Source organism: Empidonax traillii, unplaced genomic scaffold (assembly GCF_003031625.1).
Source record: "Empidonax traillii isolate 1590-97213 ecotype Southwest subspecies unplaced genomic scaffold, ASM303162v1 scaffold1011:size275050, whole genome shotgun sequence".
Taxonomy (NCBI): domain Eukaryota; kingdom Metazoa; phylum Chordata; class Aves; order Passeriformes; family Tyrannidae; genus Empidonax; species Empidonax traillii.
Genome location: NW_020956204.1, coordinates 142,580 through 212,364, shown reverse-complemented (window position 1 = coordinate 212,364; position 69,785 = coordinate 142,580). Strand labels below are relative to the sequence as shown.

General features: G+C 49.2%; 2 protein-coding genes across 3 annotated transcripts; one reads left to right on the top strand and one right to left on the bottom strand.

Annotated features, from left to right (window-relative positions):
• Nucleotides 1-21,786: 21,786 nt before the first annotated feature.
• Nucleotides 21,787-25,675, top strand: LOC114068182. Its single transcript, XM_027904102.1, has 10 exons — nt 21,787-21,922; nt 22,112-22,173; nt 22,574-22,727; nt 22,911-23,167; nt 23,309-23,394; nt 23,901-24,025; nt 24,359-24,461; nt 24,607-24,808; nt 24,899-25,148; nt 25,596-25,675. Exons 1-10 carry the CDS (start codon nt 21,817-21,819, stop codon nt 25,673-25,675), a joined length of 1,425 nt encoding a protein of 474 aa, XP_027759903.1. The 5' UTR covers nt 21,787-21,816.
• A 2,140-nt stretch (nt 25,676-27,815) lies between these two features.
• LOC114068184 lies at nt 27,816-43,317 on the bottom strand. Of its 2 annotated transcripts, none has more exons than XM_027904105.1 (6): nt 43,308-43,317; nt 29,136-29,261; nt 28,855-28,947; nt 28,660-28,764; nt 28,156-28,342; nt 27,816-27,886 (listed from the first exon to the last, which is right to left on the bottom strand). In XM_027904105.1, the coding sequence occupies exons 2-6, from the start codon at nt 29,200-29,202 to the stop codon at nt 27,823-27,825; spliced, it is 516 nt and encodes a 171-aa protein (XP_027759906.1). In that variant the 5' UTR covers nt 29,203-29,261; nt 43,308-43,317; the 3' UTR covers nt 27,816-27,822. The 2 variants fall into 2 exon arrangements, with proteins under 2 accessions (XP_027759906.1, XP_027759905.1); XM_027904104.1 differs by lacking the exon at nt 43,308-43,317 and adding an exon at nt 29,715-29,934 and having other exon boundaries at nt 29,136-29,436.
• Between the last annotated feature and the right edge of the window lie 26,468 nt (nt 43,318-69,785).

Genomic DNA, 69,785 nt, shown 5'->3' with positions numbered 1-69,785 from the left:
CTCATTTGCAAGGTGTTTTAAATCTGGGAGTGACAGTGATGGAAAGATCTATGTGTACTAGATAGATGAAATAAAGGTAAGAATTATCCAATTCATTCAGAGAGCTCAGAGTGAGCACCCAAACTGTGGATTAAAAAAAAGTGGTGGGGCAAAAAAAAAAAAAAAAAAAAAAGGGCTGAAATTTTCCAACAAGATAAATCTGCCTGGGATTTCACACTCAATTATGAGATGTTCAAGTATTAGAGGTGTCTAAAATTTTCCGTCTCGCGATTCAGAGGGACTTTATCACCACGTTGCTAAATCATTTAAGCACAGCCTAATGCTGGCTAGACAAGTTCCATGCTTTTGCATAAATCAAGGCAGATTCATTAAAACCGGGGGTGCTTTCCTAACTCTCGACAGATGAAGATTTTGGCCACTGGATTTCGTGTGCAGCTGCAGGTCTGAAAGCTGCCTAATTACAGAGAGGAGCTGCTAAAGGTTCATTTTTTTTTGTGGAACTCACAAAGAATTTCCCCGCTTTGATTTATTTTCTGGATGATCTGATAAAATCTGACCACATACAGAGGAACGGGGCTATTTGGTAGCCTCGGGAAGATTGATTTTTACCTACTGCTGAAACAAATCCACCCAGGGGTGAGAGCCTGCCTGGCTTTTCATCCCTCCTGCTTCCTTCTTGTTTACCTCCTGTGTCTTGCTGGGCCCTTTCCCATCCTGTTCCTGCTGCTTCCCTCAGGTGAGATTTAATGCCACTTGTCTGTGCTTTTTGCTTGACATTAATCTTTAATATGTAAAGCAGTTTGGGGGAATTGAAGGTGTGTCTGAATCAGACCATGGAAATCCTTCATCCAGGCTTTTATGTGCTGTGAGAAACCACGAGATCCAGTGCCCTGAAACACCTCCCTTCATCCCACTGACTTGATTTCCCCCCCAAAGCATCTCCCTTTGTCTCCCTTTCTCCTCCCAACTTTTCCTGGCGAGGCAGGACCCCCCCTCAGGGCCAGAGCTCTGACTCTGCACCCCGTGTGGCACCTCTTTGTGCAGCAGAGACCACAGATCCCTGGGCCAGAAATAAACCCAGCATCCTGCTTTATCTCCTCCCCATCAGAGCTGCATTTAGGGCTGGTCCTGTGCCTCAACATTCACCACTTGCTTCGCCACCCAGAGCACGCAGTGCAGCAAACCCTTCTCCAGGCTTTAGAGGAATCCCAGGGAAGGAATTCTGCCTTTATTCAGGAACATTCTCTCGCTGCCTCCACTGGGAGAATCTGGTGCCCTTTTCACTGGTGGATTGCCCAGGCTCAGGGCATCTTGCATGGCCACGTTAAAACTCCTCCTGCCACGTGGCTTTTGGTGGATAATTCTCTCCTCTCTGCAGAGCCTCCACCTCCCCACTGTGCTCCAGCAGCAGCTTTTGTTTAGGTAATTTTCCCAAGCCATAATGATGCTGCAGCTGAAAAAAATGGAGCCTCTGGTCTGCAAGGAGCCCGTGGCACTTGGGGACTGGAAATGCAAAGCCCACTGCCACTCTCCAGGAGGCAACTGCTGGGAAAAAAAGAAGTTGTTTAGGGAAAGGATGGGAAGGAACGTGCTGTGAGTGATGTATCAGTCTTTCCACGGGCACGCATTTACCCATTATTTGCTTATCGCTGCATCTTTTGTCTCAGATCCCCTTGGAATGGAAGGGGAGCTGATGACAGCAGGAATCAGCAGCTTGGGGAAGGAACGTGGCAGTGGAGAGTCCTCTTGGCACTGTGTGCCGAGGGAGCAGCACCAACCCCGGGCAGGGACGAGATCCAGAGCCCCCCCCCAAAGCCACGGGCAACAGCTGGAGCTCCAGAAATGTGTCTGCTGAGTTTATTGGGCCCCTTCCCTCGGGGGGCAGGAGCTGCCATGGCAGGACAAAGCGGTGCTCCATCAACTTTAGGAGCCTGTCAGGCAGTGGGCAGCACAGGATGTTCCAGGGGACGAGGCATTTGGAGCCCGAGTGCACAAATCTGCACAAGCAGCAGCCCATCAACGTCACACCTCTGCCAGGTCCTGCTGCTTTAACCTCTTCCAGGCCAGCCCGTGTTCCTTAATTAAGATATTAAAGTGTTGCTGCAGCACCACCAGCAGAGGACTGGGCTTTCTTTTCGCCTCTCCTGGTGGGTTTTCCTCTTAAGAACATCAAATCATAAAAAAAGGGAGTTCACGGCTTTCCATGCTGCGAAATCACTCATTTAATTCGCCCTAATTGCCCTAAATTAATGCTGTCTTTGGCAGTCTATACAGTTTGTATCTTGATGGCATGCCAGTAGACATAGGTGCTTGAGAGCCACCAGACAGATTTTTATTCCCTTAAAGCACCAGGCTGGAGCTTTCTCCCCAAGTACGTGAGCATTTTCATAATATGTTTTCTTCTGTCTCATTTTTTTTTTTTTTCCCCGGCTCTCTAATCGTTATTACTAAAATACACACACCAATAACTCCCTTCCTCCAAGCCTCTTGCTGCTGCATAACACAATTACCACAAATTAGCGTCTCATGAAAAACAAAGAGACAACAAAGAGCCCCAGAAAACCCAAACAAACCCTCCCAAACCGCCTGGCATTTTTAAAAGAAACTCCACTTAAACAGCCAGCAGCTGAGAATGGTGATGAGATTTGCAAAGCAAAACTCTTTTGGAATGCAACAGGTTTTTTTAGGGCAGGGGTTTCTCCCTCTCTGCTCTGCTCAGGTGAGACCCCACCTGCAGCTCTGGGATTCCACCAGGAGGATGTGGAGCTGCTGGAACCAGCCCAGAAGAGATCACAAGGATGTTCCAAAGGGTTAGAGCTCCTCTGGGAGAGCTGGGGGGGGGGGGTTCACCTGGAGAAGGGAAGGATCCAGGGAGACCTTGGAGCTCCTTTCAGGGCCTAAAGATGGTCCAGGAGAGCTGGAGAGGGACTGGGGACAAGGGATGGAGGGACAGGACACAGGGAATGGCTTCCCACTGCCAGAGGGCTGGGAGAGAGGGGATATTGGGAAGGAATTCTTCCCTGTGAGGATGATTCCCTTACATACTAATTAAAAGGATCTGGGTTCCTGTCTTTGGTGGCCGGGCAGTGGCGTTCAGGTTCAACTCCTGATTTCTTTTGTCCCTCCTGGTGTCACACCCAGGGGGTGGAAGGAGCTCTGCTGCTCCCACTGCTGCTCTTCGTCCCCTTCAGATGCCTGGCAGTGGAGAGTCACCCTCAGGACCTCTCTTTTGGGTTCTGTTCCAGCTTTTTCAGCTGGCATTTATGTTGCCTGTCAAAATTTATCGTTGCTGAAAACAGTCTCTTGGTGCCACACGGTTGTTATTGTTCAATAAATGCCTCCTGATTCCAGAGCCATGAGATGTCAGAAATTCCTTTGGCATCTTTTACCCTCCCCCCCGTGGCACGTGGTGGTTTTTAGATACCTTTTTTTTTTTTTTTTTTAATAGAGTGGTCTCCAAGTTTGGGTGCAGGGTGTGGAACTGCTTTGGGCACGTGGCAAAGTGATTTGTGGAGAGGTTTTTCGGGCTCTTCCTGAGCCTGATGTGTGGCTGTTTGATGTTTACACGGGGCTGGACTTTGATTTAGGTGCTCCTGATGCCTCTTGGAAAGAGGAGCAAAGCATCAAGTGTCTTCATACCTGCTGAGTTGCAGCAGCTTCCCTGGTTTACCTTGGTCACCAGGGAGGGACAATTCAAAGCTTCCTTTCTTGGAGCCTCAAAACTCAAACATTTATTTATTTAAGTATTATTTTCCCATTTCTGTGGCAGGAAGAAATCCAGCCACAGACTGGGAAACATCCTCCTTTTGCTTCTACACCAGGCTAACCAAAGCACTTGTGCTGGAACACCTATTTTTTGGTGAGCTAAATGGATGTTTTCAACCAACAGCTTTCACTTCAGCTCAGTGTTCAACCAGTTCCCAAGCTGGTTTTTTGCCTTCTCTCACTGAGCAAACAGTGGGTTCATATTTTCATGCTGTGTAAAGGTTTCCTGGCACCCAAAATCTCTGTAGTGTTGAGCTCTTAAGGGCAGAGCAGTCTGGTTATCTGGGAAGAACCTTCTGCACCGAGCTGGGAGGTTAAAATACAGCCCAGATCCAAACATTTGTGTTGGAAGGGCTGTTTTCTAGGGAGATTTCCAGGTTTGACACATTAAAATAAAAATATTGCCAGCAAGATCAATAGAATGGAATTTCAAAATGCAGAGCAAACCGTGGTTATTTGAGGCCTCTGGAATGCAGGGTGCTGGGGGCACATCTGCTCTGTCATTGCTTCAATTATTTTAATTTTCCAAGTGTGCTGTGGACACAGAAATCAGTTCCTATAGGCCAGAAAAGCGTGTGCTGTTCTTTGATCTGTGGTTTTCCACCGGTGCTCCAGCACCAGGACAGGAGTGACCATCATCTCATCCTGACTGCACGTTCACTACTCCCAATTTTTTACTCAAATACTCTTGATTCATTGTTCTCCTTTGCAGAAATGGCAGAGCAAATGGGATAAAATCTGATTTAGAAGCAGAGGTCCGACTTGAGGGGTTAAAGATACAGGGGACTGATATTGCAACAGCCTTAATTTTAACTTACATTTTCAAAGAGCAAAAATCTGCCCCAGCAATCAGCTCTCTGGTGCCTCACAGGAAAATAACACCTGCCACCAAAAAACACTGGGGGCAGCCCCAACTTGGCAATATTAGAGACTCCTCAATATGAAACAAAAAAAAACCCTCCTTGGGTCTGTTCTTGTATTTATTTCTCCCCATATGCTGGGACATATTTCACAAACATGACATTTGTTTGAGATCCAGATTTAAAAAAAAAAAAAAAGAAAAAAAAAAAAAGGGTATATGGAAGAAAAGGATGAATCATGGAATGAGTCAGAGAATGGTTTGGGTTGGAAAGGAGAGACACCATTCCCTGTGTCCTGTCCCTCCATCCCTTGTCCCCAGTCCCTCTCCAGCTCTCCTGGAGCCCCTTCAGGTTCTGGAAGGGGGTAGTTTCTGTGGAATTGCCCCCTGAGGAAAATCAATCCCTTTCCCCCAAAGAGCAATCCCGGTGGCTCCATCCTCAGAATCATCACAGCTGCTTGTTTTGCTGGCAAAAGAAAACCCACAAAAACCCAAACCCCAGATGGAGAAACAGCAGCACCATCTCCCAGCTCTGCTTGCAGCCATTATTCCCTTCGGTTTAATCTCTGTTTTGGTGATTTTGTAAAGCAAGAGGCAGGAGTTCAGTGCCCTGGGAGGTGATTGCATTTCATCTGCAGGAACGCTCCCTGCCTGCTTTGAAACGCTGTTTGGGTATTACAGCAAACATCTCCTCGGGTGGAAAACAGTCTAAGCAGGCAGTTCAGCAAAATTCTTCACGCTCTGCAGTCAAGCAGGGCCTGAATCCATCCATTTACCTCCCATTCCTCTGGGTTTGGAATGCAGGTTCCACTGCGGGAAGCAGATTGAACCACGTCCACGAGGCAGATCAGGGAGGGAAAGCAATGTGTCCTTTCTCCATTTCCGTGAATTTACCGCTGCTTTACAGATGCTCCCGGGTGTGTCTGGTAATCAGCCCCGGTTTAGCAGAGAACCAGAGGTTTGTGATCATCCCAACTTTCTGTTCTGCATCCCCCACATCGGCTCCTCAGCCTGGGAATGTGCCCAGGATTCCAAGCTCAGGAAAGCACGTGGTGCTGGAGATGCTTATCAGGACCTCCTGCCTGAGCTGAGTTTGGCCAGGAGCACCCCCCAGGGAAAGGGAGAACTCAGGGACCAGGGAAATTCCTGCTGGCTGTGATTGATGCCTCGAAGCCACCCCCAGGACTCTCCCCTTGGATGGAGCAGTGAGGGGTCCAGTTTTTATTAATGTGAAAAGGGCACAGGGTCAGCCAGGTCCCTTCAGCTGGCAACCAGGGGAGTTTTGAAAAGCCTGTGGTTTAACCCTGGGTGAATCCAAACTCTCTGGGAGGATGTTCTGGGAGCAAATGCAGAAATCTGGACAGCCTCGAAAAATCCTGGGGGGAGAAGGTGGGGCTGGAGAGCAAAGGAAGCAGCAATACACAACAAATAACTAAAGTTTCAGTGGATTTCTGCTTGTTCCTCCTGTTTAAATTTATGTTTTAAGAAGCTGCTGGTAAGGGGAAAGAGCTGGGAAAACCTAAAGCTTTTCTGCCTGCAGTGAATTTGGGTAGTAGGAACGTTATATCTGAGCTTTCTGCCTCGAGATAATTGGTTGGCAAAGCACACAAATGCAGCCTCAACAAGATTGGGCTTCTGTTTTCTCTGCAAAATAACTTGGCTGGTGGATCAGCCTGAGACTCAGTCCATGTCATGCCCCCAAATATTCGAGATAAAAGGCTTGTGCTTCTGGACTTGGGTCCAGCAACAAGCTTAAAAAACCTGAGTGGATTCCCCTGAGCTCTCCAGGGAAGGTCTGGCTGGGTCAGGGCTCAGCTCTTTCAATCTTTCTGGGACTGACTTGATATTTTCCCTCTGATGTGCTCCACGTGCTAACCAGGGAGCTGTATTTTTGTGAATGGTGATGTTCCATGTGATGCAGATCCCAGTGCACAGCCAGTTATCCCAGGGAAAGTAAAACCTCCCCACCTGAGCTCCAGCTTGGGGAAATGACCATTTAATCACCTGCACGAAGCCTGAGCTCTCAAAATAACAAACCCATGGCTGTGCTAGCACGAATTGTCTGTATTTTTAAGAGGAGGAGAGGAAGGAGTTATTTGTTTTGATGAAGAAAGGGTAAAAACGCCTGGAAATAGAGGGAAAATGTTTAACTGTGTGTGTAATGTGTGTAAAAGTGGGCATGTGACACCAGAAATCAGAGGGAGGAGAAACTGTGCATGTTTGAAACCTGGAGGAATCTTGTTGTTGGACCTGCCCTGATCCACCTGAAGACAGAGTGGCCTTGGAGGAGCACAGAAGAGAACAACACCCACTGCTTTCTCTGGTCCTGATTCCTTACATGCTCTGAAAGGCTTTAACTGATCAGCTCTGGCTTGACTCACAAAGGGACTTGAACTGGTATCAGCCCACCTTGCAGTGAAGTAAAAAAACGCAGCCCTGAGGCAGAGAACGAGTTCTCTTGTGCACATCATGGTAATTCCTGTAGCTTTTGCCTTCCCTGAGTGTCAGGAATCAACAGTCTCTTCATATTCAGCTCCTAATTAATAGTAGGTCTTTAAATGGCTCTGTGGTGCTTTCATCCAACCTTTCTTCCTTTTTTTTTATTTAAGCAAAGAGAAGCATTTGTCTTCCAAGCTCCTTCCATCAATAGATATTGATCACTTAACCAAGCCAGACTAAAGGCCTTTGATTAAAATTTCACTTGGCAGCCTCCTGGGTTGGATATTTTATCATCATCATGAACACTAAAGCCCCATAATATAAAGAAGGGAAGGAAATGAGGAGCAGTAACCTGGTGGAGGAAGTGGAAAATTGTGTGTTAAATGCCAGACACACACACTCTCAGATGCTACTTTACATATTATACACTCAGTTAAAACAGAATCTCAGGGGCTAAAATGATTCTGTTTAATCTAAGCGTTCTGAATAGCACCTGTAAATCTTCCTGGTTTTTCTTAAGAGGCTGCAGATTTCCTGCTCTGCTCTTGTGGTAATTGGAATTCTCTCTGCCTTAGAAAGCTGAGGTTGTTTGGAACAGCAAATGACCTGTCCACTACAAAATCTGCTCTGATAAAGCTTTGGCTGTTTTTTTTTTTTTTTTTACCAGAAACCCCTCCAAATACATGGGGAGAGAGAGCTGATATCAGGAATAAATGGCACTGCAGATGAGTCAGCTGCAGAGGAGGGGAGCACTGCTCCAGGAATTTTGTGTGGAAAGGGGAAAAAAATACCAAACCATCACCTTTCAAGATTCAACAAAAAGGCAGAAGGCAGCACTTTGTGGAGTGATGATCAGAGATGGCATTTAGTGGTAAGGCAGCAGTGACGATCAGAGATGACAAAGCAAGGTATTTGTTTTTTTGTTTTTTTGTTTTTTTTTTAAGTGTAAGAACCAGGAAAAAAATGAGTCTATTGCCAGTGATCTGATAAAGTCCAGCTGGTTTAACCCTTTCTTCAACCTCTGTCAGCAAGGAACATCGAGCTGCACAGGGGGAGTTTGGTTGTGGGTTTCTCTAAAATAACCTCCATTTGGAAGTCAGGGAGAAGTAATTGCAGCCACCAGTGGTGCAGAGAGAATGCAGGAGTGGGACCAGCAGGGCTAAGACAAGGTGGTTTCAAACCCACCAGGTTTAAAGCTGATTTAAATGCCTTCCTGGGCAGTGGTAAGAGGCCAACAGCTGACTCAGAGTTTGCTGTTGAACAGGATTTCGGTGTCTAATTCTCCTATCTGTGGGGAAAACGTCGTTACAGGGCAAGAGGGCAAGGGATGCAGAAGCCAGAATTTACTGTTTGTTTATTTATTTCCACCTTCAGGTGAACTTTAAGCGCATTCCCTGTCTGCAGGATGGCTGCAGCCGGGGCCAGGATGTTTCTGAAACACAAACCTGCCCCTTCATCCCTGGGCTGCTCCCAAATTCCTGCAGGAGCAGCAAGCAGAGAAGCACAAGCTGCTCAGATTTCTCCCTTGTTTCTCTGCCCATTTGGATTCTCAGCTGGCAGTGTCTTTATGAGAGCTGGCTGCTCAGCCACCGTGAAATGATGTTTGGAGATTTGTGTCCATTATCCGAGGCGGGAAAGGCTCCACTCCCCCCCTCCCTGTTTACTGGGCCAGCTAAAAGGGATTCCAGCAGCAGGGAGATGGTTGGGAAAGATTGGATCTTGTCTGGTTTTGCTCACTCTGCTGAGCTGGGTTTGCAGCATCGAGGCTGCTCCTTCTTTGTTGGCCTCATCTTCTTCCAGATAATTACTTGGGTGTCTTGGTCTTGCCTGAAGCATCAGATAAAAGGGTATAGAATTTGTTAATGGCTGGAATTCAATCTGGTTCCGATTCCTCAGCAGGAAAACTCGAGATACTGCAGGAAACCAACCCGTGGGTTTTTTTTTTTATCGTGCTTTCCAAACATTCCCACCAATATTGTCTGGGACAGCAGAAGATGCAATTCCCCCAGTCCCATTCAAACTGAAGACACACCTGGGAGATGTTTTACCAAGATTATCCTGGAATGAGTGAGGTTGGAAGGAGCACTGGGGGTCACCCAGTCCAACCTGGGTCCCCCAGAGTTGATCAGCCAGGGTTGTGTCCCCTCCCTGGGTGTCAGAGCCTGGGGGTTGGTGTCATCCTGGAGGTGTTCTCTCGGGGGAAGAGAACTCTTTTCTTTAAGGAAAGTTTTTTTCCTTGTCCCTGAAAAAAATATAATGATATTCTCCTCCATTTCATTGCTACACAGATGAACTTTTGGGTTCTTCTTTGGTTGCACTTGAATAATTGTCCTCCCTTGGTGTGTGTGTGTGGAGCCTTCTCTTTGGAAGGGAAAGCACATCAGTGAGGCAACTCTAACTGATTCTATTTTAGTGGTTATTTTCAATTTTAAGTGTAAAACCCCCCTCTTCTTTTATTGGTAATTTACTTAATGGCAAGCTGAGGGCAAACTCATTCACATCCGACGTAAATGAAGAGTTTGGTTTAATTTACTGGGAAAGATTGATCTAAACGTGGCCTTTCAATGTAACTTAAAAATAGGAGTGCCTTGATCCTGCAGTGGAAGGGCTGAAAGAAGCAGGGTTTGCACTGAAGGCCAACAGAGATTCCCAATATCCCATTCTTTGAGGGGCACTGCCTCTGCTTCCAATATTTTAGCAAGATGTGGGAAGTCCTCCTTGCTCTGCTGATGCTGAAACCTGAATTGGACAAGGAGAACAGAGACCTCGATGCAGAAATTCCCATTATCTTTATTGTATTATTATATTATTAGAGTTATATTCTATTATTCCAACCCCTGATTGTTTGCAATGGTAGGAGCTGCACCTTCTTTTTCTTTTTTCTCTATATTTTCTTAATAATGTTTCTATGTTTTATTTGTAAATGTGGGAAAAAGCACTGATTTAACCCCCTCAACCACTTCTCTCTGTGTTTCCACACAGCTCTCTAAGAATATGCAATTAAACCCTTCCATCCCTCCCAGGGCACAAAGTTTCTCCCTTTCTACAAATTATTTGGCAAGTCTCAATGTAAACATGTGAAGATGCTTTAATTGCCTTCTCTGAGGCTTCCTACAGCTTGTCCCATTCCAGAGAGATGCAGGAAGTCCATTTTTGAGAACAGTAATAGAACCAATTAATTCGTGGTTTATTCCTGATGATCTCTGGGAGCTGCAGGGCGTGGAAAATGCACTGAAAAATCACCCAGAAAACTGGCAGGGAGATTTTTCTTGTTATTTAGGACCAATTGCCAGCTAGATGAGTAAATAGGCTTGAAAAAAAAATCCATTAAAGGATTAAAAATTAGTTGGTTATCTCAGTTCTACCTCTGCACTTTGGCATGAGGCGAAGAGATTTTTGACAGCATTTAAGAGCTGGGGCTTAAATGGAGGAAAACTGAACTTGGAAGTGAAATTGTTCATCTGCAGACTTAAATTAGACAATGTTGAGGAACCATTCTAGTTGGAAAAGTAAAAAAATGGAAGCAATTCCCTGAAAAAAAAGAAAATAAATCCAATTTTAGAGGCAGCGAGGGAGAGCTGGCAGGAATCTCCTCCAATAGCACTGGCAGAGTCGCGTGTTTATGGCAAAAGGGGCTTCAAGGCATCACAAAAGATCACCCCAGGGGCTCTTTCAGCCTCTCCTGTTTCCAAATCTACATCCCATTGGTGGGTCTGAGTGGCAAACTGTGCTCCAGGTCCCCCTCCCTTGGGTTTCCCTCCTGAGTAGAGGAGCTTGGAATGAAGGAGATCCATGGGGGTTGTAGGAGATGAAAGGCTGGAGCAGAAGGAGCCACTGAGGAGGGATTGCTGGTACCTCCACGTCCTTTCAGGAGGAAGAGGTTTGAGTGGATGGAAATGCCCTTTTTGTGGTTCTTTGGTGCTTCCAGTCCCTCTCCAGTGTTCAGTGTCCTGAAGGGTTGTGCCAGAAAGCTGCTTGGACACACTGAGAAGGTTTGAGCAGGTGGAAAAAGAAGGCAGTGGGTTCCTCCTCTGGCCACCTCCAGCCCCTTGCTGGGGAAGGCCTGATCAGCTCTTTTTGGGTCTGACCCGAAACGTTCCCGACTGGAGGGAGAACTTTTCCCTCTGGCACGGGAGGTGCTCCAGGGTGAGCCCTGCTGGCCCTTCTGCTGCAGCTGCAGCCGTGGCAGTTCGCTGATTCACTGCCTGCAGTGGGGTTTGGACCACGAGGCAGTTGTAGAAGCGGCACCGGCGATGAAACCAGAAAAAATAAACTTTGGTGTCAGAGTCCGCTCCAGCCCGGGGGGGTTGTGCAAACATTCTCATGGAAATCAAAGCAGAAAGGGAACAAGGAAAACAAACCACCCAGCAGATTCAGGCCCTGGTCCCCGTGATTCCACCAAGGGCCAAAGAACCCAAAATATTTACTAATCTCTTTTTCAATCAATCACGGTCGGCTGTGGAGGAAATCTCCTCTTTTCTCTCACCAGCAGGTATTGGATTTGACTCGCCTGCACTCCGTGTCAGCAGCAGGGAGGCGTTTGTGATCCCCAGAAATTCCCAGGAGGAGCTGGTGACACGGCCAGTGGGAGCCTGGGCAGCAGCAGGAGCAGGGGGGGGGCAACGTGCTCTTCCCATGTCCTGCTGCTGCTCCTGATGACAAGTCCTTGGCATCGCAGGACGCTGGCTGGAGCCAAGAGACCATGGGCAAACTTCACTGCTTCTATTTTGGTGCTCGTAGTTTTTTTTTTTAATTTTCTTTTCTTTTATTATTATTATTTTTTAACGATTTCGTGCTCACTTTTCTGATACAGCAGTCAGACCCTGCCTTGTTGGCTTTCTAGAATTTTCTCAGCCAGACCAAAGTGGCGTGAGCTGCTTTATTTACCATAAAACAAGAGGAAAAGTACATTTAACACCCCCTTCCCGTGGCTGTTTGGGAATCAAGGGAACTGTAGATTAATTCTGAGTCCTGCTGACTGTCTGACAGTAAAATCCTCAAGAATCAACTTCTTCAGTAAATTACTGAAATGTGAAAATGATTTGCTACCCTCTCAGAGTGCCTTGGCATGGCAATATAAAATTTAATAGTAATTCCTTGCACTTTCTGTTCCCTGGATCAGAGGTGCTTTGTAAATATGAAAGGACATTTATTTCTGAAGAGCTCAGCCTGATGGGTGCAAAGCACCTCGAGGGCTGCAGGACCCTGGGTGAACATTTCTTTTCCTTCTGTGGCAAAGATTTTCAGGTTCCCTTTGTTCCTGGTGTCCCATATTTTCTCGGATCCTCTTAAAACTCTGTCCTAAACCAAGAGGGGGGAGGTCAGGATAAATAAACCCACAATTTCCTCATCTCTCTCTCTGTTTGTACTGCCTGGAATGTGTGAAGAAGAGCTGTTGGCAGAGTTTTGAGGCTGCCCATGAGGAACAGTGTGGGATTCACGAGTCCTAAATAAAACCCTTCAGCAGCGACACGGTGAGCGTTTGAGTCAGGAACAGCTCCAAGGCCTCAAAGTCTGTCCAAATTCAGGAGAGAGTTTGGAGAATTCAAGTTCTTTGGATTTTTTTTTTGGGGGGGGGGGGGGATAAATTAGATTTATCCCAATTCCCCCTGAAAGTTTTTGAATTAATTCAATCTATCCAAATTCTTCCAAACTTACACATTTATATTTAAAAAGGGATAAATGAAATACTAAAAAATAGAAATAATTTTAAATAAGAAACTCTTTTACTGAGTACTGCCTATTCTTCTCGTTATCTCTCCTTGTCAAGCTCAAAGTGGGGGAAATAAAACTCCTTTATGGCTTTATGGAAACCCCTTAGACCTGAAACACCAAAGTCACCTGGTCCTGGCTTAGTGAGCTTAGCTCAGACTTGAGGCTGAGCTCATGGCTAAAATAAATCAGAAACCCTTGGAATTGCTGGAAAGGCAACCTTGCTTAATGAAACAGAAGAAACACAGGGTTTAGCAGTAAAAAAAACCTGCACTCACTGAAAGGGATTCAACTGATTTCAGGGGGAGCAGCAGTTGGCTCAAAATAGAACCTGATTAATTAACAACAATGATATTCTGGCAGCCTCCCCCCAGGGCCACAGAGGAGCAGTCTGTGCAATTAGCATTGCAAAAGCATCATCAATATTTGGCTGCAGTTGCTCTATTAAATCAAAAGTCTATAGAGAGATGAGGGATGGAGAGAACCCTTCATGCAGGAGGGGCCTACCAAAAGTTTTTTTATTTCCTTTTGGTTCTAAGGAAGTTTTGGGTTCCTTTTTTTGCAAAGTGTTGGTCAGTGGGACTGTGAATCACACACAGGTGGAAAGGAAATTATTACAGCTGATGCTGTTCCTCTGCACTGCTCGGATAAAGCCCCATTTATTTCCCCTCTCCTTGGCACTGAGGGGTGATTGAAACACAGCCCTGCAAGTTTGGCTCTTCATAAATAACCAGAAGAGAGGGGAATTTTTGTCCTTTGAATAACACTTGTGCTCATCTCTGAATTATAGTTTATTAACCATGTTTTATCACTCTCCCAGTGCATTGGGACTGCACTAGCGGGGAAGTGCCAACCACATTAGTTCCTGATTGATTGACATGTGATTTTCTGCTGTGTGATTAAATCAAGGGAAAAAGGAGAGAGTCCAGCACACCCAAGACTGGCACCTTCAAAATGCTCCTGGAATTCCCTTTAGCTCAGCATCACCTGCTGCCCACTGTGCCCCTCACTGCTATTTTAACTGATTTCAGCGCAATATTCATTCAATATTTTGACTTGTTCACTGCTAGGCCATGCCAAGACAAAATTCCTCCCCCACTCAGGGGAGGGAAGCAAAAAACCCAAGGGGTTAAGAAACCAGAGAAGTTTATTATCTGCCTGCAACACAGAGGAGCAGTTGGTGGCAGCTGCAGGCAGTGAAAAGCTTGAGCAATGGAAGGTGGTCTGAGCCACCACCACCAACTAATTACTGGTGACTGCAGTGTAAGTGATGGTGTTAATTATCCCCAGCATTAATTTTTGACCTCTGTTGCGTGACAGTTGGCAATAAACCCCCTTCTGACCTTGCTGTCTTGGACTGAAAGGGCTTTCAGAGGCTGATTCTTCTGCTGCAGAAGGGTCTGTGTTCCTCCTGCCTCAGGACATCCACACTGGTACCCTCTGGGCTAAAGGATGATGATGAATTGATTAAACCTTGCTGATAGTTCCCCCAAAAAGCAGACCGAAGAGGAAAACATCGAGACTTCCTTGGCCAATGCAGAATATTTACAAATTATTCTGTTTATTCATACGCAGGAGCGATGGAGAGTTCCTGGCAAATGCTGCTGGGATGGGAAGGATTTGATACCTGGCATTTCCATGTGAGTGCAAGGCCGTTCTCTGAGCATTCCCACCTGTGAGAAATCTTGCTCCTGGACCCTAAAACCAGCAAGATCCCATTAGCAGTGGGAACCGAGTGTGATTGGATGGAGAACTGGAGATGTTCCAGCGCTGCTAATAATACTTTTTGCTTGGAGACAATAACAATGCAGTTCTGGTAATTTTATTTTATTTATTTTTTATTTTTTTTCCCCCTGCTTGGCACACACGGTGTGTGCTGCCCGATAATGGCCACGAGTGTTTTTACGAGAGCTTAATGCCCACACTTAGATTGCTGCAAAGCAGCTGTCAGAGTTAAACGCCTGACAAATCAGATGGTTAATCAGCATGTGAATGCAGGAGGAGCTGTGCCTGCAGCCCAGGCAGTGCTATTTTTAAAACCCCGGGGAGCTCTGCCACCAGATGGCCTCTTATTTTCCGAGCTATTCCTCAAAACACGGTGGTTTTGGTGTGTTTGTACGATATCTAGTAATTTTTAAACGCCTTTCTGTGGCTCTAAGGGTGCAGCTGAGCTGGGAATCCTCACCTTGCTCTCGTTTCAGGTGGTTTCAGCCTCGTGTTCTGTTTTGTCAATGCCCACGGGGATGTTTTGTGTTCATCCAACCGTGTTCTTGTCACTCCCATTCCGTATTTTAGGGATTGCAGCCAAGCCACCTCATTTTTTTTAGGTGAGGATTAATCGAGACCGAGGAAGATAAGCCCAAATCTCTAAGTTTGGCTGGGTGGTTGGAACAACCTGGTCTAGTGGAAGGTGGAAGAGGATGATCTTTAACATCCCTTCCAACCCAAACCATTCTCTAATTCTAAGCCCTTGAAGATGCAGACTCTGATTTTAGGAGTTAAACACCTCGATAGGAATGAAATGTCTGCATAATTTTGTGACCCTGGACTTCTGACAGCCATTTAATTCATGTGTAAATAACTCACTTCACAGCTTTAGGTTATTGGTAAAATGCTAAGTGGGGTTTTCTCATAACTAATTTAAACTTGAACAAAACAGACTCCAGGGCCAGGATTTTAGGAGGAGGTTGAGGGTGACCACACCTGTTATTTAGTGATTTTTATTCCTGTGTCTCCAACATGGTAAGTTTAGTTTGTGATCCTGAATAAAGCAGGGATCCACCTTCCACTGAAAGCTGGCTGAGCTGGAACACAGAGGGTATTCTACTCTGAAGTGGAAGTTCCTCAGGCTCCAAAATCACTGCTCAGCTGTCTCGTGTTCCACCTTCATGCCACCATTATCTGCTAAAACTCACATTTACCACAACTTTACTATTAATGGGCAATCCCATATAAACTTCCCCAAGGGGTTCATCTCCAGCCTGAGCAAGAAAATAATATTTATAGCACGAAAAAAAGCCCTGTCAAGAATTTTGAAGCCTATTATGCCCATTAATTAAGCTTGAAAAGTGCACCCCAGCACCGCTGTTACCACTTCATGCCTGGCTAAACCCACGCAGAAGTGAATAGTTCGATTTACTGGGGGGGGAAAAAAAAAATGTGCCAGGAGGAGAAGAAGAGACGAGACAGAAACATTAATAAAACCAACAGAAAACTCTTTTTCCCCCCTTGGATCAAGAAGCAGAGTTTGCAGCAGGAGGTTCTGAGGGGGAAAAGCTGTGTGTGGTGCATGCAGAAAGTCTGCCAGAATGACAGGAGCTCCTGCCGAATTTCTCATTTCTCATTCTCAAATTGCCCCACTGTTTTGTTGTGAAAAGGGAAACAAATAGCTAGGTGGTGTTTCTCGCAGGGCTGAATGGGTAGTGCAGTTAAAGCTGTTTAAAAGGCAAAGATTGGTCTGTGTTATGTTTCCTTATTTCCTTGTATTTCCCTCTTCACATCCCATTTTCTGCTGATTTTGTCCTGGGTTCTTTTCTTAACCGCTGGGTGTTTTTAAACCCCCCTTCCAATTAACAATTTGTTAATTCCTTTAGAACGTTATGTAGTGAGAGGGGAGCTGCAGGGATAGAAATAATTGAATTTAGAGCTGTTTCCTCCTGATGATCATCGGAGCCCTATTCATCTGAGCTGCACTTCTGGCAAATATTTGGGTGTGGAGTAGACTTGGAGTGTTTGGAAGTCACAGACAAACACAAAGTGTAAGTGGTTCCCACAAAGCCGGTTGAGGTACATTCAGACAGCACATTTTAGCCAAGACTGGGGTGGCTTCACATTAGGGGATTAAAAATAGAAGCACTTCTCTTTCAAACCTTTATTTACTCTCCACAGTGCAGGAAAGGAGCTGTGTTATCCATCAGTCATATGGCTCTCAACCTGCTGGAACAGCACATGGTGTGCACTATATATATATATATATATATATATTTACCCAATTTAACAGTCTGTACATTCATTTCTCGCTCTGACATGACAGATGTTGATGGGAGCACTGAAGGATTCGAGTGTCTCTGGGATTTGCTTGCTAAAGTAAACAGGAGCCAGGGCTGTAACCAGATCCCATTCTTGTGGTGGAGCAAAGCCACTCAGTTCATTCTCAGCCCCGCTGAGAAGCAGCAGAAATGTTCCTGAATATTTCTGGGCAGGAAATAGGCTGGGCTTTCTTTAGTGTGGGAATGAAAATGGGGGATGAATGGGCATGGTGGGGACATTTGGCCTCGTTTTACCTGTCTTGGCTTTGGGAGACATCAGGAAGGACAAGCACAACCACAAACGGGGTCAAAAACACAACCTGAGAGCACACAGAGGATTTAAGGCAGATGGAGGAGAAAGTGTTCTTTTTTAACAAAATTCACAATAATGAACATTTTCTGCTCCCACTTGGACATTAATTGCTGCCAACTGCACTTTGTTCTCCTGCATCAGGCAGAGGTCACGCATCTTTCCTAAGGAGAAGCAACAAGAGAAGCCAAACTGAGCACTGCAACCTTTATTAAATGACTCAGGGCAACAAATAAACAGCCAGGAAACCGTGGAACTTCAGAAAAATCCCCAATTAAAAATGCACACCTAGTGCAAGTCTGATTGGAGAAATCAGACTGAGAAAGGTCTGATTTATTTGGAAAGGCCTGTGGAAACACCCAAAACATTTCCTTATGTTTTAACATAAACATAAACGTAAATATAAATGCAAATAATATAAATCTAGGCAAAATGTAAATCAAATATAATTCTAAATAGAAATAGACATTGAAAGTTGTCCCTTTTGGGGTTTTTTTTGGTGGAAAATTAGGCATCTTCAGGAGATGAAACGTCATTTAAAGGGTGGCTGCAGTCAGTGGTGTCTGGGCTCCCTCTCCTGGCTCTTCCACTGCCGTGGAATGTTCCTGCTTTGCAGCTTTTCCTGACGTTTCCAGGCCCTCTCCCCGTGCAGTTTAATCCTCCACCGGTGCAGAACTGGGTTAAAATATCCCAGATTGGGCAAGCCTGGGGGAAAACCATCCGGGCTTTGCCTCAGGCTGGACGTGACTGCTCCCAAACCCAGGGAATTCCTGCCATCTGCCCACCCACAGGCTTTTCTACCTAAAAATTGGGGTTTTTTTTTTGGAGTTTTTTCTGTTTCAAACCTCTTATTCTGTCTCATGGAAGAGGGAGATGTTTACCCATTGCTGACCCAGTGCCTCCCTCCCTCCCTACACCCCGTTAATTTGCTCAGCATTTACTCCCAGAAGTCCATAACTGGGATTCCTCCCACCTTTTTCTTAACAATTCATAACACAAACCTCCTGTTTTCTGCTGTTTTTACAAAGCCACTCTGTTTTCACCAGAAAACGCGTCAAATGCTCGGTGTTCCCTCTATTTTAGACACCAAAACTTCCCCAAAAGCTCCAGTTGCCCTGGGATTTTTCCTCCTCACATTTAAATTAGAGAAGTCTCCATAAACATGAGGCATTCAGCCTAAAAATAAGGCACATTCCTGTTCCTCTCGGTTCCCTCCTCACCCCGAGCTAATTGGCGGATGTTTTACCGGTCTTATTAATGAGCAACATTTCATTCAGAGCTAATTGAAATCTCCAGGCAGACTCTCCACTTGGCCATAGAGACGTGGAGTAGGAAGGGAACAGGTGAGCAGAAAGCCTAATAACCATCATTATTTTGTTGGGAAGGAGGAATAAGGGGCAATAAAACCCCCCTCATAAATACAAAACCCTGGAGGAAGTTGCCAGGTATGTTGAGTCACGAAATAATTCGCCGGTGCTGCTTTAAAAACCCTTGTTTTAAAGGTGTTATTCAGCAAAAGGCACCCAGATCCTGCTCTCAGGACATGCTGGGGCAGGAGGATCAGAAGATTTGGGTGCTTCAAGTTCTATTTAAGGCACATAATTATTGAGATTTGTGCCGACACCTCACAAAATCGATGGTATTTTTGATCAGTTTGTGAGGGTTTGTCTTCATGCAGCTGAATTTTCCTGCAAGAAAACCCAACAGGTTCAGTAATTAACTCTCCCCATGTTAATTGGCTCCCAATTAACCTGCCAGAAATACCACAGATGTCGGGGGTCATGTTTAAAAATACCCACCCTGTTGCTTTAATCCATTGTATAACAAGATTTCAGCTCTGTGCTAAGAGACCTGAATCACCACCCAGGATTAATCAATCAGCAATTAACATTTAACCAATTCATTCAAACATGCAAGCCATTCCAAAGGTGACCCTGGAAATGCCCCTTTGGGGGAACGTGCTGCCGAAATTTCCCCCCCTTCTTCCAGGAGGAGGTGAAACAAAAGCAGCGTCCCAGCTGTTCCCTGCGTTTCTGCAGATCACAGACATCGTTCCATCGTGCTTATTTGAACACTGACTTCATTTTAATCGGGCCCTTGTGCCTCGTTTTTCCCCCCTCCTGGTAAAAAAAGAAATGTTGCTCCTCGTAGGGAGCTCGAGCACCTCCATCACAACCCTGCGTTCCGTGCTCGAGCTCGTTGGGCTGATGTTTTTTAAGCTGGTTTAAATTAAATAATGGGGGTTCTCTCCTCGGAGCTGAGCAGGATGAAGCACTTGCTTTTAAAAGGGAAAATTAAATCACGGAAAATAACAATTTACCACGCTGGCTCTGACAGGCAAAGACATCGATTTGCTGTTGTTGGGCTCGTGCTGTGATGGTGTTGTGGAAGTTGCCTTCTCCTCCCAAAACGGCAAATGAGTTTTGATTTCTCTTCATTAGAGGCATCATTAATTCCTCCTCCTGGTTTCTGTTTGTTTTCCCTTCCATTCTCTCTCGTTCCTGTAAATTTAACTCAGGCAGTGCATCCATCACACTTGTGCAATCGGAGAGAGGGAGTTTTCCAGGCGTTCCCACTCCTGCTCCATCCTGGGAGAGGGACAGGTCTGTTTGCTCAGGACTTTTCACTGGTGCTCCAAGAGCCTGAATAATTTGGAGCCTGAATTCAGCCCGAGCAGGGAGGCTGGGGGTGGTTTTTCCACCTTCCAAGAAACCAGGCCTTTCCCACTTTTTATCTGGCCTTTCCCACTTTTATCTGGCCTTTGAGAATTCCCTTTGGATTCTTTCCTTTTTTTTTTTTCAGCAATGGAAACAACTGCAGCAGGGCAGGGCCTTGTTTTGGGAGAGCCATTTCTTTGCTGTGATGGGATTAAATGTGGGCCAGGACAGAACCATCTTCAGCTCGTTGGAATTTCAGCTTCTGAAGGCATTTTTGTGCCTGTCAACCTGCTGTGCAAGTTGAGTCCAAGCTGTGCTGAACTAGAGAATGAACTTTGCAGCTTCAGAGAATTTCCATTCAAAATGCAACTTTTCCCCCAATTCGAGCTGCTGAGTCTAAAAATATGCAACTGTGGAAACAACCACAGGTCCAGTGCTGATTGTATTGTGTCCCCTATCTGTAAGAATTTTCCTGTTGAAGATATTTTTTTTTCTAAAATATTATTTCTTTTATTATTTCTAAAATATTTTTTCTTTTTTTTTATAAAAAAAAAAACCCCAAACAAAGCCCAGCACACTTGGCTTTCTCTGGTGTTTTTTTGGCCTGTTCTGTAGCTTGCAGGACTCACAGTTTCTTTTGGAGTAAAAGTACGTTATGATTGAACGGGGCATTATTAAAATATGGTGAAATCATTAATATTATGAAATTATTAATGTTATTAGAAGGCATAATATTTGTACGTCGTATTTGGGAAGCTGAAGGAGGAGAGGAAAAGGGCTGATGAAGGACAAACAGGGCACACATTCACGGGCAAAAACTTGATGAATTACATCCCTATTTTATCCATGGGGCTGAGACTCTCTCCAGCTGCACCATGAAGGACAAACAGGCGGGTTTGGAGGTTGCAGGAGCATCCCCAGCTGTCACCTCAGCCCTGGGGGTTTTCCTTTATGTCCCCCCACCCCGTGCTCTGACCCTGGAACCAGCCTTTCCTTTTGCTCCCCCCTCAGACTGCTTTAATGGTTGCCCTCATTCTCTTTATTGACTTTAAATCACCGGGTGGGATGTCCAGTTCATCTTCCCAAAAATGCAGCAGCTCTGAGTGCATCAGATCCCCTCCTTAATCCCCTCAGCCTCCCTGATCACTCAAGACCAGAGTTAGATAAACTATCTCAGGTAGCCTCTGACGTCCTCCCAGAAGCCATAAAAGATCCATCACGCTTTCCTTGGGTGTCAGAAAGGTTTTGCTGCTGCAGATTGGGCAGGCTGGAGGTCACTCCAAATCACAGTCTTGTTCACTTCATAAGCCCATTTCATCCTGTCACCTGGCATTACGTGTTCGAGTTGTTTCTGAGGAGCCCACAGCATAGATCAACTCCTCGTCCTTCAGCCCCTCTGCACCCTGGGCTTTGAGCACTGATTGATTCATTAAATGTCTCCAAAGCCAAGCCATTCATCTTTTTTTTTCCACTGTATTTTATTGTCTCTATTCCCCCTGACTTCCAAACCTCCAGCACAACACACAGTTCTGCTCACTTGACGAATCTGTGTCAATAGACAGGGCATTTTCACCCTATCTTTACCCTATATTTTTATACCTATATTTATATACCTATTTTTAACCTGTAGGGTATTTTTACACACAAGAAAGAGGCACCTGCACCTGCTTTTATTGGTGTTGGCTACACTGGGCTGTGCCTTGAGGGAATTCTGGTAGGTTTTTGCTTGGCAGTGCTCTACTGCACCACCCCCCCCATGCACCCCCACACAATTTTCAGCCAAAAAACACAATTTCAAGGTCCAAAGGATTATTTTTCTTTTGATTATTTTTTTCACAGCTCGAAAATTCCAAGGTTTATGATTTCAGAGCTCGAAGCCCGGAGGGCCCCAGAGCATCCTTTTCAAGAGCCTGGTCTGGGAGGTCCGTGGCGCTGTGATGTCACACGGAGTCTGTGACACGTGGGGACAGAAGGGGCTGTGGGGTGCTGGGATCTGCACTCTGGAGGAGCCAATCCACAGGGTGAACACCTTTTGTCACCGAGAGCATGGCTGTGGCCGCTCAGGACCAAACTGGCAACATGTGCCAGACCAAGATGGACTTCTGGGATGGGATGGATTCCATCTTCATGATGCCCAGCATCACCCCCACAGGTACAGGCTTTGGTGGCCCCAGACGGGCAGTGGCTCCCTTGCTGATTGACAAAAAGGCTTTCCATGAGTTTGCCAACATTTTAGACATTTACCAGCGTTTCAGTCCACCCCAAACCCCACAGCCAGGGGGGTTGGAGGGCTGAGAACCAGCAGGAGCAGAGCCTGACTTGGCTTTCCTTGGCTTTCCAGAGCGAAGGGCTGTCTGGAGTGCGGTGTCTGGATACGTCCAACAGCAGCTCCTGCAGCACAAGGTGGGACAACACCCACCTCATGAGCACCCAAGGAATCTGGGAGTCCCCATGGCCCTGGAGGGTGGCCTGCAGCTCCTCTTGCCCTCCTCAGAAAGCAGCAAACCCACATCAAAAGTCCCCATGGAGGGACGAAGGGAGTTTGTGCGGGGTGGTGTCACCTCTGGGAGGGGGGGGTTGTACCACAGGAGACCCTGGAGCTGCCTCTGCCCTCACCCCAGCTCTGCTTTTTGGGGGAGAAGTGAAAAAGAGGCCTTGGCATCCCCTGCCCAGGGCTCTCCCCACTGTCCTGGCTCAGTGGGAGCTGGCAGGGTCTGGTCCGAGGTGCCACCCCTGGATGGAACCATTCCCAGCTCTTCCCTCTGCCCAGCCCTCACCCTTTGGCCTTTCCCTCCTGCTGCAGGGGGTCCGAGTCCCCACCCTTGGCTCCTTTGACGTGGTCCACACTGAGATCCACGTGGGGGACAGGGCTGTGACCCTCCAAAGGCCGGTGTTCTACCTGGCCAGGAACCTCGGAGGAGCCTCCAATCTCACGGACAACCCCACTGACCTGGCTGGTAAGGCAGGGAGTGAGCCCTGGCTGGCTGCAGGGCTGGGCTGAAGGGGGGGATCACACTCCTTTCCTGCAAGCAGAGGGAGCAGGTCTGACCCTGGGGACGTTCTGGGTGATGGCTGCAACGAACAGCCCTCGGGAAACGATCCTGCGGGAATTCCTCCCCCTCTCCGCTGTGGTTTCCCAGGGGATAAGCAGCTGGAGCCTCTGAAATACGCCGAGGTGGCTGGGCAGGCGTCCGTGTCCAGGAGGAAAGCAGAGAGCTGCATCCTGGGCACCACATCCCTCCTGTACCACTGCCTGGCCAAGGGCGAGAGCGTCGCCTTCATCCTCAGGGACGTGGGGGTGCTGCTCATCGAAGGCGGGAAGGCACACATGAGGTTCTACCCCGACTTCCTGGAGAAGATGACCGGGAAGAAGATCCAGGACAGGGCTACCTTCAAGGTGAGCCTCCACTCTGCTGGTGGAGGACACCCCGTGACGTGGCCAGCGGGTCTCTGACCCTTGCTGCCCTGAGCTCCTCCTCTCCCGAGTGCCTTGGCCACGCCGAGGGTGTCCTGGCACCCCCACGTTTCTCTGCTGCAGGTTTTCCAGCAGCTGGACCTGGTGGTGTCCCGTGAGGTGCCCGTTGCTTCCCTGGCTTTCACGAGCCGCGTCCTCGTCTTTCCCGAGTGAGCACGGAATTCTGGCGGCTTCAGGCTCTGCCTGAGACAACCAGGGCACAGCCTTGAGCTGCCCCAGGGCAGGTTTAGGATGGACATTGGGAAGTTCTTCCCAGAGAGAGGGATCAGCCACTGGAAGGGGCTGCCCAGAGAGGGGGTGGATTCTCCATCCCTGGAGGGGTTTGAGCAGAGCCTGGATGTGGCATCAGTGCCATGGGCTGGGTGACAAGGTGGGGTTGGGTCACAGGTTGGGCTCCATGATCTCAGAGGGCTTTTCCAGCCTGGCCCCTCGCTCTCATGTCTGGTTGCCCATCATTCCTGCCAGCAGACCTGAGGGGACAGGGCAAGGATTTTAGGCGACACTTGCTCTCCCGTCATGGCCAGGAATCCTTTCCTGGGTGCTCCCATTTCCCAGGGCAGTCCTTAGGATTGGGAAAAAAGCCAGTGCCGAAGTGCCCTGTGGGCAGCTGGTGGTGGTGCTGTGGCTCAGGCTTGTGCCTCCTCTTTGTCTCCAGGTTTGAACCGGCGAGTCTGCCCCTCTCACTGTTCAGGGACCGTCTCAGGGCCTTGAGACACGTCCCTGGTGGGGACAAAGGGTGGCAAAAAGAGAGTTTGCCACCTGTCAGGCAAGGCATGGAAGGTAAAGCAGCTCCCATCTGGTTTCTGTAGCCGGGGCAGCTGGCTTCTGTGGTCTGATGGGAGAATCCCTGGGGATGATTGTCATGAGGATCTGACTTGTGCCAAAGCTTGGGGCCAGCCTAGCCCAGCCAATTCTCCTCAGGCTGGCTGAGCTCTGGGGAGGGAGGTGCCCTGGGTCCAGCAGGAGGAGGAGGAGGGTGCAGATCCAAAGGCTCTGGGAAGCTCCCTCTGCTTTTGAGGGAGGCTCTGTCACCTCAGGGGTTGGGGTGCTGGCACTGGGGAGGGTGCCAGGCCTCTGGAGACATCACAGCCATGCTCTCCTTCCTGGTTCCAGGGAGATTTCCAGGACTGGCCGTGCCCGCTCGCTCCTCTGCTAAGGCGGGCAAGCAGCCCTGGGACGAGGGGGAGACGGAGATGAAGGACAGCTCTGGGGTCAGGTGAGAACTGGAGGCTCAGGGCTGCAGCCAGAGCCCCTTCCCCAGCGCCAAACCCCCTGGGAGAGGCTGCTGGAGCTCCCCATGGCACAGGGCTGGCTCCTGTGGGCAGGATGTGGCTCAGCCCCCTCCTGTTGTGTCCTCCCAGGAAGCTGCCAGAGATCCCAGGGGCTGCTGCTGCTGCTGGAAAAAAGCAGTTTGGGACTGACCAAGCCAAGGGCAAACCCACCCCCAAGGGCCAAGTGTCAGAGCAGGGCCAGGGAGAGGCAACAACCACTCAGAGGGGCAGGGCAGGAGGAGAAGGAGAAGCAAAAGATTCCCTTGGAAGAGAAGGAGAAAAGAAAGTTCATTTGGGAGGAGAAGGAGCATCAAAAGATTCCCTTGGAAGAAGAGGAGAAAAGAAAGTTCATTCTGGAAGAGGAGGAGCATCAAAAGATTCCCTTAGAAGAGAAGGAGCATCAAAAGATTCCCTTAGAAGAGAAAGAGAAAAGAAAGTTCGTTCTGGAAGAGAAGGAACATCCAAAGATTCCCTTGGAAAAGAAGGAGCATCAAAAGATTCCCTTGGAAGAGAAGGAGCATCAGAAGATTCCCTTGGAAGAGAAGGAGAAAAGAAAGCTCCTCCTGGAAAAGGAGAAAAGAAAGTTCCTCCTGGAAAAGAAGGAGAGAAGAAAATTCCTCCTGGAAAAGAAGGTGAAAAGAAAGTTCCTCCTGGAGGAAAAGGAGAAAAGAAAGTTTCTCCTGGAAGAAAAGGAGAAAAGAACGTTTCTTCTGGAAGAAAAGGAGGAGAAAAGAAAGTTTCTCCCGCAAGAAAAGGAAAAAAGCAAGTTCGTTTCGGAAGGGAAGGAGAAGTGAGAGGCCTCCTGGATCCCCTCAGAAGAGAAGGAGAAAGGAAACTCCTTTCCAGGAGAGAAGAAAAAAAGAAAGTTGCCCTCGGGAGCGCCTCCCTGCCGTGGAGTGCCCAGGACTGGGAGCCTGAGGATTCCACCTCCATGGTGGTCCTGCAGACCCTGGGACCTGAGGCACAGGGACACAGCCCAAGGCCTGAGGCCTTCTGGTCGGTGCTGAAAGAGCCCCAGAAGAACATTTTGGCAGGTTACAAGTTTGAGCCCTCCCTTTATGCGTCCCCCCTGCCCCCAGGGGGGTCCACGGCTCCGAGGTCCCCCGTGCTGGAGAAGAGGGAGGTGGTTGCCAGGGGGTTGTGGCCGTGGATGGAGTGACCAGGGCTGGGCTGAGCATTCCCAAACGAGACCAACCCCCAGCCCAAGTGCTGCTGGCAGGAGGGAGACCACGCCAGGAAGGACAGGGCAGGTTGGGTTTGGTTTGAGACCATGCCAGGAAGGACAGGGTGGGTTGGGTTTGGTTTAGGACTTGGCAAAAAAAGCTAAATTGACTCTCAAGGGCCAATTGGGCCTCATTCTGAGAGTCCAAAGCCACCTGTGGAGAGTCCAGAGGCTCATGGTTGAGCCCAAACCCAGGTCAGGGACAGATCCTCCTCTTTGGGATTCATATTCTGCAGGTTGGAGACCTCAAAGCTTCTTCTAAGCCTCCAGCAGTGTCTGCCCAGCAGCCTGTGAGGGGTCATTGGACCCAGGGCAGGACATTTGAGGAGGCAGGTGACTGATATGGGACCAAACCCACCCAACTTCGAGGCTTTCCACGTCGAAAATTTTCTATTTGGAAGTATCCCAGGGGATATTTGATATTTGACACAAATAATGGAGCTGTGAGGCCACAGGATGACCTTTCTCTGATCCCAGAGGCCGTTGTGTCAGTCAGAGATGGATCTGAGTGAAACCTGGAGCTGATGATCAGGGAATTCATAATCCTTGGAACAGACAAAGCTGCAGCTTAAATATTCCCTGTGGCTGAATCACTGGAGTGGACAGCCCGTGGATTGTGGGGAATGAATGAACTGTAACTTCCATTTTACTGACTGAAACCCCCACTGAAACCCACCTCAGAGGGTGTGAAGATGAGCAGGTGGCAACCCCTTGGTAATGAAACAGCAAAGCCCCCAAAAGGGGAAGAGAGAGAAGAGAGAGAAGCCCTCAGACCTTAAAAATTCTGCCCAGGAATTTCTTTGTTATTTATTCTTTATTCTTAGGAGCTTGTGCTAGTAGATATAATTATTGATTGTGTTAATAAACCTCTAAAAAGGGGGTGGGAGCTCAGCGTCGAACATTTTTTTTAACAAAACCTGAGTCAGTTTGAAGCAGCAGCTGGACTGTGTTTGGAGGTTTTTATTAGGAGAGAACCCCACGAGCAACAAATTAAATACCACCCATTGCCCTGTTGCAAACCCCATCCCTTGCACACCCCATCCCTTGCCCACCTGCAATTCCAATTTCTTCTCCTTCAGCCCCTTTGCACCCTGGGATTTGAGCACTGGTTGATTCATTCAATGCCTCCAAAGTTAAATCACTTTAAGCACTGATTGATTCAATAAATGCCTCCAAAGTCAAGCCATGCATTTTTTTTTCACTGTAGTTTGTTTTCTCTATTCACAGACCTCTATTCAGAAATTATTATTATTTCACTGTATTTTGTTGTCTCCATTCACAAACCCCTATTCACAAATCTATTCACAACCCCTGACTCACAAAGCTCCAGCACAGCCCTGAGTTCTTGGAGAATCTGTGTAAATACAGGGTGTATTTTTACACACAAGAAAGAGGCACCTGCTTTTGTGCAGTATTTCAACTTGCAGTGAGTCTTCTGGGAATTCTAGTAGGGGTTTTTTTTTTTGGCTTTTACAGGAGCATTTATTTGCAGTTGAGATGTTCACCCTGTTCTGTTATTCAGCCCTGGTTTTGTGAGGCTTCACATCTTTAACCCAGTTATATATATTTAGGTAGGTAATGTGTCAGGAAGGGGAATATATATGAAGACACACAGTTTCATGCTGGTAAAAATCAACAAAAAGATTCAAAAACTGGCTTTTCCTGCCACTGCCTACCCACCATCTCAGAGTCATGGAATGGTTTGGGTTGGAAGTGATGTTAAAGATCATCCTGTTCCACCCCCTGCCACGGGCAGCGACACCTTCCACTATCTCAGGTTGCTCCAAGCTGGCCTTGGACACTTCCAGAGATACAGAGGCAGCCACAGCTTCTCTGATCAACCTGTGCCAGGGCCTTTCCACCCTCCCCATAAAGCATTTCTGCCTTATGTCCCCTCTGGCAGTGGAAAACCCTCCACCCCTGGGCCTGGCACATTTTGGATGCCTCTTCTGGACCTGGTCCGACAGAGCCGGGAGAAGAGGAAAGGAATCCAGTGAATGGAGCAGAGAGCGAGAATTCCTTCCCATCCAGAACTTCCAGCCAGACAATCCTGCTGCCCTCTCTTTATTTAGGACTCCCCACTGCTAAATTTCCACCTCCTCCCGGCTGCCCAGGGGCCGGAAACGAGATCTCCAGGACGCGAGGTGCCTGCGGAGAGAGGGAGCTGCTGAACCCCTGCCGTGGCCAGGGTTGGGGGGGTGGGAGGCTGCAGAGCAGCTCTGGGCACCCCATGGCATGTGGGTACCCCCTGTGGGATGTGGGCACCCGGGAAAAGGGGCCCCATCTCACAGCACAAAGCTCGGCTGAGTTTGGGCAGCGACCAGCCGGGCACCCGGAGCCCCCACGGCTCGAGACACCCCACGGCTGACACGGCCACCCCAGTACCTGCTTGGCAACCCCCTCCACCTCTGACTCACCCCTGCACATCCTTTGCCCAGGCAGGGAGCACCAAGCACAGGAACAGAGCAGTCAGAAGCCCGGCCACAGCCACCAGGCAGTTGCTGAGAAGGACCTTCCTGGAGGTGTCAGCATCCACTGCTCCTCTGTTTGCCCTGCCAGCCACAGCCTTGGGGTTGGTCCTGCCCAGTCTCCTCTTGTCCACACCTGGAGGGGACAACTGTGAAGGTCAGTGTGTCCTGCACACCTCTGGCCATCTCATGGCGGGGCTGACATTGCCAGGGATTCCCTTTGTAGTGCCAAGACCTATCCTGGCAAGCTCTGGGATGCAGGAGCTGCAGGAGGGACACTCCAGGATCCAGAGTCACATTTCCCATCATCTGCTGAGCAGGCAAAGCTGTGAGGTCCCTGAGAACAGGGTGTGGGGGGCAATGAGCATCTCCCCACATCCCCAGAGGGTCTGAGTGTGTGTCCCTGGCACAGCCACCCCCTCCCTTCTTGGGTGGCCAAGGGACAACAATTACCTGGCACTCCTGTTGGCTGAGCAGCCCCCAGGTTTCCCCCAGGGAATGGCACCTCCTGAAGGCCTCCCTGTGGTGCCTCCTCATCCCCAGGCACGAGCTCCACAGCTTTAGAGAGAAAGTGGATCAGTTCAATTCCAAGCCACCGTTCCTGAGCGGGTTCCAAGAGCCCAGCTTCCCAACTCCCCCCATACCCACCATCAGGCATGTCCTTCAGGGCACCCAGGACTTCAGTCAGCGTTTCCTCCAGCTGCCAGTAAATGTCTCCAGGCTCAGTTCCGTTCTTTGGACCTTCGTGGGAAGAGTAAACAATTTCTGCCGCAGCGAACTCTGGGCTGTGCTGCTGGGAAAGCCCTCCCTGTGCCCACAGCTGACACCAGACCCCCGTGGGGAGCTCTTGTGGCATCCCCTGTGCTGACTGTAACCCCAGAACAGGGAGGGGATCACAGAGCAGGACAGGCAGGGCTGGATTCTCTCACCTGCAGGAGATGCCTCGCTCACAGTCGGGCTTTGAACTGGCAGTTCCCAGAGGGAGAACACATCCATGTGACCTTCAGGAGAGTCAGATCCAGAACCTGCACCTCCATTGCCTCCAGACACATCTGTGAACAGAGCAGAGGTGCTCAACTGGAATATTTCCACGTAGTTCCCCGGCTCTGATGGCAGTGGCTGTTGTTTAGACGTGGAATGGCTCCATGGCACAGTCTGTCCCTCCCTCTCTGGAGCGCTGTGCAGGCAGGTGGCCTGAGCCACCATGACCCCAATTAAGCAGTGCAGGAGCTGCCAGGAGAAAGGACTTTCTGCAGCTCACAGCAGCCCTAAACCCACCCCCGACCCCGCTGTTGGGGTTGCAGTGACACTGGGAAGCAGCTCATGGTCATCCCTGAGCCTGACCCATTCCATCTCTGCAATGCTGTGTGGCTGCCCCCCAAAAATGATGGTTACATTTCACACCAACAGAAGTTTGGGACCAAAATGCTCACTCAGGGGACGGCCAGTGGGACCCAACAGCACCTGTGGGACCCGTGGTGGGTGCAGGCCCTTCCCTGCCCACCTACCTGCCCCCAGCAGCCTGGGCTCATCCACCTGGACCCTCGTGGTGATGTGGGCATACAGTGCCACCAGCATTGCCAGGGCTGCAGAGGCTGCCAGGGCTTTCAGCAGCGCCAGCAGAGCGCGGTTGCCGGGGGCCCGGCGCCCCTGCATCATCGCTGGAGGTGCCACCAGAACCTGCAGAGCCACTGCTGCAGCGGTGCCACCCCTGCTGTGGTGCCCACAGCACCTTCCCCAGGCTGCAAACCGCGGCCTGGCTTTGTGACCTCGTGGCTCAGGGTGGGGTTCTACCCCCAACAATCCGCCGGCACCTCCGGGGGACCCTCAAAGGTTCCACGGGCACAGGAACCCCCCAGCACAGCAGGTTCTGTCCCACGGACCAAACACCACCTGGAGCTCCCTCAGAGGACTCCTGGGCTGGCACCTGGGAACTCCCCTGTCTCCAGAAGAGGTCAAGCTGCAGATGCTTGGGAGGAGCCCCTGGCAGCTTCCAGGCCCGGAGATTGCTTTCCACTGCTGTGGAAATGCTGGTTCTCCTGCCTGAAAAGGCTCTTGGAAAAACTTCCCTGTCAGATTTAACACATTGGCTCACTGCAACAGAGACCAGAGAAGGTGATTTTGCCTTAAATGTTATTAAAATATGAACATGCTATTAAATATGAAGGTGTTTGCACAGCCCTGGAGTATTCCTTAACTGCTGCCTGGTTTCCCTAAGCAGGATTCCAGCCTGGGTTAATGGCATTTACTTGTGGTTTCTCCCAGCACAGATGCAGTTGGTGACTGGAATGCTCCCAGTCTGGTTTAGGGCTCTGTCAACAGTGCAGATGTTTTGAGCAATTTGGTGCTGAAACAAAGCCACGGTCCCTCTGCTGGGCACTGCTCCTGTCTCAGCTGGTGGAACCTCCTAAATTGAGGGGGTGGAAAGGAAGCTCCATCTCTTGGCAGCAGGGCCTGGTGAGAGCCAAAAACTCGTGCCGTGACTCCAGTGGAAAGGTGTGTGTGTGGAGGTTGATCCTGAGGAAATACTCATTATTCAATTCATGTTTGCTCTAATCTGACTTTCCAGCAGCGCTGCCCTTGACCATCATCTCTGAACCTCCCTGAGTTCAGGATCATTTTAGGGACAGCTGGGGGCAGCACAGCACCGAAGATCTGTCCTTCCTGCTCGCATTTACCTGCCTTTGGTGGGTGTGGAAGGATTCAGTCATTATTCAGCAGAAAAAAAGATGTAATTACTTTGATAAAATCCAGGTTGGTTTGCACGGACCTGCTCTCTGGGTAGTGTTGCCCTTTCTCTTGTCTCAAATAAGGCACAAAATTGCATCCCCATCCTGGTCCTCAGTGAGTGTGTGGTGAGGGGCCTGTTCTTGGGGGACGCTCTTTGGCACTGGGAAAATATTTAAAAATCACGATAAAAATCCATTTTGTTTAATTAGTGCTTCAGTTATGCTGGGAATTACCCGGTGCATTTGTTTCCACAGTGAGCAATTGCAAGTCAGGGTGAGGATGAAAAGTCTGGTGTGATAACAGAGTAAGTCACAGGACTCCAAATACAGTTTATTTAGAGTGGAAATGCCAGGTAAGGACCCCCCCACCCCCCCATCCTACCCCCAAAAACCCTCCCAAATGAAAAGCCCAAATTCATGTGCTGGGAATTTAAAACCCCAGAAGACTTTCTTCCCAAATTATCAGCTTTGCTGCAGCGGGTGTTTGCTGTGGAGCACTTGACAAATTTGTGTAGCCTCAGAGGTTGATAATGGATGATCTAATCTCATGTTCATGGCAGGAAAATAAAAATCAGGGCTGCTGTAAGGTTGACAGCAAACCTTTCTGTTCTCGTGCTTGTCATTGCTCTGTGATGCCTTGGCAAATGTTAGAAAATAAATTCAGGTTTTGATCCCAGTTTAATACGATTTGAATGTAATGTATCCGTCCTCTTGATCTTTGTTTGCATTGAAGGCAAGGTGATGGGAAGGAGAACAGCCTTGGAAAAAAAATCATTGGGTTTAAAATTTGCCTTTTCTAAATAACATTTCTGCCAAAAGACATTTTTACTGGGGTGGGGGGGTGGGGGGGGAAGTAGAAAAGGTTTTCCTCCACCATCATTAGCACTAGAAAAATACAGGATTTCCAAGTAATTCGTGTTTGAGGGTTCAAGAACATTTTAAATGTCCAAAGTTTTGGAGAAGACAGGGTGGAGAACATGTTTCTGTAGGGTTGCCAGGCAGTGTTTGCTAAACCAGATGATGATGGTGTTTTGCCTCTGCACATCTCCAACCCCCTTTTTTTTCTGGGGCATCATTTTCACCAAAACCCCCCTCTGCAGAGGCCCAGGGGTTGCAGAATTCCCTGCAAAGCAAAGGAATCGTGCTTTGATTTGGACTTTCAGGGCCAGTTTTAGGCTGGTGAAAAATTCCCAGCGTGGTTTGGGTTGGAAGGCACCTTAAAAGCATCCCATCCCACCCCCCCTGCCATGAGCAGGGACACCTTCCACCAGCCCAGGTTGCTCCAAGCTGGCCTTGGACACTTCCAGGGATGGGGGAAAAGGCTTTTTTTATTTGGCTTAATTAAAGAGTAAGGTTTTTAATTTGGCTTTAGCACTAGGTGGGGCTAAAGGACTAAAGAAGGAGTGAAAAAAAAAACCTGCTGGCTGAGCCCTGGGGATGTGTGAAAAAAAAAAACAAACCAAAATGGGAAATGAGGAGGATATCGATGCTGTTGGAGCCCCTCCACTCCCAGCCTGGTGACAGAAACCAGAGTGTGACTCTGCAGGTTGTCAGCACTCCTGGGAGGCCAGGGATGTGTTGGGAGATGGTTGACACGTGGAACCCACGAGCAGGACACGCTGGGCAGCAGCTCTCAGGTGTATTTTGGTGTCTGACAACTCTTCCATGAAGGAGCCTTCAAAGAGCAGCATCTCCTCAGCTTCCAAACCTCCAGCACCCAGGAATGGCCCCAGGAGACAGCTCAGGGCAAATAAATTCCTGATTTCTCCGTTGTGTGAGCTCATTTTTTAAGTGACTCATTCCGGTGTTTTTCCTGGGTGATTTTTTTATTTATTGTTCCTGCTTAGGGATGGAAGAGAAGGCTGGCTTTTAAAATCCACGAGAAATCTTCCTTTTAGATTGTTCCTTCCCGGACTTTCCCCTCATGTCCCATCCAGGTAACAGATTTATTGGTTATCAGATAAAACAGGTAAACAACAATACTTTGTTCTCCAACACAATATCCCCTGCCTGTCACAGTTAAGGATCTTTACTGTCCTTATCAATCCTCTGGCAAATTATCCTTATCCATCCTGTGGCAAAAGAGCAGCTTTTGCCTGTATTAATGGGAGTGTTTGTGTGGGCAAAGATCTCAGCAGAACTGAGCAAGCAGCTGTTCTCTCGTTTGCCCTACAGAGTGGAGAAACATTTAATGAAATTGCTTATAGTTTAATGATTTGTATGACATAAACAATATTTTCCTTCTGTCAGTGCCGGGCCAATCTCGAATTGCTCGAGGATGTAAACACGAGAAAATACACCCAGACAATTTAAATTAAATGCCTAATGTACCTGGGGAGAGATTATCTGCTCTGCTCCTATCATTTCTTCTCTAAATCTACCAGCAGGGGTTCCTGTTTGTTGCTCGGTGCTTTTATTGCACAAATAATTTAGTGTCGGGTAAAGGGGGTGAGGGCTTGGGGGTGTTTTGAGGGAAGCACCAAAAAAATCCAGAATCCCTTTTAAAACCCCCAGTTTCAGCAGAGAAGCAGAGAGAATATCCTGAGCTGGAAGGGCCCTCCAGGATCATGGAAACCTTGGGATGAGCTCTGTGAGCTCTGGGCTGGTGGAAGGTGGGGCAAAGAGGGGAACTAAATACTACCAGAGAAATAAATGAAGGCCTTGTCCATGGAATCATGGATTGGTTTGGGTTGGAAGGGACCTCCTGTGATGTTCCTCCAACCTTTTCCCCATCACCTGGAGCACAACGTGTGTGGGAGAGAAGAACAGGAAGGACATCCCTGTTCCTTCCCCCACCAGCCACCAAAAACTCCTCTCAACCCCAATTTGCTGATGTGGTTCCCCCACCCTGATTTTTCTGTTCCATGATTTTTCTGTTTCCTCGGAAAGTCCCAACATAAATAAAACCTAAAAAATCAGGCTTTCACTCTGCCACACTCCTTTTAGGGAGGAATTGCTTGGAGCAGCAGGAAGGATGCCTCATCCTGGGATTCTGGGAGCCAGGTGGAAGGGGGGTCACTGCAGTTTGTGCTCATGAATAAGGAATCTGACATTGTCCTTATGCAAATGTGACCTAACCAGCTCCAAACTAACTAACTAACTAACTAAAACCCTTGTTTGGTGTGTCACTTCTTCACCAGGCTCCTTCCCCTGCTCTTGGATTTTCGGGATGGAGATGATTCGTTGGAGAGGTGGCAGTGGGGGGTGGAGAGAGGAGGAGGGGGAGGAGAATCTTGGGGCTCTGATAAACAGGAGATGGGATTCATGGATTTAGCACCCCTAGGAATCAGGTGACAGCTGATATTCCTCGGCTTCCATGGGAATGACTGAGAAATGATCAGCACTGGGGGACATTCCCCATCATCAGGTTGTTGCAGAGCAAAGTAACACAGAATTATGGAATGGTTTGGGCTGGGAAAGCCCTCCAAGTTATCCTAATTTAGCCTCTCCCTCTCTCTTTCTCTCTCTTTTTCTCCTTCTCTCTCCCAGGTGTAGTTAAAAAAATGCAAAGTTCACCATAAAAGTCTCTCTCACTCTTTGTGCTGAGGGTGATAAACTTCACCCTCGATCTCGTGTTGTTTTATTCCATAATTTGCACCGTGGGAAGGAAAAAGAAGCCTTTCCATAAGGCTCCAGTGTATAAATCTCGGTTTACTGTTTTCTATCAGGGCAAAACACTCTCTCCACGCCAGGTGTCTTAAATTAATAGGCTACAGGTTGAAAAGAAGGGGGAAATTGCCAAAAACGTTCCCGCATTTGTTCTAGTCCTGAAAAAGAGCTGATTTAATTAATCTCCCTTCATCAGGGGCACAAAGCCTGGGTCTAATTGCGAGCTCAGAAGCATCAGTTGTCCAAGTGATTGGAGAGTAGTTAGAGATGAAAGGGAGGCAAACGAGGCAGTGATGAATGTGGCTTTGCTGGGAGCTCTGTCTCATTGCCTCGCCCCGCCCGAGCAGTTGGAGAGCGGCTGCAAAGTAATAAAAGAAAATTAAAACACATAAAACTTTGGTAAAGTAACGGGGAGAGGCCCTTGTGAAAGCAAGAAGCAGCAGAGGGAATGGGAAGTGAGGAGGGGAACACCTGGGAAGGAGTTACTGCCCAACCCTGAGCCTGGTGGGGTCAACGGGATGGACGGAGCTGGAGGGTCTTACTTGGTCATGAGGGGTTGGGTTGGGCTTTGAGGTGTTCAGCTGGGCCTTGAGAGGTTCAGTTGGGCCTTGAGAGGTTGAGTTGGGCCATGAGATGATGTCTTGGGCCATACAGTGCCGTGGAGGAGGTGTCTGTGCCCCTGCACTCTGGGAAAGCACGTCATGGGGTCATGGAATGATTTGGGTTGGAACCATTCCCCCTTGTCCTGCGATTGGAACCATTCCCCCTTGTCCTGTCCTTCCATCCCTTGTCCCAGGTCCCTCCCCAGTTCTCCTGGAACCCCTCTAGGCCCTGCAAGGGGCTCTCAGGTCTCTCTGGATCCTTCTCTTCTCCAGGATAACCCCCCCAGCTCTCCCAGCCTGGCTCCAGAGGATCCTGGGTTAGTTTTTGGTTCTTGCTGTTCCCCGTTTGTCCCTCCTGGGCACACCCAGATTTGCTTTGTCCTGCTCTGTGCTGTTCATCTAAGCCCAAATCCCCCCTTTTCCAGGGCTCCTGGAAATCAAACCCCCATCTTTGCTAAATAGGAGACAATAAATGCAGCAAACTCCGTGGGAGGGGAGAGGCGACAAGGTCGGGGTGGAACTGTGGGGTCTCCCAGGGGAGGGGCTCCTCTCCTGCCTTCCAAATTTAGCAGATTAGATGGAAAATAATGCCTCCCTCAGTGCTGCCCTGAGGGGATCGGTGTCTCTCAGGAAACCATTCCCCAGGGGTGGATCAGCCTGAGAGAAACCGGCACCTTGGGAAGGGCAGGGGGAGGTTCTGCTGCGTTCCCGTTTTTCCTGGTGTCAAAAATCCCTTCCAGGTGTTGGTGCTGGCTGGTGTTCCCAGGATCCAGGTTGGGATTATTCCATATTGGCCCTGGGACAGCAGATTGTGCCTTCAGCTCTGTGGGGTTTTCCTGGTTCTGCTGATTGACAATGGAAAGGGAAAATGGAGACTATTTAGAAGGGCCTGGAATAACAGGACAAGGGGGAATGGCTTCAAATGGAGAGAGAGGAGATTTGGACTGGAAAAAAAGTCTTCCTAGGAGGGTGGGGAGGGCTGGCACAGTTGCCCAGAGAAGACCTGAGAGCCCCTTGCACGACTGTGACCCCAGACAGGAATTACTTGGTTTCAAAGCCCCACATTTCTATAAAGGAAGCCCTTTAAAAAATAGAAAAACTTGGCAAAAAGAAAAAAATCTGCATTAAAGATCTAATCCAGGCTCATCGTGGCTCCTTATCCCAGAAAGTTATGATCGAAAAAAAAGGGGGAAGATAATGTGAGCTTTTGTCACTGATATCTGAGAAGACTTTGGGAAGCCAAGGCTTTCATGTGAATCGTGTAAAAGGATTTTCTGCAAAACTCGGTGTCTGAGGGAGAAAAAAACCCCTCTCAACTCCAGAAAGGGCATCGTGTTAAACAGATGTACAACGCTGCCTGCCAGGGCTGAACCCCTCAGGAGCTCCAGTTTTTAAGTTTGCTAAACCTTAAAAAGTTTTACCTTTATTTATCTCAGGGCTGGGTTTTTTTTTTTTTTTCCTTCCCCTTCCTCCTCCCTTTTGAATCCGCTCACTGTCAGAAAATCCTGCCTGGCGAGATTGCAAAGGCAACGATTTACCAAAAAAACCTACAGAGGGGGAGCACAGCAGCTCTCCTGCGTGAAAATCACCCTCCTGCAAGCGGGATTCAACCCCGGCCACGTGATGAAGTGAAAAAAAAAAAGAAATTAAAGACGGGCTTTTGAGAGATTGGCTGGAAAAGCGAGATCCCTCCGGCTGGAGACGCGGGGAGAGACGGGGCTAAATTAGCACCGAGCTGTTTGCATAATTTCCTCCTGACAAGCCCGGCTCCAGTGACATCTCCAGCACTCCCTGCTCCTGCAGTGAAGCTCTTAAAACACCAGATGCAAAGAGTAAATCTTCCTTTTCTCTTCTCTGGTAGCTGGGGCAAACTCCAAGGAGGCTTCGCCAAAACTCCTGTCCTGGAGTCAGGAGCAAACTTTTTTGCCTCCTGCAGCAAGTGTGAAAGGCTGCTCTGAACTTCCTGATTAGTATTATCCCTGATTAGGCTGCAGATAGTCCTCTGATTAAAGTGCTCTTGGCTATTTTGGAGCTTCATATAAATATTCATGACTGCAAGAGATGAGACAAGAGTAAACAGAAAACAAAGGCGAGGCTGGCAACTCTCACCTGGAGAGCCACCCAGGGGGACCATCCAGGCCTGGGGTGGTGGAGGACATGGAATGGTTGGAAGGGACCTGAAAATAATACCATTCCATCCCCCATTTCCCTACCAAAGCCCACATTGTCACCCCTGAACCCAACCATGCTTTGGAAGGGATGCAGGTGGCACCCAAAACCATTCCTCATTCAACTCACTGTGATTTAGGCCCTAAAATCCTCCTGCCATGAGGAAATGCAGGTGAATCTTTCCCAGGGGAGTTGCTTTGTCCCATTCTGGCCAAGCTTCTCCCACCCCACCTTCACCTTTCCACACCAGGCTCCAAACCAAGACTCCCTGATATGATCTGAGCTGGTAATTCTGACTCTTTCCATCCTTCAAAGGCTTTTCAATATTATCCAAACCAGCTAAAAAAGGGAAATGAAAAGCCAAACCATCTGTCAGTTCCCGCTACAATGGGAAAGAAGTAACAGCATCAGCAAATTCAGTCGAGAACATCCCACTTCTTTCCCCCTTTCCTGCCTTTTATTACGTTTCCAGATGTTTCCATCTCGCCTCCTGTGCAATTCTGCCCCGTAAACAGCAGCACGTTCTCACCTTTTGATCTAAAAGTGAAAATAAACCCCTCAGCAGTGAGGATTTGTGGGTTGGTTCAGCTCAGAGGAGGCTCTGGGCACAAACCTCCTCCTCTCCGACACCCAGAGAGCTCCTACCAAGTGTTTTCTCCCGAGGCTTTTCATCCCCAATCCCTTTCTCTCAGCCAGGCCTTTGTTCTCCCCAGGTTTTTGTTTTGATCTCTGCTCTCCCTCTGAGGCTTTGCTGAAGATGAGGGGGAACTTTTTCAGCTGGAAGAGCGAAAAAAACCAGGTTTTCCACCCAACAGACAAACATAAAGGAGGTGCCTCCACGTTCCTGCAAATTTTGTGTGGAGAGCAACACGAGCACTGTGTGCAGGAGATGTGAGTCCTCTTTGGCTGCTCAGGAGTAGAGTTTCCTCTTGAATTCAGAGGTCACACCGTGATGGTGGGAGGTGGTCACAGCTGGTGTCATTTATTGTCACCACTGGGGCTTTGCTGCCTCCTAAAGAGGGTTTTGATGTCCCCAAATGCCATGTTGTCACCCTGGCAGTGCCCAGGCACACACAGCTGAGGCTCCTGGGGAACTTGCTCTGTAGAGTTTCCTCTCCACCTCACCTCTTACTGCTCACCTGCACTTGATAAACCCTGAAAATTCCGAATTACCTGAGGTGTATCTGGCGAAAGAAACAGGTCACTTGGTCTATCAGCTGCAGAACCTTGGGGAAAAACACGTGGAGAGCTGGTGTGTGCAGGGAGGAGCTGAGGGAACAGCCAGAGAGCCAGGAGTGACACTAATTACTGCTCTCCAGCTGCACGTGTTGGATGAGTTTGTCACAAGATTAACGAGGAACAGGGACAGGTTCCCATTCCCAACGTGTTCTGCTGTAGATCACAGTGTCCAGCCCCACAGCATCCACACACACACACACACAGCTCCTCCTCTTCAAGGTATCTGCATCTTGGAAAGCAAAGAGATGTGTAGAGCAGGGGGGGAAAAAAATCGAGTTTTGTGGCAAGACACGCTCAGTTCATTCCATCAGTGGGGGCAATTTATTTCATGGAATCCTGCAGTGGGTTGGGTTGGGTTGGGAGGGACGTTAAGGATCATCCAGTGCCACCCCTGCCATGGGCAGGGAAATCTTCCACTACAACCAGTTGCTCCAAGCTGGCCTTGGACACTTCCAGGGATCCAGGGGCAGCCACAGTTTCTCTGGGAATTCCATCCCAGCCCCTCCCCACCCTCTCAGGAAAGAATTTCCTCCTTATCTCTCATCTAAACCTCTTTTCTTACCATCAGCCCCTTTGCTCTCCATGTTGATGTCCCCATTTGCTCCTCAGCCACCAACAAACCTCCCCCCCCAGCCCCCCAGCTGTGAAAATCCAGGGTTATGATGGATTTACCCCCATTTTTAGGCGCTGCAGGATGACAACAGGCCCCTTTAATCATCCCACGACCCCGTGTTTGCCACCACGTCCTATTTGCCTCTTTTTAAGCGAGACCTACAAGTGGTTCTGATGCAACCAACAATTCAATACATTCAACAACAACAACAACAACAACAACAACAAAAAATGTATCATCTTAATGACTCCCTCCCAGTGATAATTATGTATTTAAATACTTTCTGTCAACCAAGAAATATTTTTCTCTTCTTCGAGGCATTATTTTGTTTCTTCTGGGAAAGCAACCAACTCGTGGGCTGACATTTTCTTTGAGAAGCTGCACAACAACACGGGGAATATTTTCCAACTTGTCCGTAGCGGTGAAAAGAATCCTCGTTTCTCCATTTCAAAAAAAAAAAAACAAAAAAAAAACAAACCCCAAAACAAAACAACAAAATCAAACCCAGGGAATAAAAAAAAAAAACCAAAACCAGCAGCACCACCAGATGGACAAGCCAGCGGGAGGATTTGCAAGAGCCACCTGAAATAAACTAAGCTGATAGAATTTGGCATTTCTATCAAAACAGATCTTGAGCAAAAGCTCCTGAATTCAGCGTGACACACATTTATGGGTTTTTTTTTTTCTTTTCCCTCCCTGTTGCTGCACCTGAGCAACGAGAGAGAGGAACAAACCCGAGCTGGTGGTTTCGATGCTAAAAACACAAAAGTTTTTTGGGGGGTCTCGTGGATGGGGCTGTGGGCCTGGCACACTTTTTCCATCCCAATAACAGCTGGATCCAGGTGCTGTGGGATGCTGATGCCTGGAAGAGCCAACCTGGGAGATCACCAAGGGTTCAGCTTCAAAGGCTGGCTCGTCCACGGGGAGCAGCCAAGCCCAAGGCTCCAATTTTTACCTGATGAGGCCTTTCAAAGCCTCCCTCCAGAATGAAAAGGGAGGAATATAACATTGTTCCCTGGCAGTCCTGACAGAAAAGCTGCAATATCAGACTGTTTAAAACAAAAAAAGGGTGGTGGTGTTTTTTTTTTTCCCTCCTATTTTTCCCCCCATTCTGCAATGAAAAGCACCTAATTATAAATATAAGAAAACCCAGCCGCCTGCTGATGATAATGACTCAGGCAATTTATCTCACAACCAAATGCCAATGTCACCCATTGAATAATCAGGGTAAAACACTTCAAAGACAGAGGAGGGGGAAAAAAAAAAATGGAAAAGAGATGCACCTAAGCCTGGTCTAACTGTAGGGGTTGCTTACCAAAGGGATGGAAGGCAGAGGCTTAAGTGATTAAGTCAAATGTTGCGCTTGTTCATTTGCAATTTGATTTTAATGACGGACAAGATGAGTGAAAACAAGAGCGGGAGCGTCTGCATCATAATATTAATAAAACATAATTAGCAGGGAGATTAGCATAGGAGAAAGAAAAGCACCTTAATTCACCTTCCCCCCCCCCCCCCCCCTTCCCTGCCAAGGGGGCTCTTGCTGCTGCTGATTATTTTCAGAGGGCTGGTGTTTATTAGAGGTTTGATTAGAGCGGGAGAATGCAAATTGAGAGGGAACTCACTGGCAACACGGGGAGTGTGTGCTGGAAGAAGCTTGGGAATCCCAGTCAAGCCATGGAATCATGGAATGGTTTGGCTTGGAAGGGAACTTAAAGGTCGTAGGGCAGGGACACCTCTCACTAGACCAGGCTGATCTAATTCCTGCCTGGCCTTGGACACTCCCAGGGATCCAGAGGCAGCCACAGCTTCTCTGGGAATTCCAGCCCAGCCCCTCAACACCCTCACAGCCAACAATCCCTTCCCAATATCCCATCTCTCCCTGCCCTCTGGCAGTGGGAAGCCATTCCCTGTGTCCTGTCCCTCCATCCCTTGTCCCAAATCCCTCTCCAGCTCTCCTGGAGCCCCTTCAGGCCCTGCAAGGGGCTCTCAGCTCTCCCAGAGATCTTAGAGCTAAATAAGGGATCCAGGGACAACCTGTGCCAGTGTCCCACCACCCTCACAGGGAAAAATTCCATCCCAATATCCCATCTAAACCAACACATGGAATCCCACACTGGTTTGGGTTGGAAGGCACCTCAAAGCCCATCCAGTGCCACCCCGTGCCATGGGCAGGGACACCTTCCACCAGCTCAGGTTGCTCCAAGCCCCGTCCAACCTGGCCTTGGGCACTTCCAGGGCTGGGAAAAGGCATGGTTGTGGGAATGGGAAGAGGCCAGGAATCCAGGTGAGGTGTGGCCAAGCTGAACAGCACAAGGACAGCAGGGGCAGAGAGAATTTGCTTATGACAGAGCTGGAGCACTGGAGAACAAACAGAGGGAAACATCTCCTGCTCTCCCCGTTCCCTCAAGGGAAAAACACCCTTTTCCTGCTGCTCTTCCCCTACCACCAGTGCACAACTTGCCTTTGGAAACAGGCTTTAGTTTCCATTTAAAAGGCTGTTCCTAGAACAAACTGTTTCCTGGGCTTCCTGCAGCCACGGGAGGAGGGTTGGGGAGACGCTTTCAAGTCCAACAACAGACTGAGTGGAAAATGAAAGGGGAATTTTTTTTTTTTTTCTTTTTTTCCCCTGGAAATCTGCTGGAGGGAAAGGGCTGAAAATCATCCTGAATTGTGCACCATGTGAAATAAAAAAAAACAACAAAACAAACCCAACACCTTGGCAGGATGAGGGGTTTGGAGAAGGGCAGTTCAGGTGCATTCAGACATCCAGGTTGCCCCTCTGCTCTGACACCCAATTCTTCGTTTCTGACATCCAAGGGCAGAAAAAGAAGACAAAAGAATTCTTCTTCAGCCTCAGCCCGACATCTTTTGTTACACTATAAAGGCAGAAAAATCTGGGAAAATCATTTACTTGCTCTCCAACTGAGACTGGCAAACTGACAGCTCGGAGAGAAAGTCACTTGCACATTTTATTCGTGTAATATTTTTAAATTATATAAGCTCTGTTTGAGGCTCAACGTCGACTTTACCCCAGTCAAGGGAGAAATGCAGCTTTTTGGGACTGCTACCAATAACTTCAGCACTTGCTGCTGAGATGTAATGAAGAACACAAAATTCTTTGGTTTTATACCTAATCTGGAGCTCCCATTTCCCTGTCAGAGGGAAGCTTTAACTCGTCCATGCAGCAAAATCATTTACAGAGATTAACAGCCATATTTGACCCCAGACTAATGACCAAGCTCAAGCCTTCAAAATTAAAAATATGACCTTTCAGATGTGACCTGCAGCAATAAGGGTGAGCAACAATGTGGATGATTACTCTGTGATCCATTCCAGCACGTTTTCCCTTCTCCAGTCAAACACGTGGGCCAATTCCATCCATCCCTGCAACAAAACTATGGCTTAATAAATAATCCACCCCCTCTTCTTCCATGATATTTTAAAATCCCTCTCCCACAGCTCTTACCACCTGCCTTGTACAGCTCTTTCCTGTCAGCACAACTGATTTGTGCTTAATCACCCCCAGTGCCAAGGTGGATTTTCCTGCCTGGTTTGTGCAGATTCCTCAAATCTCCGAGTTTTTATGTGATTCCCTTCCCCACGACACTTAAGAGCAGCAATTTTTTTTTTAACTAGAAAGCTCCCCCGGTGGGTGACGTTTTTCCCCCCTGGGATTTACCATCATCACCCACAGTTTTCTCCTTTCCCAGTGGGTTGCAGGTGAAGCACAAAGATGTGGTTTTCCTTTGTAAATTCCCCCTCACCAGGAAGGTGGGAAAAGAGACCTGTGGAAGTGTCAGAGCCTCGTCAACCCCCATCCCACCAGGGCCAGGAATTAGTTAATCCTGAGATAATTGTTGTCCTGGATGTAAAAAAAAAAGGGTTGGGATGGAGAGAGGGAATAGCAAGTGAAGCTCTGGTGGGTGCAGCATCGTGGAAGAGTTTGGAAGGAACTTAAAACTCATCTAGTGCCAACCCTGCCATGGGCAGGGACATCTTCCACCAGCCCAGGTTGCTCCAAGCCCCATCCAACCTGGCCTTGGGCACTTCCAGGGCTGGACCAGGCACACACATGAATGTTTATGCCAGTCCAGATGATGCAGAGGGGCCATAGAAAAGCTTGTTGCCATCCCAGGAGGGCAGGAGGTGCCTCTCTGCGTGTCAGTGGTTTGATTGATGTGTTTGCTGACCTCCCGTGCCCGTCGATCTGCCCCTGGTTTGGGTGGCAGAGGCTCATCTGGGATTTGTGCTGAGCTCCCTTCAGACATCTCCCAGGGCTGGTACATCCTGGATTTCTTCCTCCCCCACGTGCAGCAGGTTGAGGGAGGGGATCCTGCCCCTCTGCTCCACTTTGGTGAGGCCCCACCTGCACAGAATCCCCTTCCCCGCTCGGGTGGGAGGTGTTGGTGCCCACGGAAATGGGGTGGAATAAGATGGGCTTTGAGACCCCTTCCAACCCAAACCATCCCACCATCCAAATGGTAAGCCAGCGATGGTGCTGGAGGTCCTGGCTGCTGTTGCCCCACGGTTCCACCCCACAATTAACCAGAGCAGAAGTGAAATCCTAAAGGCAGGAGCTGAACCCCTGGCAGCTCCGAGGCTGCAGCTCCTCGTGTTCCCAGCTCAGGCAGGAGCTTCCCTCCAGCCCCAGAGGTGCTAAAGCACAGTGTCACCCCAGAGGGATGATAAATGAGCTCCCTGCTGCCGTGGCTGTGCCTCCAGTGGCTGTGTTAATGAGAAACACGCCTCACTACACTTGTCTGATTTGTTTCCCTGCGTGTCTGAGGGCCTGGCACGGGTGGGTTTGATGACCCCCCCATCTCTCCTGCCGTGCTCTCACAGCCCCTGCTCCTGCTTCCACTCATTCTGGGATTTGGCAGCACCTGGTCACGCTCTCCTTAACCCTGGGAAAGCATCAATTATTTATTTATATGAATTTATATAAATTTATCTGCCTGGGAACCCTGTGGCAACACTTTGTTGTCCTCCCCACCACCAGCAGGGCACTAACAGAAGTGACATCATTAACTCAAGGAATTGTTTCCCATTTAATTAGCCCAACTAGATGCTTAATTGATTCGAGATGCACCATTTGAGGTCTGATGGATGGTTCTGTTTTGGAGTGGGCTGTGCAAGGCCAGGTTGGACAGAGCTTGGAGCAACCTGGGCTAGGGGAAGGTGTCCCTGCCCATGGCAGGGGGTGGCACTGGATGGGTTTAAAGTCCCTTCCAGCTCAAACCATTCCATGACTGTGCTGGCACAGCCCCTCCCTGCCCACGGGGGCAGCAGAGCCTTCCCCTGAGTGATGAGGCAGCAGGGATGATGGATGGGTGTCTGCAGCTCCACCGAGAGCCAGGAATGACGGATGGGCCTGAAGAGGAAGACACGATTCCTTGATTAAACCAGAGTTTAATTGATGGGCTTGGAGATGCAGATGATGCCTCTGAGCTTGGGGTGGGTGGATGGAGAGAGCTGGGAAGTGCTGGCTCAGCAGAAAGAGGGAAAAGGAAATGAAAAACTTGGATGTCACCGGTTTCAGATGGAGGAAGAGGGCTGGAGTCAGCAGCACTTTTACCAAACACCCTGAGGGACCTTTCTGCTCACACAGAGAGACTGAACAAGGGCTCTTCAAGGATCCTCAGCTTTCTCCAGACTCCCAGAATTTACGGACTGGGAGGGGTCAGGGAGGAAGGGCAGGGAGGGGGAGACCAGCAGGAGAGCCCAAGGTATCAGAGCAGGTTCCCTAAGCCTCGAAAAGCTTCTCTGTATTCACACATAAATAGATTTCAAAAGCAATTGTGCACATTTACAGAATCCCAGAACCCACGAGGACCATCAGTCCAACCCTCAGCCCTGCACAGGCCCAGCCCCCAGAGGATCATCCAACCCCTCTTGGAGCTCTGGCAGTAAAAACTTCGCAAAAAACTTTGGAAAAGTTTCACTCGAGTTCAGCTGTGATTTTGGCTCTGAGAAAGCTGAAATTGAGGTCTAATGTGGAGCCTCCAAAAGTTTTTGGAAACCTCAGTGGGGGGGAAATCCATTATGAACTCCGAATTAATCTCAACAATCTCACCTATTGATTTTTTTTGCTTTTTATCAACTGAACTCCTTGTTCCTGAATAACTCATTTACAGGGAATAGACTGAAGGAACAAAGCCCTGCACAGTTATAATTGACACCGTTTCCTACAACACGCTCATCAGAAATTATTGGGCTAATGATGATTTGCCAGGGCACCAGGACAAGCTAAACAAACTCCAGGCTGCCATAAAGAGGCAGAAAAAGCTTAATTAAATTGCATTTTAGCCGTCACACTCCAGGGTGAAGCAACCTGGGCTAGTGGAAGGTGTCCCTGCCCACAGCAGGGGGTGGGATGGGATGATTTTAATGTCCCTTCCAACTCCCTGCATGGACTCTCAGCATTAGAGATTCGTTTTCTTTCATTTCCCCCCATTTCTCCCCCTCCCCCAGACCTCATCCTTTAGGACCTCTTGGTGTTTTTTCTTTAATCAAATGGATTTCATGTCCCTGCCACAGAAGGGACTGACAGAGTGACAGCAGCAGCAAATAAAGGAAAGGGGTGAATTGCTAACGAGAATGGATATTTCTGCATTTCTCGGAGCCAAGGGGAGAGGTGACCACAGAAACATCAGCCAGTGTCAAACACAGGTGGTGTGGAGGGGGAAGGGCCTGGCAGGGAATGAACAATCCAGGAAAGGGCTGGAATTGCCCCCCAACTCTCACCTGGGGCTCCTGCTGGGGAGGTTTCCACCCCCAGCCCATCAGACCTTTGATCCAGATGAACGTGGGGTTGGGAGTAAGGAAATCAATCTTGGAAGGGGCAGCCGGGAGAGGGGAGATGGAGCAGCTGCTGAGCCCTCTGAGGGAGATGAAGAGAGGGAGACCTTAAAGGTCATCTCATCCCACCCCCTGCCATGGGCAGGGACACCTTCCACCAGCCCAGGTTGCTCCAGCCTGGCCTTGGACACTCCCAGGGATCCAGGGGCAGCCACAGCTTCTCTGGGAATTCCATCCCAGCCCCTCAACACCCTCACAGGGAGGAATTCCTTCCCAATATCCCATCTCTCCCTGCCCTCTGGCACTGGGAAGCCATTCCCTGTGTCCTGTCCCTCCATGCCTTGTCCCCAGTCCCTCTCCAGCTCTCCTGGAGCCCCTTTAGGCCCTGCAAGGGGCTCTCAGCTCTCCCTGGATCCTTCTCTTCTCCAGGATAACTCCCCAGCTCTCCCAGCCTGGCTCCAGAGGGGCTCCAGCCCTTGGAGCATCTCCTGTTCCTCCTCTGGACCTGCTCCAGCAGCTCCACCTCCCGACCCAGCAGCAGATGGACAAACCCAGAATGAAAGCCCTGAACCCCCAGCCCACCTTTGGCTGCTCACAAATTCCCTGGTTTTCGTGTTTCTGCCACAGCTGCTCCTTGAAATGATCTCCAGCTCCCCAGCAAGCCAAACAAACTGCACCGTGCATCATCCCCGAGCCCTGCTTCTCATTCTGCTGCTGCCACCACCTAATGAAGTGGATAAATGATTAATTAAGACCCAATATTTCTTTACAGAAGCTTGCTATTGGGGGGGGGGGGGGGGGGAAGAAACACGAATCCCCTGATGCTGCTGTTCACTGGGCTGTTTCCCACTATTTTTAGCAAGTGGAGGAGAAGCTGGAGCAGCACGAGGGGGAAGTGGAGCCGTGTTTGCTCAGAGCAGGAACAATAAACAACCCTCCCAGCAAACCTCAGGGGGTGATTAACACATCCCTGCCCGGCTCTGCAAGGAGTTCCTCTGCCTCTCCTGAGAGAGCTCCAGGAAGGGAATTCACTGCTAAATCCAGAAAAAATTACACACCTAAAGGGCAACAAAAGGGTCATTTTTGGTTTTTCATCTTTTTTTTTGGTCACAGGGCCCGAAGCGAAAAATAATCTGAATAATACAATGCTGAGGCTTTCTCTCAAAGAAAACCATTTCACAGCATTCCCATAACTTCATGCTCAGGAACATGGAGCAGGATATTAAATCCTTTAAATATTAATTCCTGAGAAAGCCCAGCCTGTTATTAAACTAGGTCCAATTAACAGCTTTGAAAGACACATCGAAGTTGTAGTGACAAACTTTTAGTCCAGCTCCCACCTGTGGCACTGTGAAATTGCTCCCTAATTTCTCTTAATTAGGATATTCCTAATAGTGCCAGGCAAGAATTTTGGGAAGAGGCATTCAGTGCTTCCCATTCCCATCCAGGAAGGAGTGGCAGTGGTCAGGGCCATGTGCAGCTATTAAAAGATCAATTAAAAAGTAACTGTTGTGGGTGGGAAAAGCACTATGAGGTCATCAAGCCCAGCCACCACTGCCCCATGTTCTGGAGTGGCACATCCACAGGGGCTGTAAAATCTCTCCAGGGGGGTGAGGACTCCCCTCCCTGTGCCAGGGGGCTGGGCAGACCTTCCCAGGGAGAAATTTCCCCTGGAAGTCCCATATCCCAGGAGGAATTGTGAGCTGGGGGTGCCTGTGGGGTGAGCTGTGCGGTGGATCGTGTGCTCTCTCACTTCACTGAGCAGCCTCTCGGGTGCACACAGAAAGCTTTTCTGTGTTCCATTGTTGTTAACCAGCTGAGCCAAAGCAGTGTTGACATGGCAGAGACTCCCCCCCGTGCCTGCTCCCACATCAGCTCATGCTTTATTGCTCAGGAGCTTCCCTCCCACCTCCAACGTGCCCGGGGAGAACATTAAAGAGATTAAAACAAGAGCTATTGCTTAATACTGGAATGAAAGGGATCCAAACTCTCTGGCTGCTTATGCAACAATAATTGCAGCCAGGAGAGCTGAGCCCAGGAGAGCCCCACGTCCTCCAGCAGCAGCTTTGTCTCTTGAATTTGTCTCAATGAATTTGTCCCATAAACATTTTTAATCTCTCATTAGCAGTCATTAAATACACCATGATCGATAGCAGTCTGGGGAGGAGGTTGGATGCAGGTTAAGGGAAGGTGTAAAGGTCAAATTCAAATGGGTAGAAGGTGTGTGGTCCAGGGAATTTGTGGATGAACCGTCCCTGGAAGTGTCCAAGGCCAGGTTGGACGGGGCTTGGAGCAACCTGGGATAGTGGAAGGTGCCCAGGGTGGAGCAGGATGGTCTCTGAGGTCGTTACCAACCCAAAGCATTCCATGATTCCATGATATTTCCTCACAGAGGCTGACAGAGGTGCTCTTGGGCTGCTCTGTCCCTGCCCTGTGCATCCTGGACACTCAGAACACTCAGAATATGCCCTTGGGGGTGCCTGGCTGGGTGCTCTGCTCCTGACAGATGGCCAGAAAAGGTGCTTTTCCATGCCAGTTGGCAAAAAAAAAAAAAAGAAAAAAGGAAAAGCCAAAGGGGTATGTTGGAAGAAACAGAGTGGGGGAAGAGAAACTCAAGAGGGACATCCTCGAGGTGGACTTTCACAAACAGATCTCCAGGGGAAAGGGGGTGTTTCATCACGTGATCTCACACTGAATGTTTTAAACCCTGGCTGCTTTTCATCACCACTTCACCTCCATCTGCCTCTCCTCCCTCCCAACTGGTCCCTGGGTCGTTACTGGCACAGACAGCCCAGAAGGAATGAGCTGTGTCCCCTTGTTTGGGCTGAGGGAGTTCTTGGAGTGGGGGGGGGCTGGAAACGTCCCCAGCCAGGCCCATCCATCCATCTGAGCTACTTTGCTCTGGGCTGGCTCCGAGACATCTTGAAATTTTAATGTGCTTTGGGGAGGCAGGAGGTGCTGCCTGGAGAGGAAATGTCAGGCTTGCACTGGAGACAGTGGCACTGCAAGCACCACCCTAAAAGGATGCCTTTTTTTTCCCCTCCTGTGGGAAGGGGAAAACAGATGATTTGTGTCAGGTGGTGGTTTTGATGCCCCAGTTCCAGAACAGCTTTTGGTACAAGGAGAAGTCAGTCGATTTACTTGTTCCCTTGGCGTGCTCTGGGTGTTACAAATGTGTCTTGAGGGGGAAAACCCTTTGACAAATGATGTGCTGGGAGACTTCTCCAGGCTTTTGGGATTGATCTGAGAGGAGATTTCTCCAGGCTTTTGGGATTGATCTGAGGGGGGATGAGATGTGGTTGCTGCGGGTGAAAGCAGAGCCCGTGCAAAGGACAAGGCACTGATGTCAGATTAAAGTCTCTGCAGATGTGGAAGAATCATCCTGAGGTGTGGGGAAGGCAAAGGGCAGAAGGGATCTGCCCAAACCAAACCAAACCAAACCAAACCATCCCTGCTGGGTGCCACTCACGTTTGCCCCTTTGATCTGGATTTTATGATGGTGAAACAGTGAAATGGTTTGAGTTGGGACGGACGTTGCTGTCTCTGGGACATAAACCCGAGGCAGATGTCTTTTGGGCTCCACAATTCGGGGTTTTTATGGAGAACTAACGGCGCTCGTGATGAGCCCGATATTTGTGCGCATCCAAGTTGTTCTGCCACTTTAGCAGCTGATGCAGCACATTAATTTTTATCTCCAGGCCCAAGGTTCCTGTGGAGGGAGGAGGCAGGGGGAGGCTGCAGGACTGCAGAGCAACAGCAAACTTTCAGTCCCAGTGGGTGGATTGAACCCAGAGGGCAGGGTTGGGAGGGATATCGGGATGGAATCCTTCCCTGTGAGGGTGTTGAGGTGCTGGGATGGAATTCCCAGAGGAGCTGTGGCTGCCCCTGGATCCCTGGAAGTGTCCAAGGCCAGGCTGGAGCAACCTGGGCTGGTGGAAGGTGTTCCTGCTATGGCAGGGGGTGGCACTGGATGATCCTTAATGTCCCTTCCAACCCAACCCATTCCAGGATTCTGAGGTTTAAAGCACCTGGAGTTCACCTGCCCCCCTCCTGACACAGAAAGCAGGTGACCCACCTAGCTCCACCCTCTGCTCTCTCTGTCTGGCACCACTTCAAGCCTTCAAGCGGCCTAAATTTATCCCGAGAGAGACATCCCTTGCTCAAAGAAACCCAAAAAAAGCCCCAAACCCTTCCCCACCAGTGAGTCAGTGCCTCGTGCTGCAGCAGGGGCTCCAGGGAGACACAAACCATATGTTCCACATGGAAACATCCTGGGAGTGTTGGTGACACCAAAACCTTGTCGCAGCTTCCTCCTGAGTCTGCAAGTTGGTAATTTTTGAACACAATTCCAACGAAAAGGAGCCTCCAGCAGCGACTTCTGGTGGCTGTGGGGCTGGATGAATTATTCCATCCTCGTCTTCTCTTTAACTTTTATTGCTCTGGCAGGTCCTGGTTTCCAAACACGACTTGTCTCAGGTTAAGAACTCAAAGGAGAGAGGGGGGTGGAGGGGAAAAGCCAGAGGGGAAAAAGCCACATATCCTGTCACAAGCATTCCTTTGTGTCACAGCCAGCAGCTACTGCAAGTCATTCACTGCCAGAAATGAAGAATTACAGACTTTATACAAAGTTTAGGCCCAGTTCTGGCATGACTCAAGTTAGACTGGAGTCAGAGGTCAAGCTCAGGTGCAGAAACCTCGACCTGGAGATACCCAAAGGCCTGAGTTTTACTGGCCCTGAGTTTTACTGGACACCACCACAGGTTTACGTTGGAGATGAGCCGATTGAATCCCCAAACGTAAAGCAAAGTGAAATTTGGCTCCAAAAACCTGTCCCTGTGTCCTGCCCATCTGTCACCTGGCTCCAGGCTGCCTCTGAGCAGCACTCTTGCCAGGGGGGCTGACGTGGCACTGATCCCCCCAGCACATAAATAAATGATCCACAAATTAATAAATCACATTGACTGATCACGATAAACACGGCAGATCGGCCGTGCTGGAAACTCAGAGACCTGGGAGAGGCTGGGAAGGGCATGGAGTGATCTTGGAGCCTCCAGATTTATGGGCTGCCACCAGCTGACAGGGAATGAGGATCCCAAGGGAAAGCAGGAGTGCCCCACTCATCCCAGGATATTTATTCCCCTGCAGTAACTCCACAGGATCCAGGAGAGATTTAAGAGCTCAGGTTCACCCTTCATTTAAGGAGGGGTGTCCAGCCCTGACCACTGTCCTGAGACCAGACCTGAATAATTCTGAGTTTTGCGTCTGATTAAATTTGCTCTGGTTTGGACAGCTGGGGGCCAGGACCTTCACTCACCCACTGCATCCCTGTCCACCCATGGAGACCTGTGCTCCTTCTCCAACCCACTGATGGCACCTCCTGATGGGTTTTCCTTCCTTATCCTATCAAGCAGCCCTTAGGAAGGACTATTTCCTTCCTCTTCCTATTAAACAGCCCTTAGGAAAGACAATTTCCTTCCTTATCATGTTAATCAGGCCTTAGGAAGGACAATTTCCTTCCTTATATTAATCAGGACAATTTCCTTCCTTATATTAATCAGGACTATTTCCTTCCTTATATTAATCAGCCCTTAGAAAGGACTATTTCCCCCCTCATCATAACCAGTATTTAGACAAGATTAATTCCTTCCTTATCATAATAATCAGCCCTTAGGAAGGGCTATTTCCTTCCTCTTCATATTAATCAGCCCTTTAGGAAGGACTGTTTTCCTTCCTTATCCTACCAAGCATCCCTTAGGAAAGGCTGTTTCCCTTCCTCCTCCCCTCAAACAGCCCACAGGAAGGACTTCCCAAGCCCAGCTCTTTCAGGAAACTCCCAAATCTGTTGTCAAACACGACAATTTTATTCCCAACTTCAGTCCAGGGACACAAAAGTCCTATCTGGGGACAGACCAGCCAGGAGGGAGCTGCCTAAAATAACCCAAACCCAGCCCCTGCTCCCACAGGAGCTTCTCAGCCCCAGCAAAGCTCCTTGTGCCGGGCTCTGGGCTGCACAGATCAGCCCTGAGGATCTTCCAGAGGGTTTTTATTCCCTGGCAGGGTGACACCCACACTGCTGCACGTCATTGTTTCCTGCAGGAAGGTCTGGAGAGCTCCTCGTGGGTATTTTTAGGCAGGAGCTCGGGGTGGGTGTGAATCACCCCTCAGAGTGACACCCTGGAGGTGCTGGGATGGTGACAGCCTGGGGGAAGGGGGTGACAGGGTGCCAGCCAGGGCCAGGGCTGTTCTCAGCTCCCTCCTGGGATTCTGGCACCAGCTGGGAATGTTCCTGCTCCCGCCTCGTGTCTGGGTTTATCCCGAGCGCTCCGGGACGGGAGCTCTTCCCTCCGGCGGGTGACAGACACAGGGAGGTAACAGCGCTGAGCTGACAGGTGTGACAGGAGACTGACAGCGTCCCTGAGCCTCCTGGGGCCCTTCCAGCTCCAGAGAGTGTGTGACCCACTTTGTACCACCCGGCAGCATCTCCTCCTCAGGAAGGGTTGGAGGTGTCACTCCTGCTTGTCACCGATTGCAGGTCACCTCAGCTCTCCATGGCCATGGTCACCTCACCTCTCTGTGGCCATGGACACCTCAACCATGGCCACTGTCACCTCAGCCATGGCCACTGTCACCTCAGCTCCCCCTGACCAAACACCCCCTGGTTCTTCACACGAAGTTCTGCTCCGTGTTCTCCAAGAGCTTCATCCAGGGGAGCATCAACATTTTGGTTTTTTTTTTTTTAATCTTTAAATCAGAGAATAAATAAGAGGGGGAACAACTTCTGAAGTGTTCAAGGCCAAGGATACTGGGAAGGGATTCTTCCCTGGGAGAGCGGGGAGGTGCTGGGATGGAATTCCCAGAGAAGCTGTGGCTGCCCCTGGATCCCTGGGAGTGTCCAAGGTGAGATTGGACCAACCTGGGCTAGAGGAAGATATCCCTGGAATTAAATAATCTTGAAGGTGCCTTCCAACCCAAACCACTCCATGATTCCATGACTTCCCTGCAGGCAGAGCAGGATTGACAGCCCAATCTGTCACCAGGATACATTTAATATTCCAGAATCCTGGCACAGCCACATCCACAGCCCGTTTTCCTCAAATGACACCGCTTGGAAAACCCAACTTTCTTCTGCTCCCAACCCAACAAACGCCAGAGAAAAAATAAACACCCAGATATAAAAAAAAAAACCAAACCCAAACCTGTGAGCCGTGTCAGAAAGCCTGGAGTATTCCATCTTAAATCTCTGCCTTTGACAGACAGTGGATTAAACAGAAAATGAGTTACATCTCCCCAAACCACAGAAATGCGAGCCCCACGTTGCAGGGGAGCGTGACAAATAGCTGCTGATATCTGTGAATAAAAATAACCCACGGCTGAGATCAGGGCAGGCATCACCCCCCTGATCTGCCACGGAAATCAACTCCCAACCTGGGGACGAGAATGTGAAGTGCAGGGTTTCACTGGCAGAAAAACTATGAGACCTTAGAGGGAAAAAAAAAAAAGGGAAAAAAGAGTTATTGGAAAGTATTTTTCTTTACTCTGGTGGGTCTAGTGAAGAAAGAGAGGGATGTTGCTGTTTCCACATCCACAGGGCTGTTAAATCCCCCCCAGGAATGGGGACTCCACCCTGCCCTGGACAGCCTCTTCTGGGGCTGGATGACCTTTTCCAAGGAGGAATTATCCCATTATCCAACCTGACCCTTCCCTGGAACAACCTGGAGCCATTTCCAAACCCCAACAAATACCATACAAACCCCTGAACTGTTTTCCTTCCCGTTTAGGGTTCCCCAGACAATGTCCCCTCATCCCATTGACAGAGGCCTCTGCTGGCTCTGCATCATCCAACACATCAGTGCAAAGTTTCCAAGGAATCCTCCTTGGATGCTGACAAGGAGCAAGGAGCCTTCACCACCTCCCCACCAGCTTGTCTTAAAGCATCTTAAATTAGGTGCTAAAAAAGTGGCACTTTGCTTCCAAAGGCAATTTCCTTGAAATATTCCCATTTTCTCAGCGGAAGGAAGGAAATCTCCCCCCTCGTTTTCTCCCTGCAGCAGAACACAGACCCTTCCACTGGTGGTGGTGGTGGTGGTGGTTTTTAATTTTCTGAAGCAGAAATCTGACACCCAGGATGTGTCACTGTGGTCTTTACCCCCACCTCAGGCCACCAGAAATCTCTTCCTTAATCCCCACGTCATCTTCCCCTTCCCCTGATCTCCCCTGACAGGTGCCAGGGAAGTGCAGGAGCAGGCAAAAGGCTCTTTGCAGGGGTGGGGAAGATCCATCAGCAGCACTTCAAACCCTCTCCTGGTGTGACTTCTCACACCCTGGGGGAGCTGGGGATGGATCCAATCCTGCCCCCTGCTCTTCCAGGCGCCAGGGAAGGGACTCAGAGCGGCAGCTGAGGCTTTGCACCATCAGGGTTTCCACTCACACCCTTGGCTTGGGTGTTTTTAGCACGTTGGAGGGGAAATTTGTGAGCTCCAACACCTCCCAGAGCAGCACGTTGTGCTCCTGGGATGGAGCTGTTGTTTTCCAGCTGACTTGAAATTTGAAAAGCCTAAATTTCCCCCCCTTTTCCCAAACAGTGGGTGCTTTTATCCTTTCCCAGCGACTATTCCCAGGGGTGGGCAGGGGGCCTGGTTAGATTGGAGGGTGGAATTGTTCCTGTGGAAGGTGGGAGGGGATGGGACAGAGATGGGGACAGGACAAGGAGGAGCAGTTTTAAATCAACAGAGGGAACATTTCGATGGGATATTGGGAAGGAATATAATGATCATATATTAATAATTAATTATTAATATTAATAGTGATCGCTACATATGAATGTAGATAACATAGACAAAGGGCAGATAATTGGATATATGAGGTTATTTTTATTTGGCTCTGCTCAGTGACTGGACATGACAATGAATCCCTGTATTCCTGATTAAACAGCCAGGAACCCCTGTATTCCAACATCCCCATTTACTTGTTTTCCAGCCAGCAGAGCAACATCAATATCCCAGAATTCTGAGTTTCCCACTTTGCTGCACTTCCCCTGCTGTCAAATGGGAGCCTCTGCCTCGAATAAACCAGGAGTTGTTGGAGGAAATGAACCCTGGGAGCGTGGATGTGCTGCCTCAACCCTTCCAATTCTTCTCCCTTTCTCGTTTTCCTTCATGGAAAAATTTGCTGCTCCAGAGGGTTTCCCATTCTTCTTCATCATAGGGAAGTGATGCTCCAAAAATACCAATTCCACTAAGATGGCTGTAATAAAAACCCCCCACTGTAACTCTGGCTACCTCTCTTTATCAATTTATTATTAATTTGTTATTAATTTAACTGATTTTATTCCGATATGGGTCGGTAAGTGAAGTTTTTAAGAGTCGAATCAGCAGAATTATGCAAAATTTCCCCAATAGCGCCACATTTTTTAATCCTAAATCCATCCCTATCCAGGCCAGCAATTAAGCGTGGCAGGGGCAGAATTAAATGTGGGTTTCACCACAATTTTTAATGAGGATATTTTCCAGGACTGGGGCCAAATGAGCCCAAATCCATCAGTGCCCAGAGGTAAGTGCAGCGCTGCGAGAGAGAAAGGGGAGTCATTAAGTTTCCTATTTGGCCCAAACCCTAAGAATTAATTAGGGCATTAATTTAATTTCCCTTCCTATGTCAGCTTTTAATTAAGCATCCCTTTACCCTCCCTGGGTTTGGGATTGCATGGAATTGCCATGGACTCCGTGGTGTCCATTCTCTGGCTCCAAATCCCCCTCCACCCACCTGAACCTTTGCAGATGCCCAGATTTCCCCCCCCCTTCCCCCCAAATTGCAGACCTGGCTCTCAAATTAATGCAGGAGGGTTACTAATGGTGCCTTAGTTAAATCCTGTCCCACTGAACCCAGCTCTTGAGATGGAATATTAACCTCCCCAATGCCTGCTGGCTCTTCACTCATTCCTCCTCTTATTTCAGCTTTTTAAGACCTTCTTTTCGTGTCAGGATATTGGATTTGATAAGACAACAATGGCTTTGGAGAGGAGAAAGCCTTTTCCTAAATAATCCTGTCCTTCTTCCCCCTTCATTTCCATGGTGTGCCTGTTCCACTCCTCATTTCAGGGAACTCCCACAGCCACTCAGAACTACAGAGTGACCTCAGCTACCCCCTCCCTGAGGAGTTTTGTGGGAATCAGAACCATCCTGTGGGTAAAGGCACAAAGCTGTGGGTTGGATGGTTGGGATTGGAGGTGAGTTCTTGCCCCAGGCTCCCCAGGTGATGCTGGACAAGCCCTTTCATGGAGAGTGGAATAAGAGTTTCTATCCTCCTAGGAGGATCCATCCACAGCTCTTGTGGGAGGCTGGGAATTCTTCTACATCCTACACAAGGTTGGACAGGGCTTGGAGCAACCTGGGCTAGTGGAAAGTGTCCCTGCCCATGACAGGGGGTGGAACTGGATGATTTTAAGGTCCCTTCTACCCCAAACCCCTCCCTGATCCCAAATAACCACAGGAACCTCCAAGCCCAAGGCTTCCAGAAGAATCTCCCAGGAATAAATCCCTGCTGAAAGACCAACTCCTTCCACCTCAGAAGGGATCAGTTGGTCCCCCCCTGGGGCTCTTTGGCAGCCCATTTAAAGCAGGAGGAGCCCACCAGTGGATTTGATGGAGCAAGAAATGTCACCCTGTCCCACCCCTGCAGGTACAGCAATGACATCAGTGCTCTGCACCAGCCAAGCCCCTCCCCAGCATTTTCCCACCCTCTTCTTTCCAGGAAATTTGGCCAAGCCCCAAACCTTGGCAGGGGGGTGGTTGTGATGTTCAAGTGAGTTACGTTTTGTCGTGTTAAATTAAGAGAGGAATCCGTTCAGAATCATTTTAATCAAGGAAACAAATGGAAAAAGAAATGGAAGGATCCCTCGTGGAGCGCTCCTGACATCTGTGGATTTGGTTTGTGTTCCCTCTCACTCAATAAACCGAAGGATGACTGAGTTCATTTCACAGCAGATGGATTGTATTTTCTTCTCTCAGCTCTGCCACGTCCATCGAATTCAAGCAGGAGAAAAAAAAACCAAAAAAACACCTCCCTGTGCTTTAAAACCACATGATTTCTGCATTGTTAGAGTCAAACTGCACAGCTGGGGCAAGGAGAGGGGGGGGAGGACACTGTCCTTGGGCACAACAGTGGGGATCATCCCCCCCATCGGATCATCTGCTGGTGCTGGGGAATATTTGGGGATCTCAGATGGTCATGAAGGCCAAAGTGAAAGGGAATTTATAGATAAGCTGTCACCCAACCCAAATGATTGATTTTTTTGAGAGCAGGACCCAAAGCAAGAAGAAGGGGGAAAGCAAAGTGGGCAAGGAGGAAATGGTTCCCATTGCTGCAGGACAGGGTTAGACGGGATATTGGGGGGGAATTCCTCCCTGGGAGGGTGGGGAGGGGCTGGGATGGAATTCCCAGAGAAGCTGTGGCTGCTCCTGGATTCCTGGGAGTGTCCAAGGCCAGCTTGGAGCATCCTGGGCTGGTGGAAGGTGTCCCTGCTCGTGGCAGGGATGAGCTTTCAGACCCAACCCAACCCATTCTGGTATTTTGTGATGATAAAATCTTAGATTCCATGAAATATTGAGTGATCCTGAATATATGGAGTTTGTATTTAATTATTTTTCAAATATTCAGCAAAGGGCAGCAGATGGAAGAAGCCAAGCCAAGCCATGAAGGCTCAGTTCTGGGTGAGGGGTTGTCTCTCCCAAAGTAATCTCCCACTTTTGGGGTGCAGAGGCTTTTAAACATCCTGGGAAAACTGGTCTTGCCTGTTTTCCTCCATCCTCAAACATCAAGCCTGTCGGTGTTAGGGCAAGGTCTGTGCCAGGGCAGCTCCATCCAAAGCTGAGGCCTCTGAAGTGACGGACAAGGTGAAAAAAAAAAAGGAACAAAGCAGGAAAAATAAACTGAAACCTGCCTGTTCCTGGCACAGACTGAAAAGAGGCACCCAGGAGGTCCTCAGGTGGAGCAGGCACCAGTTTTAGGCACTCAATCAATCTGCAGCCTGGATACCAGACCTGCAGGACTGGTTGGATCAGGCACATTTTCCTTGAGGATCAGGGAATTTTTGGGGTAGGTGGAAGACAAACGTGAACCCCTTCTCGGTTCTGCCTCTGCTTTTCAAGCCTTTGTGCTTGTTTTGTTATTTGAAGCGTTTAGGGGAATGGGGGAAAAAGGATGGCAGCGTCACTGTGGGTATGAGAGAGAGCATAAAGACTCATCTCCTCCTTCAGCAAAGCCAAAATGTCAATACAAACATTTCCACCAGTTCGTTGTTGTTTTTGTTTGTTTGTTTGTTTTGGTTTTTGTTTGTTTGTTTCCTTCCCCCACTGATATTTCTTTGTTATCCCACCAGTGACAGGCAAAGACGGAGCACCAAGGAGACAACAACCTGCGAGCCTTCCCGTGTCCTCCTCCCCATCCCCCGGAGGGAACTGGCTCCACCTTTCAGCACCAGAAGAGGTTGTTAACGACCCGGTGCCAAAAAGCCACTTCGGGAAATTGGTTTTGTCCCCCCGGTGCCTCCCCCCGGGGTTGGTTTTGGATGCTGTCAGACACGGATGGCACTGAATTATTTACCGGGCTGAGCTGGAGCCCCGCGGAGCCGAAGGGAGTTGGGGGCAGTCCCTTCACACGCGAGGGGTGGGGGTGACACGGGCACTGGGGACAGCAAAGTCCTTCTATCTGCTCCTCTCTGCCTCTTCCACGCCTGATTCCAGCTCTTCTGTCCCCTGTCAGCCTGTGGGGTGCAGGATCTCAGTTCCCTCCCTGCCCTCCTCAGTGTGAATTCACAGAATCCCAGGATGGTTTGGGTTGGAAGGGACCTTGGAGGGGTTGGAAGGGACCATGGAGGGGTTGGAAGGGACCTTGGAGGGGTTGGAAGGGACCTTAGAGGTCTTCTCATCCCACCCCCCACACCTTCCACCAGCCCAGGTTGCTCCAACCTGGCCTTGGACACTCCCAGGGATCCAGGGGCAGCCACAGCTTCTCTAGGAATTCCATCCCAGCCCCTCCCCACCCTCCCAGGGAGGAATCCCTTCCCAATATTTATCCTAACCCTCGTTTTCTTTCAGTTTAAAGCCACAACTAAAGCTCAGGAGGTTTCCTCATGGAAACACAGAGGTGCAAAGACTTCCTTGAACAATTAATCATTGCAGGAGTACCCCAGGCCATGGCAACCAGATGTATTCCAGACAGGACACACTTTTCCCTGGAATAACAGCCATTTTCAGAAGCATTCTGAGAGAGGCAGAAACCTGAAGGTCTTTTTTTTTTTTTTTTTTTTTTTTAGTGCAAAATCATAAAATCAGACAGGTTGGAAAAGCCCTGTAAGGTCACTGAGTCCAAGCCCAACACTGCCCCATGTCCCCAAGGGCCACATCCAGACATTTTTTTTTGAGCACTTCCAGGGTGTTCCAAATAATCTGAAGACCTCGACTCAATCATCTTTATGAGAGAGGAGATGCAAGACCGATCCAGGAGTTCATTTTCAATGTTCATCCTCGCTGTCTGAAGCTGAAGAGCACCCCTGGAACGCACAGGGACACGAGGGCACCTCTTTGATGTGGTTTAAAATAACTCTGCTATCAGATCTCCTCTCCTCATCTGCCTTGTGGCGTCCAGGAGAACCCATGTAAAGCCAATTAAAGCCGATTTGTCAAGGGGTAGGACTAACACCACGATGCTCCTGCTCTGCTCACAGCTCACTGACTGCTCCTCCAAGTCACAAATCACAATAACTGCCCTGTGGAAACGGTGAGAGAGAAGCTGGAAATCCTGCTGGACTCAATGAGCCGTTAAATAGTTGACAATATTCTTTATAGGAACCTGGAATAGTTAATTAGCCCCCAAATACAAACGGTGAGCGTGAATAATTACCAGCACACATCCCAATCAGGAGATGTGCAGGCTGCATAAAGTGGCATTGCTTCATGGACAGCAGCTCCCACCAGCTGGGGGGGGACCCCTGAAAGGTTGGTCTTGGCCTTAAACCATGGGGTTCCCAGAGGGGACCATCTGGGGGCTGTTCCCACTGAATTTCCATGAAATCCTCACATTTTTTTTCCTGCCAGTTCACCTGTTTGGGCCACTTTTGGGGGAGATGGAAGTTCAGAAAGGAGGAAAGACCCACCCACCCGTGCGTCCTTTCCAACCCCCAAATCCTTCCCAGCTCAAAAATCCTTTCCAACTCAGTCATCCTTTCCAACCTAAGGATCCTCTTCAACCCTTTCTGACCCAAAGATCTTTTCCAACTCAATCATCATCCTTTCCAAGCAAGGATCCTCTTCAGTCCAACCACCCTTTCCAATCCAACCACCCTTTCCAGTCCAACCATCCTGTCCAACTCAACCATCCTCTTCAACCCATCCATCCTTTCTGACCCAAAAGATCCTTTTCAGCTCAATCATCATCATTTCCAAGCAAGGATCCTCTTCAGTCCAACCACTCTTTCCAATCCAACCACCCTGTCCAACCCAAACAACCTTTCCAACCAACCCAGGGACCCTTTCCAACCCAAACACCCTTTCCAACCAAACCCACCAACCAGCAGAACTCTGGCCCTGATCCTGAAAACCCCCCCCAAAAGAATCAGAGCTGCCCACATCCAGCTCCTGACCGGGCTGTCCTCTCCAGGTGCTGCCTTTGAGCAATTTTGATGGGGGGGGGGGGGAGATTTAAACCCTCGCCTTGATCACCTTGAAAAAACCACCTTCTGTTGAGCTGCAGCAGCTCCAGGACCTGCCAGGCATCTCCTGTCTTTCAAAACACAAACAGGTGCTGCAGGAGGGAATATTTGAGGGCTTGTAAACGGTTTCTTTCCCTTTGTGCCCCGTGGAGAGCCGACTGCCAGGATGTGCTGGTACAAATCCATTTTGCTGCAGTAAACAGCCCCAGGCAATCTCCTGCACTCCAGGACCTCGTGTGGATCCCTTGGAGGCTCTGCTTCTCCTTGCAAATTTAAAGATATGAATCCAGGAGGGATCTGAAACTTCTTCCTGGACGTTCTCTGGCCCGAGGCTGGTCGTGCTCAAGGTACCAACAGACAGTGACAGTTTTATGTGCTACACCAGAAAAAAAAAAGGGGGGCAATAAACCAGGCAAAGCAAGTAATGATTGAAGAAAAACAGACAGAGGACCAACCAGCATTTTATAGAATATAATCATAGAAGGGTTTGGGCTGGAAGAGACTTTAAAGCCCATCCAGTTCCATCCCACCCCCTCCCCGTTGAGGTAACCTCAGATAAGCTCAGTTTAAGGCTTTGGGGGCTGTGAAAATACAACCAAATAAAGTAAATCTCACTGGCAACGCTGGGACAGGTGGAACCAGCCTCTATTATTACTCTGACACGAATTCATTTAAAATCTGGAGTAGCACAGAGATAAGACCCCACTGAGGAGCACAGGGGGTGTCAGTGAAATTCCAGAGAAGAGTCTCAAGTCAAAGGCAAGTTCAGCTCCCCCCTCCCCCCTTGTCCTTGAAATAACTGATCTGGCCAGGGTGGCTGCAGGTTGTGAGCATCAACACAATGTGAGTCTTCAGAACAGATGTCCCTGGAGAAAGGCTGCAGGCAGAGGGAGGAAATCAGGCTGACATGACACGCAGAGAGCAACAAGCACCGCTGGATCTGTGCTGCTGCAGCACGGGCTGGGAGGGGTCTCAACGAAGTTCAGCTGCTTTTTAGGGCAACAAAAAAAAACCCCCCACAGATTTTCAAGAGGCACGTGGAAATGTGCAACCCCCCAGGATCTGCTCACAGCCCCCCTTCCCCAGGGTTTATAAACAGCCAGCACAGAACCCTCACGTCACAATCCTTCTTCTCTTCCATCTACTTGACCTCCACTTCCAGCAGCTGCACAGAGCAGTGGCCAGCCCTGAAAAACCTGATCCATCCAAAAGAACAGCATGCAGGAGATCCAGCTCCTGTCCCAGCAGCTCCAACCCTCCAGCCTCAGTTTGGGATAATTAGCGTGACGAGGCTGGCTCTGCTCTGGTCCCCAGATATCAGACACCCCCAGCAGACTTCAGCGAGTTATTTCCAGGGTTAACAACTCAGCCTGTGGGAAAATACAAATTCCATGCCTAGCCTGAAACTTTCAGCTTCCCACTCTTGGGTCTTGTGATGCTTTTGTGAGGCAGATTAAAGGGGCAGAGATGATCAGAACCGTCCTCCCCACACGGGTGGGGATAAACCACATCAAGTTACCTTTGCAAGGAGGTTTTTTTTTTTTTTTTTTCCTTCAAATTAAGGTAACGGGGACTAAACCACACTAGGGCTGCTCCCACCGTGGAGTGAACCTTTACAGAGGAGGCTTTCAAAGGCACAAAGGACCAGCTAAATGCTGGTTTCCCACTGAAAATCACGGGCTCTTGTGAGCACTTTGAAAGTCTCCTCCCCTGTCTCGGTCAGATTAATGGAAAATAATAAAAATATCACTTAATCACGGAGCCTCAGGGAGGTGATTCAACTGCCAGCCCTGGCTGCCACAGTTGTCAGCAAATTAGGGAGAAAGGAAACACAAAATCATCCCTTTTTTTCCTTCCCTTCTGTTACAGCGGGAGGGCTCTGCCTCCTGTGAGGGAGTTTGGAAGGCTCATCCAGGGACAAATCTGCTCAGGGAGGAGTTGAGAGCCAGGGGAAGGGGCAGAAGAGGACACCCAGCAGGTCCCTGAGTGCCAGGACACACAGCAATGCCGCTGATCCAGCAGCAAACACACGAGGCAGGGGCAGGAAGGCAAAGGAGAGAACTCAACTGCTCTCCCCTGGGCTCCAGCCATTCCCAGGGGATGCCTGTCGGGGAGGGAGAGATCCCAGCAAAGCCAGGGACGTGGCAGGAAAAGCAGCAAACAGCGAAAATCCCATTTCACAGGGGCCCAAAATAAAACACCCCCCAATTTTGGGGGGCTGGGACACACACAGGGCTGAGCTGCCCGACCCCCCCCAGGGGCATTTTAACTCCTTCTGGATCCATCTCATCCATGGACTCACTGAGACTGGAAAATTCACCTTCTACAACCTTGGGAAAGTCAATTCTGCACCCCATGATTCCTATTTATGCCTGAAGGGCATTGTCCATTTTCTTAATTGTGACTGAAGGGCACTGTCTTAATTTTGAAGCATTTCTTAATTTTAAAGCATTTCTTAATTTTAATTACCCAGGATGGATCCTCTGTTTATAACTCCCAGGACAATTTCTGGAGCCATACCCAGCTAAGCCCAACCATTTCTCAGGAGCTTTCTGACCTCATCCCTCTCTCTTCTTTACACCCACAATTTTAATCCCTTTCCAGCCTATTTTTACACCTCTTTGGTTTTTGCTGGTTGACCTCCAACAGGGAGGGAATTGAAGGGGAACTTCTCCAACCCAGCTTTGCTCTGCTCCAAGGGAAAGGCCAACAACTTAATTAAGAGCAGGAATTCTTTCTATTTTCAGGATATCTGAGGTCCAGGCCCAGTTAACAGAGGAGAACAAAAGCCCTCCCACTCCACACTTCATGAGGTGTCCCAGGTCTGTCTAATGCCTCCAGCACTCCTTGGTTTGATGGTCACAGCTGTCCCTTTTGGATGGAAAATGGGTGCTGATTTCGTGGTGGCTGCTTGGAGAGAAGTCACCACTCGTCATGGTTAGTTCAGAGCTGGGTGGGGGGAGGCCAGTGGGGAGCAATGATTTAATTAACTTGCTGTAATAACATCTCCATTTCCAACTGGCTGCCCAGATGGATTAGCAGGGAAGGATTTCAATTGCTTCATTTCCCTTGATTCGGTGACTTTAATGCTGCTGGAGATTGGGGAAAAGCCGACACCAGAAACCAAAGCAGAAGCTCTTTGCCCACAGAACGGATTAAAGTGGATTAAATTGACGTACCCCTGGGTTCAGGGAGCAGCTCACACTTTGTCTCGGTGCCAAATGAGTGAATCCTCATAAGAAATCCCACCCCACCTGCTGAGATCACCAAATATCTGCATCCTACCAACACATCTCCGTGGGAGATGGTTTTGCCTGGGAATTTCAGGAGCTGGTACAAACACAATTTAACTTAACAAGTGGTGATGATCCATCCTGTCCACGGGGCTGGGTCAGCCTTTTTATTCATGTGATGCTGCTGACATGAATAACAAATAAAACATAAACAGACCCTGGAGAAAACCCCAGTGAGTGGTGTCTGCCTTCTGATTCCTCCCTGCAGTGTCAAACCTCAGCTGATCCCAGGCTGCTGCACAGCCCCTCCATCTGTTCCAACCTCTGCATTCCATACAAATGGAAATAAACAGAATTCCTGACGATTTGAAAGAAAATGGCCCCCTTTTCCAAGTTCCTTTGCCTCTTAGGGGACTTCACCCCCCCCTCCTGTTCGGCTTCTCGAGCGCCACAAATTGGAAAGCTCCGACCCCAAACCCTCCTGGAGAGCTCCCATCAAAGCTCCACGGTCAGATGGCAGCTGGAACAGATGGAAGAGCTCCAGCAGCACCACATTAACCCTCCTGTTCCCCTGACTGGTGGCCACCAGCCCTTCCAGAGAGCGAGGAGCTGGAAATGAGTCCCTGAACCAGGAGATGATCCAAAAGCTTTTATCGAAGGAGCCACCACTTGGCGCCCATCCCACTATTCCTGGGGTGACAGGCGGCTCCCTCCAGGGAAATACAAGTGTTGCAGCACCTCAAAGGCTTGGAAGAGGGGAAGCATTTAAGGGGAAGGCGAGCTCTGGGGAAAATTGGTGGTTGGTTGTCCGTGATGGTGGAAACTCTTCCGTCGCCTCATTACACAGAGAGAAACAGCCAGGAGAGCTCCAGGAGGGCCAGGAGTGGGGTGGGGAAGTGGAGCAGAATTCCTGAGGGGAGGCTCTCCAAGCTCCACTTGGTTCTGCTTCATAAAACATCCCTATTTTTGCCGGAATCATGGAATGGTTTGGGTTGGAAGGGGCTTTAAAGTAATCCAGTTCCACCCCCTGCCATGGGCAGGGACATCTTGCACCAGCCCAGGTTGCTCCACCCTGGCCTTGGACGCTTCCAGGGATCCACAGCTTCTCTGGGAATTCCATCCCAGCCCCTCCCAGGGGAGAATTCCTTCCCAATATCCCATCTAAATCCAGGCTCTTTCTGTTTTAAAAATCCACCTCTTTCACTCCTATTCCCACAATATTATCCAACCCCCTTCCAGGCAACACCCTCAGGTACCTCCTGCTGGGCAGACACCCCAGGAGCACCACGTCCCTAAAACCAGCCCTAAGGGAAAGCAGCCTGATCCTAAAGGAACAGGGCCCAAACAGATGAAAAATCCATTAAAATTCCTTTTTCTTTGCCCTGAGCTGGCATCCAGAAAGCCTCATCCAGTAGAGCAGATCCCTGCCCTGCTCTGTGGGATGATCATTCCCCCAAACACCCCAAATGAGCCCCACTGGGATCCTTTCCCCTGCCAGGCATGAAGGTTCAGTGCTCCCATTCCCCATGTCCCAGATGAGGGAAGTGCCAGCAGGGGGGGGAGGTAAATCACCCAACTACCCACTGGCTGCCTCAGAGCTTAAATAAATAGAAATCCCGGGCTAATTAATATTTAGGAAATGCAAAAGTTGTCATCTTAAATCAGGCTGAAACACAATAATCACATTAAGTGCTTACTTCAGCAAAACACCACTGAAATGCAAAGTGTCGGTGAGTTATGGGAGTATTTATCCACTTAATTGACTCCTGGCTCTGGCAAACTCTATTACCCAGGAGTTAGAAGGAAATTTAATTCTGATCTGTGTGTTTGCACTCAAGGACTTCTGTTTGACTCCAGCTTATTTTCAGCGGCGGGAGCTGAAGGGCCACATTTTTCCAGCTGGAATCCCGCGAAGCTGAGCACCAAATGTGCCATTTCGCTTGCCATGTGATGGCTTCCCACTCCAACCTTGGAGGTTTTTCCCTCCTGTTCTCCTTCTGTTTCCCTCCCTGGTGTCCTTCCCGTAGAGAAGGTGGTTGGTTGGTTGGTGTTTGGTGGTCTGGTGGGAATTATCAGTGTAAATAGGTGACTACAGACACTCTTGGGCTCAGGCAGCAGCTTGGCTTATATCTGGAACCTCAGTTTTCATGGAATCATGGAATATACTGAGCTGGAAAGGACCCACGAGGATATTGGAACAAAATCCTGGCTCGGCACAGAACAACCCCAAGAGTCAGAAGGAAGAATCCCTTCCCTGTATCCCATCTCAACCTCTACATCTTCAGTGGGAAACCACTCCCCTTGTCCTGTCCCTCCGTCCCTTGTCCCTCTCCAGCTCCTGGAGCCCCTTTAGGTCCTGCAAGGGGCTCTGAGATCCCCCTGGATCCTCCTCTTCTCCAGGCTGAACATCCCCCCCAGCTCTGCCAGCCTTTCCCTTTGATTTTCCACCCGGTTTCAGCAGCAGAAAAGGCTCTCCCAGAGCGGCAAACAGGGCCTGGCAAAGCTGATTAAAGCTGCTGCAGTCATTCTAATGCAGATGTCAAGTTTAATTCGGCAGAGAAACAAACACTCCCCCTCCTCGTGCTCCTGGGCAATCGATACCCTCTCTGTATCTGCAGGAACACGACCCGTGGCACTCAACTACCCACACACAGGTACTCACACTGCCTGATTTCCACTACTTGAGTCACTCCTGCCACTTAGGAGAGGTTCCTCCTGTGTCCAGCCTTGCCTCAGGCCGGGCTTAATGAGATCTATTGACTCGGCATCGGAGATCCCCGGAGCTCCAGAGCCATCCCAGGGCCAGAAAACCTCCTGGCACTGGCAGAGAGGAGCCACTCAATGTCCCCCAGGGGTTGTTTCTCACCTCTCTGGGAAAATAAACAGCTCTTGGTGTCCTCCCTGAATCAACGACCCCCAGGAGATGAACCCCCCAAATCTGGCACATGAGGATGCTGCTTGTGCTGATGTGGCCATGGACAAACCTTCCCCACCAAAAAAAAATGTGGTTTATCTCTTCTAAGTCAGCCTGAGCTGCACTAAATGCTCTGGGAAGAAGGAGGGGGTCGGTGCTGAGAACTGAAAGGAGCACCTGGTGCTGCCTGGGAACAGGTAACACATGAGATGTTTCACATTTAGTACTAAAAACCCTTTTTCTTTTACCATGCTTGCACTGGTACCTCTGTTTCGTTCTTTTTCTTTCTTTCTTTCTTTCTTTTTTTCCTTTTTTTTTTTTAAATTCCACATTCTGATATTTTCAGTTCAAACCCTCCGTATCGATCAGGAAAGGAAATGGGATTGGCTTCAGCCCAGCAGAGCTTCCTGCCAACCACTGAAGCTGCCTATTCACTCCTCCTTAACAGTCAAAAGCTGCCCAGAAAGGTCATTCAAGTGAACAAATTTGATGATAAACATGACATCATTCCCCACGAGCTCCCCTCGTGCAGGCACCTCCTTGTCCCACACCCCTGTGCTCCCTAAATGCCTCCATATGCTTCTCCAAGCAACAACAAAAAAGAATATCAATCCAATTACCTTAATTTCCACCCTCCACAAAGTTGAGGGGGTAAACTATATGTTTAATTATAAACTTTCCACTCGGAGCAGCTATAATTAATGAGCCAAGGAATCCTGCAATGTGCCTGGAGCAACCTTCATTCCTCCTGAGAGCCCCAGCCCCGCTCCTGGTGTAGAACAAGTCACTTCCCATTAGTATTGAGAGGCTGGAGTGCCCACCCAAGGCATTAATCATGGAATGCTGCAGCTCCAGGACTTTTAATTACACCCAGTCCGTGTGCTGGACGTGGATTGTTCCCACCAGGGTGATAAATAACCTTCCTGGGGCTCCCCAGGGTTTGCTCCACCTCGAGTTTTATGCCAGAAAAACCAGGCTGTGATTCCCAACGCCGGGAATGGCTCCAGGGGCGGGGCAGATCGAGGTGCAGCCTGTAAATACCGAGGGATTGACACGTCCTGAGGGAGGGAGGAGGATGGGAGAGGGAATTTGGGTGCCACTTCCAGCTTTCCGACCTCCCAACAGGTGGAGGGAGGAGATATTCCATACCTGGAGTCAGGGATCTCAGCTGGGAGAGCGCAGAGCTCAGGGGTGGTCCCTCAGTCACAGAATTCCAGCGTGGTTTGAAGTGGGAAGGGACCAGAACAGGTCACAGAATCCTGGAATGGGTTTGGGTTGGAAAGGGAACTTCAAGATTCTTTCATTCCAGCCCCAGCCACGGGCAGGGACACCTCCCACTGTCCCCATCCAACCTGCCCTTGGACATTTCCAGGGATCCATCCCAGCCACTCAACACCCTCACAGGGAAGAATTCCTTCCCAATATCCCACCCAAATCTCTACTTTTCCCATGGGAAGTCATTCCCTGTGTCCTGTCCCTCCATTCCTGGTCCTCATTCCCTCTCCAGCTCTCCTGGAGCCCCTTCAGGCCCTGGAGCTTTTCCTCCTCAGACACTTCCCCCTCTCCCCTTTTGGGAGCAGACCTACCTAATGACTATCAATTAACACTTAAACACTAATTATATCTATATTTGAGCACCCATAAGCAGCTACAGTTCTATTTGTGCTTCTCGATGTAAAGGGGGGGAAAAAAAAACCCCCACCAACCAACCCCATCATCATTTTCATCTCCTGCTAAATTTATCAGAGGCTTTAAATAAGAGAGGTCTCAGGGAGAATACTGGGAATGTTTGATATTCCTTAGGTACCTGAGGTTTGTCTTGTCTTGATTAACTATTTCTATATATGATATTTATCCTGGGAAAAAGAGCATGATGGTGATTCTCTGATGTATTAAAGCATCCTCTGCCTTCAACAAAAGCTGCCTCAGAACGACCCTTTAAACAATTCCACTCCACAAAGTGTAAAAGAAACAAATTCATCCCCAGTCCTGAATTCACTCAGCGGCAAAGCCTGAAATTAAACTCCTGAGCTGCGAAGGCAGGGCCAGAAAAAACAATTATTCTCCCCAAACAAGAGTTCATCTTGCAGCCAAATTCTCCCTTTGACATCTCGCAGTTGCTGTTTAGGGCTGGAGAAAAGAGTGGCTGGTTGGTTGTTCTCTCTTGCCCTCCCTCAGCCTCCCCCTGCACAAATCTAAGTGGAATTTTTTCATGCTCCGTGAACTCTGCCTCGGCTGAGCAGCGTTTCCACCTTTGCTGGGAGCTGGGAGGTGATGAGGTGCCAATCTGCTGGTCTGCAGGAGGCAGGAGCGTCTGGGAAAAACCTCATCAGACGTGAACCCCGGGACTTGACTCCCCTCCAAACAGATTTCCAGCGGTGAATTCCCCGCCTGGAAAGCAGGGGAGGGGCGTGGGGACGTGGCAGAACAAAAGGAAAATGGAATGATGGCCTTGGGTGATTTTTCTGCTCCCTCAGGACATCCCAGACGGGGAATGCTGGAGGGTGGAAGTGGGCAGAGGATATGGAGGGGACGAACTTTAATTTTGCAGCCTGGGGGCAGGAATGGGCTGGGGGAGGAATATGGAATGAGAGTGATTTTATCCGCTGAGCTGGGCTGAAAAAAACACCAAAATCAGGGCCAGGCCAGTGCAGGGAAGTTTTCCAAACTCCAGTGGCAAAACATCTCCCAGGTGAGATGGGTCACATTTGTTCAGGTGAGTGAATCTCCTGGATTGTGCCCAAGGCAAACACCAGAAGGGGAGGATGCTCTGAATTCTTGGATGTTCTTCACAGATTTGGACTCTGCCCCTGGGCCTGTTCTGTGGCAAACTCAGCCCTGGCACTCACAGACTGCTCCCAGCACTCAAAACCCAACAGCATCAGGCTCCCAGATCCCAGAAACAGCTCCCAGATCCCAGAAACAGCTCCCAGATCCCAAAACCAGCTCCCAGATCCCAGAAACAGCTC

What these genes read in the sequence shown, in the direction of transcription:
- LOC114068184 (XM_027904104.1), bottom strand. Translation starts at nt 29,768, where the DNA reads ATGCCCACATCACCACGAGGGTCCAGGTGGATGAGCCCAGGCTGCTGG. An exon ending in GCCCAGGCTGCTGGGGGCAG is followed by an intron (nt 29,437 to 29,714) that starts GTAGGTGGGCAG and finishes TTCTCCTGGCAG; the next exon opens with CTCCTGCACTGCTTAATTGG. An exon ending in GAGCGAGGCATCTCCTGCAG is followed by an intron (nt 28,948 to 29,135) that starts GTGAGAGAATCC and finishes CTTCCCACGAAG; the next exon opens with GTCCAAAGAACGGAACTGAG.
- LOC114068182 (XM_027904102.1), top strand. Translation starts at nt 21,817, where the DNA reads ATGGCTGTGGCCGCTCAGGACCAAACTGGCAACATGTGCCAGACCAAG. An exon ending in GCCCAGCATCACCCCCACAG is followed by an intron (nt 21,923 to 22,111) that starts GTACAGGCTTTG and finishes TTGGCTTTCCAG; the next exon opens with AGCGAAGGGCTGTCTGGAGT. An exon ending in AAGGAGAAAAGAAAGTTCAT is followed by an intron (nt 24,809 to 24,898) that starts TTGGGAGGAGAA and finishes TCAAAAGATTCC; the next exon opens with CTTAGAAGAGAAGGAGCATC.